The sequence below is a fragment of the Cupressus sempervirens genome, chromosome 3 (genome assembly GCF_028749045.1).
Source record: "Cupressus sempervirens isolate cs-2001-9-10 chromosome 3, ASM2874904v1, whole genome shotgun sequence".
Lineage (NCBI taxonomy): Eukaryota > Viridiplantae > Streptophyta > Pinopsida > Cupressales > Cupressaceae > Cupressus > Cupressus sempervirens.
The window spans coordinates 119,974,727-120,046,815 of record NC_143120.1 but is presented as its reverse complement, the minus strand read 5'-3'; the positions used below and the strand labels follow the sequence as shown (position 1 = coordinate 120,046,815).

The window sequence follows — 72,089 nt, the reverse complement described above, 5'->3', positions numbered from 1 at the left end:
ATGTATGGCTAGGATGCAAGGATGGGAAAATGATGAAGGGATGCTAGGATGCAAGAAAGGGGAAGCACATGGATTGTGCTTCAAAAATATAGCTTTACAACAAGTGTCACAAGGGGATTGGATGGGGGAAGAGGGTCAAAGTAAAGGATCAAAGGGAGTATGGGGGAGAAGGAGCATGTAAGAGGAATGTAAGAGGCCTTAAAGGGTCATAAATGCTCTGTAAGAGCCTTAAAGGGCCTTGGATAGGATTGTAAGAAGGATAGAATAAGACTTTGACTTGGGTTTGGGTTAGAAAGTTTTAACCCTTGGTTAAAGTTGTGGACATATTTAGGAGGGGGATTAGCCTTCTATTAGGAGGGGATTAGGATGCAAGTGGCTTAGCATTAATGAGATAGGTTAATTAGCTAGCTAAGTGAGGTTAGCATGGGTAAACGGGTTGGATTTGGGTAATGATAGGGTTTAGAAAAGGTTTAGAGGTTCGAAATTGTTTTGAAATGGTTTATTAAATCAAATGGGACTTTGTGAATTAAATAAATATATGCATAAGTTTAATTTAATAGAAGAATAGGGATTTAATTGATAATTTGACTTTGGGTTGTCATTTTATTTTATAATTTGGACTATAGTTAATTAAATTAATTAACTAGGAGATGATGATTAATTAATTAAATATTTAATATTTAATCAATAATGTCCTAGAAGATGACTAAATTAGATTACTTAGTGATGTAATTAGAATTAGGTGTCTACAAGCATAAGTGTTTTTCTATAATTCCAAAAGGGGGTAAAGAAAAAGTAGATGATGTACCTATAAAAGTTGTAGATTTGTTGAATGAATTTCAAGATATTGTATCTAGTAATGTGCCTGATGGATTACCACTAGTAAGGGTGATCAATTATCAAATGAACTTGATTCCAGGTGCCAGTTTGCCAAATAAGGAAACACTAAGAATGACATCAATAAAATGTGAAGAGTTGAACAAACAACTACAAAATTTTTTGCACAAAGGGTTGATTCAAGATATTTGATTCCATATGTTGTACCAACAATATTAACACCAAAGAAGACTAGAGAATGGAGGATGTGTACAAATTCTAAGGCTATCAATAAGATCACAATCAAGTATAGATTCCCCTTGTTGAGGATGGATGATATTATGGATTGTTTGAGTGGAACTGTGTATTTTACAAAGATAAATCTAAAGAGTGGATATCATCATATTTAGATCAGAGAAGGAGATGAATGGAAGAGTCCTTTGAAGACAAAGGAAGGATTGTATAGTGGTTGGTCATGCCTTTTGGGATAACTAATGCATCAAATACTTTTATGCGGCTCATGAATGAGGTACTGAAATAATTTCTAGGTAAGTTTGTCACTATTTAACTAGATGATATATTGATCTTCAATAAGACATTGGAGGATTATATAATGCATATTCATAGGGTGTTTGAGAAATTAAGGGAAGAAAATTTGTTGATTAATCTGAAGAAGTGTAGTTTTGTGAAGGAGTTGGTGTACTTGGGATTTTTAGTTTCAAGGGAAGGTCTAAAAATGGACCCTGAGAAAGTGAAGGCTATCCTCAAATGGACTACTCCAAGGAGTGTCACTGAGGTAAGACCTTTTCATGGTTTGGCTAGCTTTTACAAAAAATGTGTATAATTTTTTTTAGAAGTGTGTGTGGGCCTTTGAATGAAACAATGAAAAGGGATAGGAAAGATTATAAGTGGACTACTAGAGTAAATAAGAGTTTCAATTTTTTGAGACAAAAGGTTAAAAAATAACATGGTTTAGCACTTCTAAGTTTTAATTAGGTGTTTCAAGTAGACTCTGGTGTAAGTAATACTGTAATAGGAGTTGTTTTGAGCCAAAAAAGTAGACATGTTTCTTATTTAGTGAGAAGTAAAATGATGCCAAAAGAAAAATATTATGTTTATGATTAGGAATTTTATGCTATACTTCAAGCATTGAGGAAGTGGAGACATTATCTTCTTCCTAAGGAGTTTTTTTTGTATATTGATTGTCAAGCTTTGCAATATTTGAATAGTGAAATAAAGTTGAATCAGAGACATTTAAATTAGGTCAAGTTTTATAGAGCTACACATTTGTTTTCAAACACAAGAATGGAAAGTATAACAGTATTGCAAATGCTCTTATTAGGAGATATTTTTTGCTAATAGAGATGTAGATTGAGGTGGTTGGGTTCAAAGAGCTAAGAGTTTGTATCTAGAAAATCCTAACTTTGGTGAAGCTTGGAAACCTTGTGCATAACCTATTACACTTGATAGGAAAAAGTGGTTAGATTTCATCATCTAAGATGGAATGTCATTCAAAGGAAGTCAATTATTTATTCAAGGAGTTTCATGAGGGGAAATCTCATCAAGGAGAAGCATAAAGGAGGATTGGATGGACATTTTGATAGAGATAAAACCATTGCTCTAGTTAGTTAGAATTATTACTGGTCATAGTTACAACAAGATGTCATGAAATTTATATAGAGTTGTAGAGTATATCACATGGAAAAGGAGAAAAAAAAAAACATGGTTGTATCAGGCATTACCTATGCTAGAGAAGTCATGGAAGGATGTCAACATGGATTTTTTTCTTGGTTGACCAAGGACTTGGCAATGACATGATTTGATTTTTGTAGTAGTTGACATGTTTTCAAAGATGGAACATTTCATTCCTTACAAGAAGAGTAGTGATACTCATGTAGCATGATTATTTTCTAGAGAATATATAAACTACATTGTCTACCAAAGAGCATAGTTTCAGATCAAGATACCAAATGTGTTAGGTATTTCTTGTGTACATTATGGGAGAATTTGAAGAACGATTTGAAGTTCAATTCATCACATCTTCTACAAAAAAATGAACATATAGAGGCAGTGAATAAGAGTTTGGGAATTTTTTAAAGATGTTTGGTGGGAGATAAGCCAACAAGATGGGCTATGATTTACCACAGGTAAACTTTTCATACAATAATTTTCATAAGCACTGGTAGATGTTGGAACTATAATAGGAAAAGTAAACTCTAAGAGGGGGGGTGAATATATGCTTCAAACTTTTTCTCATAAAAATCATTCACCTCACATCCATCTCAAAATTCAATAAATAAATTGAAATACCATATTATGCATGTACATCTAAGGCATGCAAATAAGCAAACATTCACACATATATGACAGAAGATATGATAACCCAAAAACCCTCTAAGGAGAAGGTAAAATTGGGGTGGGGATGGCACCCACAAATATTCATTCCTACAATAATAAAGTGTATCCAATGAAGGCTACAATGCTTGATCATGAAACATGATCTACCCTATGAAAGGTTTGCCCTATTAAAGGCTTACAAACACTGTTAGGTCTCATCCTGTTAAAGGATCTTAACACCCTGTTAGAAGTGTGCTTGATTAGAGGGCTTCAACTCACAATTAAGTAAGCACCTTGTTAGAAGATTTCAATACAACCTGTTAGGATTATTCTGTTAAGAGATTTAATTGATTCACCTATTAGAATGTCTCAACAATGATCCTACGGTTAGCACTTTGTTGCTAGATGTCAGATCACCTATATACTAATGTGTACTTGATCCTTTTTTATCAAATGTATCTTTTTTATCCTTTGATTCTTTTATTATGTTCTCCTTTAACTGATTCTACAATGTAACTCAATTCATAACACCTTAATCACCATGAATACTTTATTTGTGCATGCAAACTCTCCTTCTCCTTAAGCATTTTTTTTCTTGAAAATTTAGGATTTGTCTTTCTTAAGACAACCTAGGTGACTTAGGATTAAGTATGAATCAAGGGTTGTGATTCACCCATATTTCTGCTTAAACATTCCCTTTTTCTGATTGGATGCATGCAATGCATAGGGATTCACATTTAAGATTTGTCCTTATCAACAAAAGATCATAAAATAATCCTTAAGTTGGCTCAAAAATGGTTTACATAGTAGTTTGTGCTAATACAAACAACTATGTCAAAACTATATACTCAACATCTAAAGTCCCTAGTGCTCGGCACTAACTGTAACTTCAATGTTGTCACTTGGCATCTGAATGACTCAGCATGTACTGCTTGCTCAACACTTGAATCACTCGATACATGTTATCTTCTTGGCATCTCAGTGACTCAGCATTCACTAATTACTTGGCATGCTCTATCTTTTATGTTGTGCTCAACATATATTACTTGTTCGGCATGAACTAAGTAAATGACTTATAATGACTTAAGTGTATTGACACTCACTTGTCAAAACTAATCTAAGATCAACAATATAACACCATTCTACATTATATGTGGAAGTAGTTTTAGAAATTCTTATGAATTGAGGAAGTTGGTTAAAAGAGAGTTAAGTAGTGTTGAAGCCGAGGATTTTGCATAACATTTTAAAAACATCCATGAGGAGGTAAGGAAGTAGCTTACAAAGATGAATACACATTACAAGGCTAAGGTGGTTGAGAAAATGAAGTATAAAGAATTTTAGGTTAGGGATGAAGTCACGGCTCATTTCAAGAAGGAGCACTTTCTAGTTGGCACATAATAAGTTGAAGATGGAGCAATTTGGACCATGTAATATAGTGAAGAAACATGATTTAGGAAATGCCTATGAAGTTTAGTTGCCCACTAAGTTGAAAATTTCATAAGCATTTAACATTTAAGATTTGTGGTGCAAGAGCACCTTAAGGTCTTTTGAAGATCTTTAAAACATTTTGGCTTGTGGGTTGGTTTAGCCAACCACCAGATAAAAAGGACTAAGTTATAAAGTTTGAAGTTGTTTGTGTGTATGTCAGTAGTTATTGGGTTGAGTGGAGTCAAGTATTTTGAGTGGTCATTTAGGATCTAGGTGTTTAAGTCCTAGAAAGTCAACAAAGGGTCAAACTTTGGCCAAGACTCCAACATGGAGAGGTTTTCAAGATTCTGATGTTTTTAGTTTTTTTAAGGTCTTATGTAGTGGTTTGGAGTCAAGTTGAACCATTGAGGCTAATGGTTTGACAAAATTGCAAAAGATGTAAAAGTTGCTCTTGACAACTTTGCTATTTTGCAAAAGTTGTCATGACAACTTTTCCCAAAAACTTGGATTTGGGCTTAATGGAATTCTAAGCCCAACCTAAGGGTCCAAACATGTGGACAGGGAATATATAAGGTCATCCAAACCCTAACCTAATAGTTAAGGAAGAACATTGTACGGATTGTGGATTGGAAAGAGCAAGAAAGGACTGTAATTGAGTGACAAACCCTTCATCTAGTCATATGTGGATTGAAAGGACTAAAATTATGCATTGAGACTTTAGTATATGTTTTTTCCCTCCCTTCTACAACATTGATTTGGTTGTTTTGTCAGATTGGTTATTATTTTGTTAATTTTTTGTGTTTTGTTGCTTTACTGCCTAGTTCAGAGCTTGTTGTTAAATATGCTTCCTACTTAAGTTGACGTGGTTGAAACTCTATGGCCTATTGGAAACAAGTAAGAGACTATTTAAATAGCATATATATGGAGTGTGGAGTCATTTCTTGAAGGGGAACTATTTTTACTACCAAGCCCTAGGCAAGTGAAGCAGCATTCTGGCTAGTGGTTTGTGTAGAATAGTAGTAAGAGGACTTGCTAAATGGGTTGAATTGAACCAAAAAATGGTAGAAGCATGTAGATGGGTATGTCATTATTGTGTGTATACAAGGAGAGGAGTATTGGATTTTTTTTGAGCAAACAATGGAATCATAAAAGGCAGACTGGCTTACATGTTCCCAAAACCCTTGAAAATAGGGGTTTCCAAGAAAGCTAATATACAGATAGTGTTAGGAACTAAGACAAAATAAATCTTGAAGTCTTGGTTGATGATGGGAAGAATCTATAGTTTATTGAGGGGGTTGTTAAGGAAGTTTGTGAGAAAACCAAGAAACCTAGTTTTTAGAAGGCCTAATTGGAGAAAAAGGGCTACAAGGCCTAAAACTAGGGAAATAAGGAATCAATAAGAAAACAAGGAATGAGACTATCAAGATGGATCAAGAAGGATTAGAAACCAACAAGAGATAGAGGGGAAATCTATTCCTAGCCCCAAGAGCAGTTTGGGAAAAATATTGGCTAGTTAAGCCCATGAGAGCATAGGTTGAAGGTGAGGTATCGGTGAAGTTTGAAGTTGGTGGAGAGTTCTAAAAGGGATAGGGATCCTAGAAGTGATCCCTAACTAGGGTAAGGAAAGTACCCTAATAAGGCCTAAGGATAGGTCTTAGGGAGAGCTAGAAGAGCTCTTGAGAATTAGTTAGGACTCACCATGAAAGTGGTATCATAGCCATTAAAAGGCTTGGGCAGTATAGAGTGCATTTTAGAGAAGAGTGAATCCATAGGAGAAAGCATCATGGTGACCAATGCAGAGTTGGAAAGGGATTTGACCAAACAAAAAGAAAAAAATAGATTTCTTGAGGAATTTATGGAAGAGATGAAGAAAAAACTAGAGGAAGTAGCTAAAACTAAAGGCAAGGTGAAAGAATAGTTGGAAGGGGATAAAGATAAGGGCAATAACCAAGTTGAAGAAGAGATGGAACATGAACTAGACCCTCCTTTAGCAGAGGAACCCCTCATCAAAGCATTAAAGTCACTAAGTGGCAAGGCACTAGAAGGCATCCTTGTGTGTTAGTATTAACCTCAAATAGAAATAACAGTTACATGCAAATATAACAAATACCAGAAAATGGTAGATCACATAAAAGAGAACACAAGATACCAAGATTTAACATGGTTCACCCAATCCCTGGGCTTTATCCACCAACAACAAGTCCAATATTACTATTATTTAGTGATTAGAATCTGATTACAATCCCTAATCCATTATAGGTTAATATCATCACAAGAAGCTACAATATCACAATTATATTATGAAAACCCTAACCCTAAGCCTTTTTATACAAGCTTTTTTTGTTTACAAAATTAGGGCTAAAATAATAGAAAAATAGTAGCCAACACCTTTTACAATATAAGAGCATTTATGGCTTCCATGAAAAATCTTGTGAGGGCATTGCCCCTCAACCCCACCTTGTACTACGATAGGGAGCACACCTAGGGTGCTACCCCAAGACCTCGCAAGGGCACTAACCCTTGACCCTGTCTTGGGGGTGCTTCTGCCAAACCCTCATAAAAATAATATAGAGAAAAATTGTGTTGAATAAACCTATGAGTCTAATTAGGCTCCACATCACAATAATCTCCCACTTGGAGACTAATCAAGATCCACAACAATAACCTCCCACTTGGAGACTGATCATAGCACTACTAAACCTCTAGCTCCCACTAAAATATCTTAAACTACCCTAAACTTTGTTGCTCTTTTATTTTCTTCAGTCAAGAAGACCAACCGAAGCTAAAGAGGAATTTAGCTTCTCCCTTGTTACTACCTTTGGAAACATATCTATTGGATTGTCACTTGTATGTATCTTCTCCAGCCTTAACTATCCATCATTGAAAACTGACCGAATAAAATGGTACAACAACTATATGTGTTTTGTCTCTGAATGCAGAGCTAAATTCTTTGCAAGATGAATGACACTTTGACTATTTGTAAAAAAATAATTATCCTTCTAAGGGTGTCGTAGTTCTTCTAAGAAGAACTAAAGCCATATCATCTCTTTGGCTATCTTTGTAGCAGCAACATACTCTACCTCTATAGTGGATAAAGCATTAACCTTCTATAACCTAGAAACCCAACTCATGGAAACCCCACCAATAGTAAATACATAACCTGTAGTAATCTTCCTCGTATCAATATTCCCTGCCAAATCTAAGTCAACATAGCCCTGTAAATTAGTAGTAGAGCCCCCAAAATGTAAACACTTATTGGATGTTCCTCTCAAATATCTGAGAATCCATTTAACTACATTCCAATGCTCAATTCCTAGATGACTCATATACCTACTAAAAACTCCCACTGCATGTGCAATATCTAGCCTTGTACATACCATAACATACATCAAGCTTCCTACAATTGAAGTATAAGGTACCATAGACATCTTGTCCTCCTCTTCTTTTTTCTTAGGACACATCTCTTTAGTCAACTTAAAATGACTAGGTAAAGGTGTGCTAGTAGGTTTAACATTCTCCATAGAGAAATGTTGCAACACTTTCGCAATATAATTAACCTGAGATAATGTCAATTTCTTTTTCTTCCTATCTCTACAAATCTTCATACCAAGGATTTGTTTTGTTGCCCACAAATCCTTCATAGAAAATGCATGTGCTAACTGGCATTTCAACCCCTTAATATGATCCATGTTAGACCCAACTACAAGCATATCATCAACATATAAATGTAAAATAATGTAGCTATCATCATCTAACCTCTTAAAATAAACACAATGATTTGAATGACACTTTCTATATCCATGCTCATGCATAAAATTTTCAAATTTTAGATACCATTGCCGAGGTGCTTGCTTCAAGCCATAAGAACTTTTCTTCAATCTACACACTAAGTTCTCTTTACCTTTGACTTCAAATCCTTGTGGCTAAGCCATATATATCTCTTCATCCAAATCACGATGAAGGAAGGTTGTTTTAACATCAAGATACTCCAAATAAAAATCTTTAGTAGCCACAATGCTTAAAATAGTGCAAATAGAAGTCATTTGAACAACCGGAAAAAATATCTCATCAAAATCAATGCCCCTTTTTAGTGCAAATCCTTTTACAACTAACCTGGCTTTAAATATTTTCTTACCTCCATCCTCTTCTTTTACCCTGTAAACCCATTTAATCTATAAAGCCTTTTTACCTATAGGAAACTTGCATAAATTCGATGTCTTATTTTTCAACAAAGAGTTCATTTCTTCTTTCATTGTAGATCTTTGTATCCACCTGCACAACTTCATCATAACATTTAGGTTCACCAACATCAGTAAGTAAAATAGAATACAAGGAAGGAGAAAATCTTTCTAGAGGTCTACTTATCCTTGTTGACCATCTGACATTCACTAGGGTGTGTGGTATTTGTTGTTGCAATTATTGCACATCATGATTAATTTTTGAAACATTAGCTTTTGGAGTATCATCCAGCACTATATAATCATTTTTTTTCTTGTCATGTTGTTGCAATAGATCTTTCTACAACACTTTCTCATTGAATATGACATCCCTGCTTCTTACAATTTTATGATTTTCAAAATCCCAAAGCCTATAACCAAATTCATTGATGTCATATCCAAAAAATACACATTTCTTTGAATTAGCTTTCAACTGGGTGCTATTTTCAAAATCTACATGAACAAATGCTTCACAATTGAAGGTTTTGAGAAAAGAATAACTCACCTTCTTACTAGTCCATGCTTTCTCTAGAATACCATAGCCCAAAGGAGTATAGGGGCCTCTATTAATCAAATATACAATAGTATTGATAGCCTCTGCCCACATGTTTAAGGTAAACCCTGCATGCAACCTCATCTTTCGTGCACGCTCTATTATAGTCCTGTTCATGTGCTCAACCACTCCATTTTCTTGTAAAGTCTTTGGAACAATTTTATGTCTATGAATACCATTAGTAGAGAAATAATCTTCAAATTCATGACTGCAATACTCACCACCATTATCAAATCTGAGACATTTTAATTTCTTTCTAGTCTCATTTTCAACCAAGCATTTCCATTTCTTAAAAGTTTGAAACACATCAAATTTCTAAGGAAATAAACCCATACTTTTATAATTGCATCATCAATAATTATAACATAATAATGAAAGCTACTAAGGGAAGATACCTGAGCTGGTCCCCATACATCTATATGCACAAGCTCTAATTTCTCACTTTTATTTTCCTTCCCAATCTTTCACAAAACTCACTCTCTTTTGTTTTCCATACACACAACTTTGACAAAAATCCATATTGACACATTTTAGACATGGTAAAACTTGCTTTAAATGAATTAATTTCATAGCTTTCTCACTCATGTTACCAAGTCTGTTGTTCCACAACGTTGTATCAAAATCTGCAGCAACTATTTGTTATCCCTACTCAACTGCAACAATTGTTCTTGAACATTCATTTTTCTCTAAAAAAATCAAAGTAGAAGGAACAATATGACCTGTACAAAGATATAAGGTGCTTACTTTCACAAATTTTTCTACTACAATGGAACCTTTTGAAGCCTTCCAATTTTTATCATTAAAAGTAACTACACAACCCTCATCACTGAGTTTCCCTACTGAAATTAAATTCCTACTCAGCCTTGGAACATGTCTTACCTCATGTAATAGCCAATGATTCCCATTTTACAATTTAATCTTAATTTTTTTCTTTCCAACAATATGACAAGGTTCATTATCCCCCAAATAAACAAGCCCAAAATCCCCTTGGACATAATCAATGAAATAACCTCTATGAGGTGTAGCATGAAATGAAGCACCAAAATCTAAAACCCATGAATCATCAAGACTTTCTAAAGACAAAAGTAAAGCATCCTCTTTAGATTTTTTACTTACCACATTTGCCTCCTTGTTCCCCTTTGGTTTAGCTCCTTCATTGTTCTTTCGATTTTAGCAATCTTTCTTCTCGTGCCTTGATTTCCCACAGTACTAGCAATCTCTTGGTCCTTTGGATTGAGACCTCTCCCCCTTTGACTTTCCTCTTGATTTCCCATGATTTCTAAAATTATTTCCTCTCTTAGTCATTCGGCCTCTACTTTGTGTGTTCAAAGAACTTCCTAATGTAGATCCAATTGAGGTTTTCCTACAAATTTCATCACTCAAAATAACACCAATCACATCATCATATTTTAGGGTACTAGATCAAGAAATAGAGTTACTCACAACCATTACAAGCCATTCCAGATTTTAGGCAAAGAACAAAAAAGTAAGAGAGCCCTAATTTCTTCATCAAAATTGATACCCACAAAAGATAACTTACTAGTAATAGCATTAAACTCATTTAAATGATCCATGATAGGTCCACCTTTTAATGAGAAATACCTTATTTGAAGCAGAGGGCTTTTCATATAGCTTCGCTAGGGTTTACATCAACTCTTCTATTGTCTTTGCTTTTGTAATATTAAATGTCACCGTTGGTGCTAGGCTTAATCAAATGCTTCCAAGTGCATTTTTTTCTAAAAGATCCCAGTCGTCATTTGTCATACATACCTTATTCTTGGTTTTTCCTTCCAACGGCTTCCATAAATCCTTCTTTGATAAAGATAGTCCTCCATTTGCATTTTCCATAACTGAATGTTCTACCCATTAAACTATCAACCCTCAACTTACCCTCATCTTCCATCACTCCCACTCAACTGTGAGACCTTCTTGCAGAGGATCACCAAAAAAAAAAATGATGATGGTTTGGCTAAAAACAATAACAACCACCTATCTTTGATACCACTTGTTAGGATTAACCTCAAACAGAAATAATAGTTACATACAAATTTATCCAATACCAAAAAATAGTGGATCGCATAAAAGAGAACACAAGATACCAAGATTTAACTTGGTTCACCCAATCCCTAGGTACGTCCACCACCAACAAATCCAAATTATTATTATCTTGTGATTACAACCTGATTACAATCTGTAATCCCTTACAACTCAATACTGCCACAAGAAGCTACAATATCACCATTACATTATGAAAACCCTAACCCTAAGCCTTTTTATACAAGCTTTTTCCACGTACAAAATTAGGGCTAGAATAATAGAAAAATAGTAGCCAACACCTTTTACAACATAAGGGTATTTTTGGCTTTGGGGGTGTTGCCCCTTGACCCCACCTTGTACTGCGACAAGGAGCACACCTGAGGTGCTGCCCTAGGACCCCACAAGGGCATTGCCCCTTGACCCCATCTTGGAGGCACTACCCCAAAACCCTTGTAGAAATAATATGGGGAAAAATTGCACCGAATAAACCTCTGAGTTAGATTAGGCTCCACATCACAACATTGTGTTCACTAGAAGAATGGATGCAGAGTTAGTAATGGAATGGACTGAGGGCATGGAAAACCACTTTGAATGTGATGGTATAATAGAGGCACAAAAGGTGAAGATAGACAAATCAAGGCTAAGAGGACAAGCATTAAATTGGTGGAAGTTCTTGTAGGAAGAACGAGAGAAGGAAGGCAAGAAACCAATAACCAATTGGAAGTCAATGGTGGCTAAAATAAAGGAGAACTATCTACTTGAGGATTATGACATAGAACTACATAAGAAGAGACAAAATCTTAGATAGAGAGACCTAGAAGTGGTTGCCTATTCTAAGGAGTTTCAAAAGCTAAGCCTTAGGTTTAGAGTGCAAGAAAGTGAAAGCATCAAGATTTATAGATACTTGAATGGTCTTAGATGGAGTATGCAAGAAGAACTGAGTCTCTTTACACTTACTACCCTCCATAGTTGTTGTCAAATGACTATTAAAGTGGAAGAAAAACTGAAAAAGAAACAAGAATCAAGTACTAAGGGTAGAAGGAGAGGCAGAGATTCTAGAGGTGGACATAGAGGAGTTTCTAATGGAAGAAGGAATGCGAACAAAGGCCAAGGAGACTCTAGGTTTTTAGAACAAGGGGATGAGCCAAATAACAGAGGTGGATATGGCAGAGGTAGAAGTTCTTACAATAGTGGTGGAAGAGGAAGATTAGGTGGATTTGGAAGAAGTTCCCACTTTATTTCCATGAAGTTTTACAATTGCGGGTAGTTGGGTCAACCAAGTTATAGTTGTCTTGATAAACCATCATCTTCACAAGGGGAGAAAAAGATAGCATATGTAAAGAGGAGGATTAAACACTTAGAGGTGAGTTTATATTTAGAGAAAGGTGAAAATCTGATGTTGAGGAGGATATTGATCAAAGAACTTACCAAGAATGAATACAAACAAAGAAGGCCTCTTTTTAGGGTCAAGTGAAAAATTCTAGGCAAAGTATGCAAGATCATAATTGATTCAAGGGCTATTGATAATGTCATTTTAGAGGAGGCAGTCAAAAAATTGAAACTCACTAAGATACCCCATTAATGTCTCTATAAAGTCACCTGGCTGAACAAGGGGCAAAACATATTGGTTAATGAGTGTGTGAGTTGAGTTTACCATAGGCAAGTATCAGGATATGATACTTTGTGATGTGCCACCAATGGATGCATGCCATCTATTGCTTGGTAGACCATGACAATATGATAGGGACATAGTACACCATGGCAAGGAGAACAAGTACTCATTCAAAAAAAATGGAGTAACTTATAAGATTTAGTCTTTCATAGAAGAAGATGGAGTTGAGAAGGTAGAATCCAATATACTTCTAATGAGTGGGAAGGAATTCCTAAAGGATATGAAGAAGGATTTGAAGTAGTTGGCTATGCCATACTAGTGAAACTAAGGGAGGAAGAAGCACTTGAATAGTCACCTATGCCAAAAGAGGTGAAACAATTGCTAGAACACTTCAAAGAAATCATTTGTTAAGGTACACTAACTACAATACCACCAAAGAGAGCAATCAACCATCAAATCAATTTTGTGCCAAGGGCATCATTGCTTAACAAGGTTGCAACAAGATGACACCATAAGAACAAACAGATAGATATGCAAGTCCAAGAGCTTTGGATCAAGGTCTAATCAAGAAGAGCATAAGCCCATGTGTTGTCCTAGTGGTGTTGGCTCTTAAAAAGGGAGCTAAGTGGAGGATGTGTATGGATTCTAGGGCAATAAATAGGATAACTATTAGATAGAGGTTTCTTATTCCTAGAATAGAAGATTTAATGGATTGCTTAGGAAGCATTAAATACTTCTCCAAGATTGATTTAAAAAGTGGATATTATCAGATTAGAATAAAAGAGGGTGATGAGTGGAAGTCGGCCTTTAAGACTACATAGGGGTTATACGAGTGGCTAGTAATGTCATTTGGGCTCACAAATGCACTTAGTACCTTTATGAGGGTGATGAATAAGGTTCTAAAGGACTATATAGGAGCATTCGTGGTAGTCTACTTAGATGATATCCCCATCTTTAGTAAAACCAAAGAAGAACACATGAAACACCTAGAATTTGTGTTGAAGAAACTCCAAGAGGAAAAGCTCGCCATATGCCTTGAAAAGAGTGAGTTCATGAAACAAGAACTAGTATACCTAGGATTTGTGGCATCACAAGGTAACTTGAAGATGGACAAGAGCAAGGTTGAGGCCATTTTAAGTTGTCCTACTCAAAGGACAGGAACTAAAGTCATAAATTTCAATGGGTTGGCTCTGTTTTATAGGAATTTTATAAGGAGATTTAATGAAATTTGTTCACCAGACCTTGACACCATAAAAGGAGGACTCAAGACAAAGTTTGTGTGGATGAAGGAAGCCAATGCATGATATGAAAGATTGAAGAAGGAAGTGGGTACCCAACCTATACTAGTGTTGCCAAGTTTTGATAAGCCATTCATAGTAGAATGTGATGCAAGTAACATTGCAATAGGTGCAGTCCTAAGCCAAGAGGACAAGCCAGTGGCATTCTTTAGTGAAAGGTCAAATGAGGTCAAGTCTAGGTATTCATCATATGATGTAGAACTATATGCTTTAGTGCTAGCCCTTAAAAAATGGAGACATTACCTATTGCCTAAGGAGTTTGTGGTTTATACTGATAACCAACCCCTAAATTACATCAACACCCAGGACAAACTAAGTTTGAGGTTTATCAAGTGGATGGAACTATTGTCATCCTACACCTTCATCATTAAGCACAAGAAGGGAGTTAATAATAAGGTGGTAGATGCACTTACCAGGAGGTTGCTCACTATTTAGGATATCCAGTTGCAAAGCATTGGAGTTGATAAATTCAAAGGCCTTTACAAAGGAGATGTAGACTTCTTAGAGATCCATAAGGTATGGACTAAATTTGATAATCATTTTCATAGTGAATATGCTAACTACACACTGCATAATGGGTTACTATTCAAGGGCAAACAATTATGTGTCCCAATGGGCTGTATGAAGGAGAATCTTATTCAAGAGGAACACAATGGGAGTTTGAGTGGACACTTTGGGTTAAACAAGACACTAGACCTAGTAGATAGGTTCTATTATTGGCCTAAGATGCAAAAAGATGTGAGGAGATATGTGGAGTAGTGTGGAGTGTGTCAAAAGGCAAAGGGGACATCATCAAATGTAGGTCTCTACCAGTCATTGCCCATCCCAAATAGGCCTTTGGTGTGCATCAGCATGGACTTTGTAGTAGGCTTACCTAGAACACCAACTGGAGTGGACAGTGTGTTTGTGGTGATGGATAGGTTCATTAAGATGAGTCCTTTTTATTCCATGCAAAAAAACACATGATGCCAGTCATATTGCTTACCTTTTCTTCAAGGAGATAGTTAGGATACATGGCTTACCCATGAGCATAGTGGCAAATAGAGATGTGAAATTTATGAGTCATTTCTGGAAGAGACCGGGCACCAACTTGTCTCATAGTTCTGCCTACCATCCCCAAATAAATGGTCAAACAAAGGTAGTCAATAGGGTACCTGGTAACTTTTTGAGGTGTTTGACTAAGGAGTATGGCCAAGGATGGGAGCAAGTCATTCCTCAAGCTGAATTTTCTTATAATGATAGTACAAACAAGACTACTAGTAGAAGTCCATTTGAAGTGGTGTATGGGTTACATCTAAGAGGTATACTTGAGCTCAAAGAATTGAAAGGTTATGAGGGGATCAATGGTCATGCTGATGACTTTGCCCAGTCAATAAAAGAGGTACATGAGCAAGTAAAGAAGACCATAATGGAGGCAAATCAAAATTTGAAAGATAAGAGAGATGAAGGGAGAAGGGATCTCCAATTTGAGGTAGGTGATTCAGTGATGGTATTTTTAAGGCTAGATTACAGAAGGGCATACCAATTAAATTATAGATGAAAAGGATTGGGCAATGCAAAGTGTTGGCTAAGTATGGACCCAATGCATACAAGGTGGAACTACCCAAGGAGATGTCCATCTCTCCTATATTCAATATGAAGGACCTGATCAAATACAAAGGATGTGAGATACTGGATGATGAACAGTACAATACTGAGGTAAATAGGGATGTGTAAGACCTCAAGGTACCTAATCAGATCAAGCCACAAGTTGAAAAGATTCTAGATTCAAGGGTGAAGAAGAGGACTATGCATAAGATATACATGGAACACTTAGTGAAGTGGAGACATCAACTAGAGCTAGAGGCTACTTGGATAGTTTTGAGTGACTTCAAGAAGCATGGAATCAATGAAGAGTTCCTAACAACATAGGTTCCCTAACTTGTTTGTTGCAAGGGGAGAATGGTGCAGGAGCACCTTAAGGTTTTTTGAAGATTTTTAAAACATTTTGGCTTGTAGGTTGGTTTAGCCAACCACCAGATAATAAGGACTAAGTTATAAAGTCCCAAGTTGTTTGTGTCTATATGGATAGCTATAGGGTTGAGTGGAGTCAAGTGTTTTGAGTGGTCATTTAGGATCTAGGTGTTTAAGTCCAAGAAAGTCGACAAAGGGTCAAACTTTGACTAAGACTCAAAAATTGAAAGGTTTTTGAGATTTTTATTTTTTAGTTGTTTTAAGGTCTTATGTAGTAGTTTGGAGTCAAGTTGAACCATTGAGACTAATGGTTTGACAAAATTGCAAAAGATGTAAAAGTTGCTCATGACAACTTTTCCTAAAAACTTGGAATTGGGCTTAATGATTTTCTAAGCCCAACCTAAGGGTCCAAACATGTGGGCAGGGAATATATAAGGTCATCCAAACCCTAACCTGATAGTTAAGGAAGAACATTGTACAGATTGTGGATTAGAAAGAGCAAGAAAGGACTATAATCATGTGATGGGGCCTTCATCCAGTCATATGTGGATTGAAAGGACTAAAATAATGCATTGAGACTTTAGTATATGTTGTGTCCCTACCTTATGTAGCATTGGTTTGGTTGTTTTGTCAGACTGGTTATCATTTTGTTAAAGTTTTGTGTTTTGTTGTTTCACTCCCTAGTTCAGAGCTAGTTGTGTAAATATGCGTCCTACTTGAGTTCCAGTTGTTGAAACTATATGGTCCCTTGGAAACAAGTAGGAGATTGTGTAAATAGTGTATATGTGGAGTGTTGAATCATTGCTTGCAAGGGAACTATTTTTACTACTAAGTCCTAGGTGAGTGCAACAACATTCTGACTAGTGGTTTGTGCAAAACAATAGCAAGAGGACTTGCTAAATAGATTGGATTGAACCAATCAATGGTGGAAGCATGTATAGGGATGTGTCCTAGTTGTGTGTATGCAAGGAGAGGAGTAGTGGAGTCATTTTGAGAAACCAATGGAAGCATAGGAGGCAGACTAGTTTACATGTTCCCAAAACCCTTGAAAATAGGGGTTTCCAAGAAAGCTAGTGTATGGACGGTGTCAGGACCTAAGACCCAATAAATCTTGGAGTCTTAGTTGATGATAGGAAGAATCCATAGTTGATTCAATGGGTTGTTGAGGAATTTTGTGAGAGAAAAAAGAAACCTAGTTTCTAGGAGGCATAATTGGGGCAAAGGGCTACAAGGCCTAAAACTAGGGCAATAAGGAATCAATAAGAAAATTAGGAATGAGACTAGCAAGATGGATCAAGAAGGATTAAAAACCAAGAAGGGATAGAGGGGAAACCTGTTCCTAGCTCCAAGAGCAGTTTGGGAGGAAGATTGGCTAGTTAAGCCCATGAGAGCATAGGTTGAAGGTGAGGTATGGTTGAAGTTTGAAGTTGGTGGAGAGCTCTAAAAGGGATAGGGATCCTAGAAGTGATCCCTGTGTAGGGTAAGGAAAGTACCCTAGTAAGTCCTAAGGATAGGTCTTAGGGAGAGCTATAAGAGCTCTTGAGAATTAGTTAGGACTCCCCATCAATTTGATAGAGTATCATGAAGGAGGTGTTCAAGATGAGATCATAGAGGTGCAGTGGAGTGCTCTAGCAACTACTTCAGTTACAAAAGAGATTGAGGATATATCAGACAACATTGTTGGAAAAAGCACAAGGTACGAAACATATGAAGAATATATGGTCAAATTGAAAGGAAGACCTATAGAAGATTCATCCTGGAAGGGAGGAGGTTGATCGTTTTGGTTTCCTCTAAACACCTGAGACGTGACAGGGTCACTTCTTAAATTACCTTGAATGCTTGATGCAGGAGCATCCTGAGTGCAAGGACAATCTTGCATCATCCAAAACTTTTTTTTGTTGTCTTTTTAATAAGCGTCTTTGTGGAAACTTACTATTTTTAGTAAGTGGGCCATATGAGCTCCAAATGTTCTAATTTCATAGGTGGAGGTTCATCTTAGTTATATCATCCCGCTTGTGGAGCCTCATTGTCATACTATATGTCTTGTAGAAGTTATTGAGGTTTGGTGATACAAAATCTTTAAGATCAATTTTGAAGGCTTATATGGCTCTGAAATAAGGTCAAACCCTAGCTAACAACACTTACACAATTAAGGTGTTGTAGATTAGGAGTTGTTTTCAAAAAGTAGTTATAATTGCAAATTGGAGCTATAGTTTGAAAGTTATGGCCTTCGAAAGTTGGGCTACCAAAAAGTATAATTTCTAATTTCTAATTGTTTTGAGCTGACCTTATAATAATAATTATTATAGAAAGTTTTAAAACAAATAATTTTTAAAATAAAATATTATAATTTTTTTGAAAAATGACACTACTCGCATACCATATTACACGAATATTTGGTAAAATATTGGTTTAACTAATGAATGAGCAAGATGCTCATATATAGTTTATAGAGAAGATGTTTCTATTACAAAATAATAGTTGTTATTAGAAACATTTATCCATTTACAAGATTTAGAATTATAACCATTAATATAATAGAAATCAAGATATTAAGGAGATATTATTCTAGTTGTAATGTATTTGCCTCTCTTTGGTTTCTCCATTTAAATCTAGCATTTTATGTGTAAAGGTTTTATTAGTACTTGTGGTAAGGAAATACTATTGTATTGACTACTTGTCAATTAATTAATGAATCTCTCCCAATCATAATAGTTTATTAAATAACCATTGTAAAATAAACTACCTCTAAAAAAAGTTAATGTTCATAACTTTATATTTATTTATTTTAAAATTATGATTTATCTATAATTTCATTTGTTCTAAGTATTGGGTCTTATATGACTACTTTTTAAGCAATAGAAAGTTTTGTCTTTTAATAGAAATTACCAACTTTTTTCAAAAACTTCCTTTAAAATTCATAGAAACTTGTAACTTTTTTATTTTGTTTTTCAGTTTTTGTTTTTAATAGAAATTTCTAAATTTTTAACTTTTGTTCCACTTTTATTGTTTCTAGAAATTGCTTAAATTTTTTTTAATTACATGTGAATTATAAATCATTCTCTGAATTATTTTAAATCATTCTAATTCTTTCAATCAAAATTTTCTTATAAATCTTCTTCTAAGTTATTTCTAAATCTATTGCATAAATCTTCTACTAACATTTTATTTACAATTTTTTATAAGAAACAATTCATTATTCTATAAACATGTTTCAATTGAAAGTCATCAAATATTCTTCTGATAAAATTTACTTACAATGTTTAAATCATTTACAAATTGTTGTTTCAAACTTGTTTTTGCAGAAGGTTTGAATATGGTCATTGGATCAATTTTAGTACTACTATAGAAATCTTGACACCCATTGTGAAAGGAAGTGAAAACAATGTTTATCTTGTCAACATCTAAGAAAAATTAATAATATACAATTGGTTTACGACTGTGTATTTGCACATTGAGAAAATTAACTTTTCTCACATATTTTTTAATATAGTTTACTTGATCAACATCTAAGACATATGAATAATCTACAATGGGTTTACCAATGTGTATTAGCACATTGAGAAATTTGGTCAATTTTTTCATCTAGTTTTTTTAACATTATTTTAATGTTCATCTTCAAATGCAAATTTAAAAATATTAAAAGAAATAATCTTTTGGTCAGTTTTTTCATATAGTTTTTTTAACATTATTTTAATGTTTATCTTCAAATGCAAATTTAAAAATATTAAAAGAAATAATCTTGTAATTTGTAGTAAATTATTTCAATTAATATTTAAATTTATAAACTTAAGTAATTTGGAAATAAACATAATATTTATAGATTTATGGTAGAATTCATATTTTTCATTTACTATTAGTAAAATCAATTATGGTGAATCTAGATCTTTGAGTTTACATTTAGGATTGAAGAAATAATAAAAATTTCAACTAATACATAGAATAGTTGCATTGTTATCTAGTTAATAGTGTCTTAGACAATATTATGCTATCTATATATTTTATTTAATTAAAAAATAAATTAAATTTCAATTAATTTGCTTCTTGAATTTAATTGTGGAATTGTATTGACAATTATTTAATTTCACTTCAATAAGTTATTTTAATATGTCATTTAATTTTTTATATCTATTGTTTGTGTTTAGATGAACAAATTATGGTATAGAACTATTCTAAATATTTATCTTAACTAAAATAAACATACTTATTTTTAAACAAAAAATGTATTCTAAACATTAATTTTAGCATATCCATTAACATTTTAAACTTGAGATTTTTAATGACTTTTACACAAAAAAAAAAAGTTGAACAAAAATTGCTAAAATATTTATTAAAATAGATATACATCTATTTTGAATATTAATATTAATTATTATCAGTAATATGTCAAAGTCTAGATTAATTATTATTATTTTGTAATTAATTATTTTTATTTGTTAAGTTCCAATAGAATCAAACCCCAAGATGTCTCATATGATAGGCTCACAAGCTATTGTTTATGTTGAAATAAACATAAAACTTCTACTAAGATTTATAATTTGTTCCTTATATATATAATTTAATTACGAATAAAATAATATAATTAAAATTAATTATAAAAAATTGTTACATTAATATTATAATTCAACTCCTCACTTTCATTCTTAAAAATATTGAGATATCTAAAATAATTTACCATAAATATAAATTTATGTAATTTATAAATTTTATTTATGTTGGATAAAATGGATTATTAAATTCAGAATCATTTATTTACAAGCAAAGTTTAAGCAAGATTACCAATAGTTTGGCAACAACATATTTTCTTTGTATGCTTTTTATTATTTGTGTTTAGATGAACTACTTATTTAAATATATTAGATGAATTACTTATGGATATTATTCTAGTTTCTAGGTGACACAAGTATGTTTCTCGATTTAGAACAAAATGCTTATAGCACTTGGTCTCATATCAACAATGTAATTTAATATTCAAAATAGAATTACAATATTCTCATTTACAACAAATATACTTTTTCTCTACAATATAATTCATAACTATTCATTAACGACAAGTACTAGTCTCTATGTTCACTTGTTCTTGTTTTTATTTTGATTTTGCAATCATGTTATAAGTTATTCTTTAGTTTCAGATTTGCATTAATCTTCAGTTTAACTTTATATTGCAAGCTTTCTTAACATTATGTTACAACTTAGCTTTCATGTAAGAGGAAACATGGAGTCTCAAAGCACTATAAGCATGAATGTCCTTTCTCTCAAGGTTTTCTATACCTGAGAGAATTATAGCTCTGTTTTGGAGTGATTCCTAGAATGGGCATCATCCTCTCTTGTCCTCTCATCCGCACTTATAGCTTCTTTGTGATTTTTTCCTTTCTGCTGGATGGAATAAGGTGACTTATTATAAGGAGGCTCATAACCTGGGCCCTGCTATTGGTTACATATGGAAGAAATTTCCTGATTGGCCAACAAGTGGCTCTCTGAGGGATCGATTGGAGCTTTCTTAGATCTTGGCTTCTAGGGAGTGCAGTTCTTTATAGGAACCTGATGTTTTGGCTTGGGGAGGTGCTTCTTTTGGAAAATATTCTATTTTTTTAGGGTACCTTGCACTGACTAAGCAATTGTTTGGCGAGGTGGAGGTCTCTTGGTGGAAGAAAGCTTGGAATAGCTTTTCTTGCCCTAAGTGTAACTTTTTCCTCTAAATTCTGGTTTACAATTGATGTCTTGCTTGGGAGAATTTTTGCAAGAGAGGCTTCCAAGGGCCCTCCATCTGTGCCTTATGCTGCAATAGTGAAGAGATTGTTTCCCACCTTTTTTTCCAATGCCCCTTTCTCAAGCAAATTTGGCACTTCTAGTGGAGTGTGTGGGGATGTACATGCTGACATGTTTCTTACTTGTGTAAGTTATGGGACCATCTGGGACATCCCCCTTGCAAGACCTCTTTTCTTCAGGTTTCTTGGACTATTGGCCCTTCCCTTATTTTATGGAATGTCTGGTTTGAGACAAATAGGAGGATCTTTCATGATGTGCAGCTGGGGATCAAGGACTTGTGGGGGAAAATTGCTAACTCTCTTCATGAAACACTCTGGCTAAATGTGACTTTGGTGGAGGTTTGGACCCTGGAGATGTTGGTATTTATTCACGCCTTTCCTTTCCTCCTCAGGGCAACGCTCCCTCTATTCCCCATAGATGCTCTGGGAATAGAGCTAGACAACACTCTCAGCGTGTTAATTGTGAAGGGCATTGGACTCCTTCCTAGGCTAGCGTTCTTAAAATCAACACTAATGGATCTTCTCGGGGAAATCCTGGACCGGCTGGCATTGGGAGAGTTGGGCATGATAGTGATGTTCAGTTTTTGTTTTCTATCTACAAGGGTTACCATACAAATAATCTCATAGAAGTCCTTGCTATCTTGGTTGCAGTGGAACAGTGCTGTCAATAGGGCTAGAAAAGAATTATCTGTGAGACTGACTCGCAAGTGGTTGTGAATTTATTGAATAGACGGAACCTTGTGGATGTGGATTGGCATCTGACACTAGTTATTCAACAAATCATTCAGTTATGCAATTCTCTAGATTCTGTGTCTTTTATGCATATCCCTCGTGAGTGGAACAGTGTGGCTGATTGCTTGGCTAAATCGGCCTCTGAGCATGCACCGGATTGGAACATAGTTGATCATAGGATGCTTCCCCTGACTTATCTCATAAGCTGGCTCAACTTGTTGACCAGGATAAAGCTCTTTAGTGCTCTTTGTTTCCTCTGTTGTTCTGTTCTCTTTGGTATTCAATAAAAATTTTACCCCTCTTTTAGTTAAAATATAAGCTACATAGTATTGTTTGTTCAAAATATTCAATGAAAAGCACTATGTAAATGATTGGAAACATGGCTGGATATAGGAAACAAAACTGGTATTTAACCAAATGGCTATATATATAAAATCACGGCTGCTTTTATGGAATAGCCTGGAAATGTTGATTGTTCTCTCTTTAACCAAGTTATAGGAAATACCCTTTCAATGGAGTGAAGTACAATGTGTGGTTATCTTACATCATTAACAGCCACTAAACAAATTATCTGTACTTAATTAAATGCACTATTAAGATATCATGTACCGTATTTCTCATCCATGTGAAGACAATTGCTGTTTTTGGTTATGCAAGTTAATATTACATTAGTTTAGAAAAAAAAATGAACTAACGACATTTTGGTTTGACTAAAAATAATTTCAATGAAGATTGGTTGAAACTAAGTAGTTTAATCAGGTTGAATCATCATATAATTTCGATTCAGATTTGATGATGAAATGAGCCAAATGTGACAAGGTCAACACAGGCCTTGGGGGATAGCCACAATAATCGTATGACTAATAATTTAAAGATATAACCATACAGTACCAAATTTACACTGTATTAATATATAGAAGTCATCACACAAAAATATTAGTATTCTACCGTGCTTTATATCAACAGTTCCCTATATATGCACAATAATAATATACTACATACTTGACTTGTAGCAGTTCAAAATGTCAAATGTTTACTCAGGATTCTTCGTAGGTATATTTAATTCATTTGGAGGATGACCTGAGCTCCATATTTGGGCTTAAGAGAGAGTGAATGAACAGGTGAATGGATGTAATGAGGTGAAATCACGAAGGAAAAACGTTGCAGTATCATGGCCAATATTACTTTGGCCTCTAACAATGCAAAGTTTTGACCAATGCAAATCCGTGGACCTAAAGAAAAGGGCATGAATGCCATGGGATGTTTAGCAGCTTTTGAAATTCCCTGGCTGAACCTTTCTGGATTGAACTCGTGCACATCATTGCCCCACAACAATGGATCATGGTGCATTGCAAGAATTGGAATACAAAGTTGAGTACCTGCAGGAATTGAGACTTTTCCCAGCTTCATTGGCTTTGATGGTTGTCGATTCAATGACAGTATAGGTGGGTACAGTCTCAACGACTCATTGAAAATCATTCCCATCTGCAATGACAAGGGTACAACATATTTTCATCTACAAACCAAAGTATTGTATTAAGCTTTCAATGAATAATTCAATATTGGGAAAGCACAGACTATATGCACTACTTCCTCTGCTATCTATCACCACATTTCAACTAGTTCCTAACTTAATGCAACGGAAATAAAACATCTTTGAGACAATCATTGGAAAAGATAAAATCTGGGTAAGGTTGAGAGTATGTATTCTTACAATCTTTAGGCCATTCACAGCATCAGCATTTGGACATTCATTTTCTCCACATACTTCTAACACCTCCCTACGTGCTCGATCTTGCCAGTCTTGATGCATTGCCAACAAGACCATGGTCCATGTCAAAAGGATTGTTGTAGTTTCCTGTCCAGCTAAATAAAAAGTTTGGCATTCAGCAATTACATCATCTATGGTCATGTTCATGTTATTCTGCAGCTTTCCTTCACTCTGATTCTTGTTGGAGTTCATCAATAGTCCAAGTAAATCTGTGCCATAGTCACTTGAATTTTCAATGGTAGCAATCCTTTCCCTGCCTTCAATCACCTGTCTTACACATCTTTTAATTTCTTTATCCAACCACCATCTAAGCCTATTCTCTTTTGTAGGAAGAAACCTGTTATCAGAATTCATTCTTGGAATCAATCTTCACAGCTATTATAACAACCAAAATTAGACAAATTATCTCCTTGAAAATTCAAATTATGAAGGTCCCTGAGATATCAAAAGTCATAAAACCTTCTCCATGGTTCATAAATGAATATCTGTGATTTGCATACATCTTTACAGCATTAGAAAAGCAGGATTTGATTAGACTTAATAATGAAACACGGATAACATCAAATCAATTTGTGCCACAAATCTCAAATTCCTTTTAGAAAACGAATTCCAGTCATTTATGAAAATTGAAAAGGAAGGCTCCACTTGGAACTGGCTGCAATTATGTAGGCACCCCCATCTCCTAAAGGGCCAGAAAAACCTTATCTAAATTTGTTATGCATAATAGTATCTAAAGGGCATTATGGCACTTCATCAAAAGAAAATCGGCACAAATAAACCTTGTCTAAATTTGACATTTGCATATGGATGTTGGCATCTAAAGGGCATCACGAACCTTCATCAAAAGACATTTTGTCACTACCCATAAATTTATGGCTCTAACGACCAGATTTTATACCAACCATCATTGTAGATATCAATAGTGTCCAGAACAGAAACTCTTCAACCATGTATTCAAATTCAAACATTCTTCTCATACACAATGTTCAGACTCAGATGCCACTTTGCAGAAAGTAAACTCCAAATGGTAAGAACTTGAGATCTATGTCTGGGACTACATTATTCTAATGTCAACTCTGCTATGTTTAAATTCTATGATTTAGTTCCACTTTGTCAGTATCCTATCTAGATGTCATCATGTTGCCAATGCCTCAAGTAGGATTAAATTTGGGACAAATATTCAGAGGAAAACAATCCAATTCAAATTCTGAATTCCCATAAAAGAAGTTGTACCTTGCACACTACAATGATCCTCTTGCAACAGTGGCTTTGAGGGATAAACTCTGGAAACCAGAAGTAAACCATCGAAGACAAAACCATAAAAATAGGAATATCTTGTTATTAAGAAATCTACACAGTTGCCATACAGAATAGAGAATCACAAAATGGTTTCATAATATGAAGTTAATCCATAAATGATAAAAACAGAATAAATTGCAAATGGACTTCTTACTCATTAAAAGAATTGAGACTGGGAGTTACTGTTGATTGCTTAGAGAAATTTGATTTTCTAAGCTTATAAAAGGGGTTAAATTTCTAGAAATAATAAACTATCTCAAGATAACGTGGTCATCTGTATTTGTAGAACAAGAAAATGAACAAGGCTACAAGTTGTCCAGCAATTCAATCCAAAAAATATCAGAACAAGAAGCATTTAGGTCAAAGTTGACAACAAAATGATCGTACTGCAAGACAATCATCTTCAAACAACAATAAAATGTATAGACAATATGACATTATAGAGTTATATGACTATATACTACTCAGGGACAGTCAATCCTTCCACAAGGATCTTGCTCCTATAGTCAGCTCTGTATGATAATGAGCATCCCATTTATACAACTAAAGAGCTCTCATCCAACTTCACGCACTAGAATCAGACAGTAGTGACTCAAGTGTATTACCTAGATGAAGCAAAGATTTCAGTGTTCCTAATCCTGAATACACAAGATGAAACTCCCTCCTTACCTAAACATATGAAAAACCAAAGTATGACTCTACTATTTGTATTCAAATGATAATTGATTGAGACATTCAATATTAAACAGAGGAGATGAATACTCCTCATATAAGAAATTACACAAGATCTTTACATAATAGAAATGATTGAGAATGAAAAAAAAAAATAGAAAGTTACTAAAAAAAATAGTTCCTAGAATCTTGACGATTCATGCGATTTGGCAATTCGATTCAAGCCAAACAATTTTTTGTCAATCGGTAAACTGAATCAGCGATTAAGGGCTTATGAAATAAGTTACTCACTAAATTTCAAGGTTTTTTCAAATTTTCTGATTCATGGCCAATTCAATTCCGATTCATGGCTGATTCACGATTCGATTCGGCCTTGCTGATTTTGATCCGATTCCAATTCTTGTTACTTTGCTAAAAACTAACTAAATGACTTAAAGAACAAAAAGTTACTAAAAAATAAGTAATTGACTTAAAGAACAGAAAGTTACTAAATGCTAACTACTCACTCGAAAGAAAGTTGCATGACCATTATACTAAATATCACAATATTACGTTAATACCCTTCCTTAACGGTCATTCTATTACATACCATGTAGAATCTACTTGTCTTTTGGGTATTAATGAATAAGAAGGTTGATTCCTCTTTTGAATGCTCTATGACATGAGCCTGTTGCTAAAACCCTCCCTAGTTGAACTCATTATCAGCCTCCTACTTTCTGTAGAACTTCCTCACATTCTAAGTGCCTTCTAACATGATGTTGGGTAACCAAGCCATCTCTCTGCTATCTAGAGACAAAGATCAACTTCTCAAAAAACTTCAAATTTTGTTGATAAAATATTGGCAAAAGACTTTGAAAAAGCTATTGTGCCAGAAACTCATCAAAAGAAGCTGCTCCAAAATAGCACTATAATTGTGGAAAATTCATCAAGCCCCTAATGCAAAGTTGAGATCACACACAATTTCGTGAAGAAATTGCCAAAAACTCCAAATACATTTGTAGTACTATTTTCCCTAAAAATGCTAGGAGCGACTCAAAACAATCTCTAAGAAACCATGACTTTGGGGAAAAACATGATTTTTGGGGACAAAAACCATGAAAAACTCTCCACTAGTCATGAAAAACATTGTTGTGTGGTGTTGCCCAACCGTCTTGCAGGTAAAAGAAGACACACCAGGTCACATGTGAAGACAAAGCCCAAACATTGAAGAACAAACTTCCACCATGTGGTAAGCAACCCTCAAATGGAAAAACTTCACATGATTTTTCAACAAAAATTGCTATATCTCTTCAACAAAACCTCAATTTCTCAGAGAAAATAAAAAAACTTATCCAAAAACCCCCAATCTAAGAAAATGTGAACCCTCGATCTGAGTTTTATCAAAAATAAAACCACAATTTCATAAAAAACAGTCAAAAATCTATTAAACTTTTGAAGAAATTTCTAGAACACCTCGTGATTTTTCATAAAAAATCATTAAAAAAATTCTTACAACAAATTCCAGGTATTGAAACAACTAATTTTATTTATTTTTCCCAAAAAGCTAACCTATGGGGCTTTGATACTGTGAAATGATAATTGATTGAGATTGATCTGAATTATGGACTCGAAATACAATATCTACTGTATAACTTGCAATATGCTTTATTTGTACCTGCACTGGGCTATGGTATTATTATAGATCAAGATATAGAGTCTGCTCGTGATCCAGTTCAATAACAAGCTGGTAGAGTCTAAGTTTATCCAGTTCAAGTTGACCTATTTCAAGAGACAAAAGCTCGAAAAGAGATGTATGCAATCCAAAAAGTGGTTTCTTTCATTTCAAATAACAATTTATACAATTTGCATGAGATCCCAAGGGTCATCAAAACCCTTGGAATTCAAAATGAACAGTTTGAAAAATATTTTATTAAAATAAATCAAAACAATTACAAATATATATATTCTTAGTCTAACTTCATAGAGCCATAACTTTTTGCTCAATACTCGAAATCATGAACCGCTTACACCATTGGAAAGATCTCCAAGAGCTCTAGTTTCAATCAATTAACACCAAAAAATTAAATTTTCAATATTTTCTTTTCTAACTTTTGTCGTCTTTGTTTGAGCTCTCATGGACTGTCTTCTATCCATTCCTCCTGTTAGAGATACAGTGGGCCATATTGCATCAAAAGTCTGCAACAAATGAGGGAAATGAAGTTGAATATATTCTTGAGTAAGCCATTTACCCTGATGAGCAAATTGACCAGCTTAAACCACACGGTAAAGAAGAATGTTTTATCTCCACAATAGCTTCCATGACCTGATCACTTTGTAGTGGAGCAATACCTTCTAGATTTAATTTTGTGGTATTAATGTGCTCAACAACATCTACTAATGGAAGAAAATAAGGTCTCAACATTTCTACATTGAAGACTGAATGAATACCCGAAAATGGTGGAAAGCTGAGTTCAAATGCATTTTCACCAATTTGTTTGATGATCTTATATGGACCATAACAAAGAAGAACAGAGTTCCTAGTGGACCCCTATAGTCTCTCATTCTTAATGTCCAAGCATATCTTATTCCCAACTTGAAATTGATGAGGAGTGTGATGTTCAACATGCCTCTCCTTATATTTCTTATTCGTGTGTTCCAAGATTTCATGAACTTGTTGAGTAGGTAATGAATTTTGTCAACAAATTGCATTGTTTTTTCTTCCTCTTTATCCAAACATGGTACAACATCATGTTGAATGATTGGTATGGAACATTCATGAGTCCCAAAGGCTAGTAGCCAAGACAAACTTCAAATGGACTTTGTCTTGTTGAGTTGTAGCTATGTTGTTCCATGTGTGAGGATGTTTAGACTGATACATTCGTAGAATTTGGATGATCATTCTATTGACTACCTCAGTTTGGGCATCTATTTGAGGATGGAATGCAGAAGACTTTGTCAATATTGTGCTCATCTTGGTCCATAGTGAAGACCAAAACTAGTTGATAAATCTACTATTTCTATATGAAATAATTTTGTAATGCAGACCAAAATGAACCCAAAAATGCTCAAAAAATAGCTTTGCAATATCTTCTACAGACATTTCCTATATACAACCTACCATGAATGCTATTTTTGAAAATCTATCTAATACAACATATAAACAATCATGTCATCACTTGGTGGTAGGAAGACCGGACATAAATCCATAGAAACTAAGTGCCATGGTTTATCCAAAATAGGAGGTGGTAAATATAAGCCTAACTTACAAATTTGCAGGCTTTTCAATAGCACATGTTGCACAAGCTTGAATTATGAAATTACATCGTGTTTCATATTTGGCCGATAGAAATATCTTTCAAGTATAGCAATAGTCATACCAATTCCAAAATGACCTATAACCTTGTAGTAAGCTTCCCAAAAAATCTTCTTGTATCCAAGGTGGCAAAACATTCCATCTATCAAATAGAAATTGTGAACATCTTTACCTTCCACAAGCAGATTGTAAATATCAGAAAATTCATTACTATTACCATACAAATGAGCCCAATTTTCTATTTGGTGACCATACTTATAGCTACAATTAAGGGCCAGTTCAAACAATCTGCTACTTTGTTAGTGATTCCTTTCTTATGTTGAATCTTAAGATGAAATCATTGGAGACAAATAAATCATCTTCGTTGTCCATCATTCTGCAATTTTCCTTGTGTTTGTAAAAATTGAAGAGGCTTGTGATCTATGTATGACAATTTCCTTACCTAAGATATAGTGTTTACAAAGTTTATAGGCTTGAACAATGGCATATAACTCCTTGTCATAAGTGGGATACCTATGCACTTCATCAGAAAAAAGGTTCACTATAATATGCAACCAGATGACCATGTTTCATAAGGACTGCTCCAAGGGCATATTCAGATGCATCATTTTCTACTCCAAAAGACTATTGTGAATCTGGAATAGATAAAACTGGTGCTGAGCATAACCTTTGCATTAACTCCTTGAATGCTTGATGTTGAGCACCAGTCCATCTGAATTCCACTTACACTCCTCACAGTGACCGATCTAGAGGCCAAGCCAAACGTGAAAGTCAAAACAAAAATCTGTAATAAAAATTTGACAGCCCTTGGAAGCTACATAGCTCTGTAAGGTTTGATGGAGAAGGCCAATCATTAATCACTTATATAATTTCAAGATCAACATGAACACCCTCTCAATAACACATTCCAAATATTAATAGTTTGCATACAAAATGAGCACTTTCTTTGTTTGTGTAGAGTCTGTTGGTTCCCAAAATCATAGGTTGGAATCCTACGAGCCTTGCCTGTTCGATGCTAGGATATCCAACCGGTTAAGGGCAACTTGATGGGATTGATCGATGCAATCCAAATCCCCTGCGCTTCCAGCTCTGTAAAACCGAAGCGGGTGCACCTAATCATGGACAATAACCCTAAATTCAAGATGCTCATAGCAGATAAATTAGAATGTGAATGCAACAAAAGCTTTTCAAAACAGAAAGAATTATAGAAAAACTTTAGAACTGGCAAATTGTAACATCCCATTTTCTCGAGTCTAAATTAACAACTAACATACTCATAGAAAATCAGTTATTACTTCGTTTCATAGGAAGACAATTATATCATTCATGTTCACGTGAATAAGATTTACTGTTAAAATCAGTTAAACAAAATTTCTTAACTAAAAACTTGAAACACCATCAAATGAAATTACCACAGAAATTGAAAACCACATACCTTGGAACTGAGATTGAAATCAAAACTAGGGATGCTTCTGTAACCACCCAGGTTAGTCCACAAATACCACTATAACATTATCACAAAACGACTTCCATCCCATGCTACTAATTCAAAATCAAATGAGGATTATCATTAAATACCACTATATAAATTAGGGCATCACTTACCATTGTAATCATCAGGGCATCGATTCCCATTAGATCTTTTAGGGCTTCTGATACAGCTGTATCACTTAGGGATTTCAATACCACTTATTCAAATAGGGCTTCTTATACCATGGATTCAAATAGGGCTTCTGATACCATTGATTCAAATAGGGCTTCTTATACCATGGATTCAAATTGGGCTTCCGATATCATGGATTCAATTAGGTCTCCCGATACCATTGTATCATTTAGGGCTACAGTTGTCACTCAATCAATTACAGATTCCTTGCCTTCCGATTACTTAACTGTGACAGTAACTCAAGATTAGAAATATACTTATATTCGATATTCATATAAATGAAAAACAATCCATGAATCTATCTCTTGCATCTATGTGTAAAATAATGGTAACAATGAAATAACTCAATTTAATCTTACCTCCTCATAAATAAAAGTGATAATAACTGTTTCTGATAAACAATTGACTGTATAGCTTATCTCTGTCTGACACACGATTGACATCTTGGGGAGAGGTGAAACATTGTCAAGGGCTTAACCACCCAACCTCGGACCAAATCTTATCCCCACACGATGTCTAACGAGAAAGGCCCTCCCTACTTGAAATAGACGGGTGTCATCTTGCCATCCACTAGGCATCTTGGTATTTAACTCACCATACAACTTGGCAGCAAGAGATCAAAATTCATGCATGAGCTATTAATTAATTCATATTAAAAATGATAAACGTTGTTCTAACATAACTGATATTGATTCATGATAATGATGATTCCTTTCTCTCACCTCATCACCCATCTTCTTGGCTACACAATGGGGTGAGTCCCACGTATTCGAAATTCTCAGAGCAGATGGTTCTATCAATTATTCAAGAAGATTACATACATCCAGCATTTCACATCTTCTTTAAAGATTTCAAAATTGAATGTTTAATTAATTAATTTAATCATAACTAATTTCTCTTCTATGTTCTTGCAGATTAACTCCACCTTTTCACCATTTCATAGCTTCTCTGTCAGTGTATTCCTCAATGTTAATAGTATTCTTAATTTGTTTGGGAAATTGTGATAGCATGTGCATAATGTAGATTCACTTAAACAATCGGGTTTTTGAACACTACTTTTTGTATTCATTAACTGATGTATTCTCAAGGATACTAGAAGATTGATCTCTTATGCACTTCAAGAAACAAACAACTACTATATATATAGTTCTCAACTATTATGCCTAGCCGGCTAAGGATGGATATCCAATCAGAAAAGAAATGGGTTAGAACATATTTGATTTATTCTGACCTATCATGATGTACTAACTGAAAATCATAGTAACGAGAATTGCCTGAATCGGCGATTCCGCGACCCGATTCATCCTGGGCGATTTTTTTTGAATCGTGAATCGGTATCACCGATTTCTGGGCCATGAATCGCCTGAATCGCCGATTCAGGCGATTCATGTAAAAATCGCCAAAATCGCCTTAAAAAATCGGCTATGAATCGCCCGCGGCATGTAAAAAGGGAAGTTGAAATTTTTTTAAAAATCACTTGTTTTTTTCACTTTGTTTTTGACCTATTCTCTTTGTTATAACCCTAAAGGGCCTTCTATTTGTGAAGCATGAGTAGAAGAGAGGAAAAGTGAGAGAGAAGAAGAGAAAAGAAAAGCCATAGGTTTCCAACCGACAAGAAGGAGGAGCACCAAAGAGATCAGTAGGCCATTTGGGGAGCCCATCAATTGCTTTGGGAGCATTAAGGAGCCAATATCAACACTCCTCAACTCATTTGCAAGAGGTAAGTGCTTTTTTTTTCTTGCATGTTAGTGTATTATGCATTTTTTGTTAAATTTTTAGTGTATTATGCATTTTTTTGTTAAATTTCTATAGTTTTCAAGAATTTTAGTGTAAATCTTGAATGCTCTTTATTTTTACTAAGTTGCAAGCTAGGGTTTGTTGTTTTCTAATTTTTTATTAGCTTCAAACTTTGATATTTTAAATAAAAAAATTTATTGCAGCAGCCTTTGCTCTCATTTTTCGCAAATTCCAATGGGTAAAAAAGATGAATGTTGGAAATATAATGAAGAGTTTCCTGGAAGAACCAAATATCAAACAAAATGCATGTTTTGTAAAGAAAAAATAACTTCCGGGGGTATTTATAAATTGAAATTCCACATTGCTGCTATACCTGGACATGATGTTACAGTTTGCACTCACCAAACTCCTGAGGCAAAACGCACTTGCTTAATGGCATTAGAAAAAATTGAAAAAGACAAAGCAAATAGGAAAATGCAAGTTGAAGGGTTAAGGGGTATTGGCTCCCATGTTCCCGCATCAGCAGCCGCATCCACATTTGCATCTGCATTAGCTTCCGCATCCGTAGGTTGTGTTGGAGAGGGTTCTTCTAGGCCTCCTTTTTATCCTAGTTCTTCTGCTCGTGCTAGTGCTAGTGCTAGTCGGTCACATACTGAGACGGAGTCCCACACCAACCTATTGTAGCCTAGAGTGCGAAAAAACAGAATGGATAGTTACTTTGTGCCCCGCACTACTCCTGGTTCCCAACCCACACTTGAGGGCATGGGTTTGAACAAGGAGATTCACGATGCTGCTAGAAAGGAGATATGCAAATTTTGGTACTTTTGCAACATTCCATTTATTGCAGCCAAGTAATTGATTCTTTTTTCTTTGTTTTCTTTAAAGCTAAAATTAAAAGTAAAAGTAAAACTTTAATTATATCTACTTGTTTTATAATTTGAGTCTTTGACATCTAAACTTTTATTTGTGACAGGGCTCCTTATTGGCAGAATATGATAGATGTTGTTGCTATTTGTGGTCCGGGGTTTAAAGCCCCAACTGAGGCTGAGTTGAGCGGATACCTCCTGGATGAGATGGTAGAGGACATGAGGGTTGACCTCGAGGAGAACCGAAAGGAATGGATTGCAAAGGGTTGCACCATCATGACTGATGGTTGGACCGATAGGAGGAATAGAACACTCCTCAATTTTCTTGTATCCTATGGAGGTGATTGATCATTCTACTTTCCTACATACATTGTAAATTTTGATTTGTTGAATGCTAATTCGTTAATGATCCATTTAATATTATAATTCGTTGTTTTGTTACTTGTAGAATATACCATGTTCATAAAATCCATTGATGCTTCCGCACATGTGAAAAATGCCACATATTTATGTGAGGCTATTGAGGAAGTTATAGCAGAGGTGGGAGAACAAAATGTGATCCAGGTGGTGACGGATAATGCAGAAAATTATGTTGCAGCAGGTAAACTTTTAACTTTGCAAGTTTTGAAAATAAATTTATTTGAATTTTGAAATTTGATTTTCTAATTGACTTAAAATTGTTGTAGGTAAACTTTTGATGGAGAAGCACCCCACCATATTTTGGTCCCCTTGTGCGGCACACTACATTGACCTCATGTTGGAGGAAATTGGCAAACTTGAGTTTGTCAAGTCATGTGTGGAAAGGGCAAAAAATATATGCAAATTCATTTATAATCATGCATTTGTCCTTAGCACAATGAGGAAGTACACAAAAGGCAAGGAGTTAGCTCGCCCAGGTATCATGAGGTTTGCCTCGAATTTCATCACCTTGCAGTCCTTGTTGACATCAAGGGATGGATTGAGGAGCATGTTTGTTGGGCAGGGGTGGATTTTCTCTTCTTATGCTACGACCACTGTAGGGTTAGATGTGGCGGATTGCATATTTGATGAGGATGGTTTTTGGAAACCCGCTAGAGAAATCTTTAATGTAAATTTATTGCAATTTAACATTTAGTATTTTGCTTTTACTTTAAGTTATATTATTTTATATTTAAGTTTTGACTCAAATTTTTTGTTTTACTTTATATGTAGGTCACTGAGCCCCTTGTAGCTTTGTTACGAACTGCTGATAGGGAGAAGCCCTCTATGGGCTACATTTATGAGGGCATGGATAGGGCCAAGGAGGCCATCAGAGCCCAATATGCAGGAGTGCAGGAGAGGTATGGCCCTATTTGGGACATCATCGATAGGAGATGGCAGAATCAGCTCCATCGACCCATCCATGCAGCAGCTTACTATCTGAATCCGGCATTTCATTTCCATCCTGAGTTCAAGGCGGATGCAGAGGTTCTCACTGGCTTATACACAGTGATTCAGAGATTGAGTAGCGATGAAAATAGCGCTGCTGCGATTGTTGAGCTAGACCAGTTCAACAATAAGGAGGGGCCACTTTTCTCTAGCAGGATGGCCATAAATGCTCAGACAACACTATAGCCAGGTAAAAATTAAATAATATATTCAATGTTCATGAATCTAGATTCTAAACTTAAAGTTGATTATATAATGCATTAATTTTAGAGTTGTAATTTGTAAATGAGACTAATTGTTTTTATTTTTTCCTTATTTCAGATAGATGGTGGCAAATGTTTGGGGCCACAACCCCAAACCTTCGAAAAATTGCCATCTGCATTCTGAGTCAGCCGAGCAGCACTTCTGGATGTGAGCATAGTTGGTCCATGTTCGAGCACATCCACTCGAAGAGGAGAAACAGGTTGATAGTGCAGAGGTTGAATGATCTTGTCTTTTTTCATTACAACCTTCGTCTTAGGATTAGACAGATTTTGAGCGCTGACTCCTCTCCGATCATTCTAGAGGAGATTGATCCAGAATCAGAGTGGATCACAGAGACCGTGGACCCAGTCTTCACTGAGGAAGACCGTGCATGGGTTGACCAGGTGGATGTAGAGGCTGAGGCTGTGGCTAGGGCAGAGGAGGCAGCTAGAGCACGTTCAGGCATTGGTAGACGCACACGCGCACGCACAGACGCAGGCCCTAGCGATGTTATTCATGAGCCCATTGCCCATGCAGGGGACATGGCTCGACAGTCCTCTAGGACCTACCTTACACGCCTTTCTCATAGGCAAACTGGATACTCAGAGGCTGAGGTTGAGGCTGCAGCAGAGCTAGAGGATGATGATGAGGATGATGAGGCTTGAGCTGGAGCCTTGTTTTTATATTTTGTTTACACTGTATAGATATTGATAGTGATACTGAATCACTAATAGACATATGTTTCAAACTTTCATGGATCTTCATCTTAGATTTATACATACATTTATGATTTGATGTCTTATAGATCTTCATGATTTCATCTTACTGATTCTATGATTTGAATCATTATGATTATTTGATTTTTATTTACTTCAGCTAGCATACAATTTACATTTTAGTACATAATGATAACATAGTTACGTATGTGATGGATTTTATGTTTCATGTTTATGTATGTTAGATTCTATTTGATGATGTTATAGTGTTTTTAAGTTATATTCAATAAAGGGTGCATGAAATAAGTCTTAAATTGTTAAAATCTTTACATTTAAAGGGTTTTTTCAAATTTGCCGATTCATCGCCGATTCACCGGCGATTCACCCCCGATTCACGATTCGATTCGGCTGTGCCAATTCCGATATGATTCCGATTCACGTTACTATGCTGAAAATAGATATTATACTCAGTGAAAAACAAATCAAGAATTACAATACTTTACCTGGTGTTGGAAATCGTCTAGACAACCCTACAAAGCATGACATTAACAAAAATTGATACACTCATATGTAAAAGACATGAGAAAATAAAATTAGTACTGTACTGTCATGAACTATCATTAAAGGTAAACATACAAAGCAGAGCACTAACTTTTGGTATAACCATGAGAAAAGAGAGTAAAGAAAGATTAACAAGCATCAAATTTGGACTTAGCAAGAATCACATGATTTGTTTGTGTAGACTCTCTACACCTCCTCACCATTTCAGGCTACCATGCTGGTGATTCCCAAGTGCTCACGAGTTTATATCCACCATATTGCTCAACAACTCTTCACCTATATTGCCTGGTAAATTCCTTGGTGTTAGGATTTCATGATATCGTCTCTATCCTTGTATGGTATGAATGAATGTATTACATTCTGAGCTGAATTTAACTGCTCATAGTTATCATTGCATTCCCATCTCTTATATACATGATTGATACACACTTATGAATGAAGACACATCTATGATATAGTGACGGGTTCCAAGAACTAGAATTCTATTACTGTCCACCATGAATCAGTCTATGATTATATTGGTTTCAGTATTTGGATTTTACACAACAAGATACTTGACTGTCACAACATTATGGAAAGTTATACTATCATGGCTAACGATATCTGAACTTGATTCTTATGATAAACCTGACTCACGTTAGACATAGCAATATGAGAGGAAATAAAGAAATAAAACATGGTCATGGGTTATCTTATGTGACTCCTTTGTCTACTTTTGAACCTCGCAGCAGGAAGAATAGACTCTGCTCCTTGCTAAGAACCTGCAGATTATAGAGATGTGATAGTAATACAGGGAAAATGGAAGAACAGTGAATAAGGTTGGAATTATTTTTGGTTTCTCTACTATATGAATAAAACGTAGAGAATGGTGAGCCACCAATGATAAAGAAGGAAGAAATGGATTGTCCACTACGATCATGAGACTTTGCAATAACAGAAGCAGCTTGGCTCTTCGGCTACCATCAATTACAAGAAGCCATTCGAATGCCAATCAAATCGAAATTTTAAAAGAAAATAAAGTTGAAAAATTATACAATTCAAATTGTCAAAAAATTAAATTGATTTCCATGCTAGGTGTTAATCGGTTAAAAGTAATTAATTATAGTTCAAATATTATATTTCAAACATTATTATATTTTTTAACATTATTATAATCACTTATTTAAATTATTAAATTATAATGATGCCAAATCATTTTTATATTTAAATGCACGAATTTAAATATTTACTATAATAATATGATGAAAGATAAATTAAAATCCTTTGAGATACGTTTTATATTTTAACCCAATTTTTTTATTAATTTTTTTATTTAAATAGCTCATGCAGGTTCCACAGATGTATCCTATTTCAAGTCACCAAATCCTCAACCCATTTGCTCAATGATGCCGAGCAGAACATGTTAGATAGTGCATACCGAGTGAGATTCTTAGTGTATGTCGAGTAAATAGTTGGTGTTGAGTCACTCAAGTGCCGAGAAGACAAATGATGTTGAGTGATTCAGGAGCCGAGTAATCAAAGGATGCCGAGTCGTTCAGATGCCGAGTTCCAACATTGAAGTTGCAGTTGATGCTAAGCATCAGGGACTTCAAGTGTCGAGTTATACAATTTTGGCATAATTGTTTGTAACAGCACAAACTTCTAGGTAAACTATTTTGGAGCCGACTTAAGGATTATTTTGAGATCCTAGATGATAAGAACAAATCTTAATTGATGATCCCAATGCATTACATGCAACCAATTAGAAAAAGAGAAGGATTAAGTGACAATATAGGCGAATCATAATCGTTGATCCATACCTAACCCTAAGTCACAAAGATCTTCATAAGGAGGGTAAACCCTAATACAGAATGTAAGAAGGAGATGAGCACAAAGAAATGTTTGTGCATGCAAATAGAGCATCAAGGCGTGACTGAAGAATTGTGATTTGAGAGATATGAATTGCAGAATCAGCTAGAGGAGAACAAAGTAAAGGAGTTAGAGGATAGAAGAGATACATCTAATCAAAGAAGGATCAAGGATATATGCAAAGAGGTGATTTGACATCAAGCAACAGAGTGCTAACCGAAGGATCATTTTTGAGGCATTCTAATAGGGTAAGACCTAATAGTCTTTGTAAGCCTTTAATAGGGTAGACCTTTCACAAGGTAGATCATGTTTCATGATCAAACATTGTAACTTTCATTGGATACACTTTACAACTGTAGTAGTGAAGATTTGTGGGTGTCATCCCCACCCCAATTTTACCTTCTCATTGGAGGGTTTCTGGGTAATCATATCTTATGCCATAATTGTAAGTGTTTATTTACTTTCAAGCTATGAATGTTTATGCTTAATTTGGTATTTCAGTTTACATGCATAGATTGTGAGATGGACGTGTGGTAAATGATTTTAACGATGAAGTTTTAAAGTGCTGATTCACCCCCCATCTCAGAGTTTATTTTTCCCATTGTATTTCCAACACATTTTGCCTATACTTCCTTCAATATGCACTCATGATGGTAAAGCTTGTACATTCTTATTCATTGTGTTGCTTGTTGAATCTTCTTCTTATTCTTTCTTCCACGCTCTCTTCCTAGCTAACTACATAACTGTCACCTCTTTTGTCTTTTTGTGTGAAGAGGGCAACAAAATGGTTAGATCAATTATTTCTCTTCGAATGTTACGTCACAAATTCTTTGGTAGATCGCCTTCTTTCAGCTGGAAGTGTACAGCCTTTTTTAAAAAAAAATTCTCCCTATTCCTTAATTTGTACAGCGATCCTGCTTGTGCTTTGCTTCCTTGTAGGTGTGGGAGTTTAGAATTCGTCCTTCATTGTTTTCCTTTATAGCCATATAGTGTGCCTTTGCCCTGCTTCCCAATCATCCGTACAGTGTCTTCTGATGGTGATTATTAATGTTGGTTTGCAACTACTGTGTGCGTACTTATTTATAATACCTCTCCCTTAGGTCCATACAATAGTGTTTTCTCCTTAAACTTGCCAGGTCATACGGAAGCTTAGGTGCACATTTGAAGACCCACGCATTGCACCATGTCCATGTAATCAAAACTTCACTCTATCTACCAAAAGACTTTGTCTTCAGAAAGAAATTTGTTTTCCTAGAAGAAGAGTTGTTACCAATCGCCTATTTTGTATGGTTGTATGGTCTCTAAAATGTCTACTTCGAGTACTTGGTGCTATGTTCCTTTGTGTCCTATGCAACTAAGCCCCTTTCTCTTAGCCCACTACCAGGTGGATAATCTCTATATTTTCTTATCCATAAGGTGGACTAATTTCTTCCCTCAACCTAGCGTACGGTATCTGTACTTGGCGATACACTGGGCATTTAAGCTTCTCTATCTTCAATGCCGTATGGTATCCATACTTGGCCGTACAGTAAGCATTTAAGATTCTCTATCTTCAATGTCGTACGGTATCTCATTTTCAATCTCCACTCTATTTTCCCATGTCGTACAGTCGTATAGTAGTTTATATTCTTTTCTAGTGCAAACTACTAATTATGGTCATGTTGGATCTAACTGACGTCCATACAGGCTGTACGGGAGTCAAGTCTAAATTTCTTTCTTTTGCTTTTCTTACATTGGTCGTACAATAGATATTCATTCATTACTTCTTTCACTGGTCGTACGGTATCATAATATACTCTTTCCTCTTGTTTTCTTCTGCACATACTTCTTATACTGCTTCTGAGTTGTCCGTCTGGGGAGTCTCCTTCTCTCCTGGAACCTTTTTTCTTTCATGGTATACTTTTAATTTCGACCCATTAACTGCATCCATCACCTCCTTTCCTTCTAGCGTCCACAACTTCATTGCCCCATTATCAACCACTTCGTGAATTTTATATAGCTTGAGCCACTTCACCTTAGATTTGCCCACTTTGACTTTGTTGTGCCTATTATGTTTTAAAACTAGTTGGCCTGGTTGGAACTTGTTTAGTTTCAAGTGCTTGTTGTGCCATACCTTGTGTCTACATTGTAAAACTCTGGTGGCTGATTGTGCTTGTAATCATCGTTTGTCAAGTTTATTCAGGTTGTGCAATCTTTCCCTGAGACTTTCCATCGATCCCAACTTTTTTCCGATCATTATTCGCAAACTTGGTACCATGAACTCCATTGGTACTATGGCTTCCTGGCCATACATCAACTAGAACGGAGTGTGTGTCCTGTGGTGACTTTGTAAGAGGTACTATATACCCATAATGTCGATGGCAACTTTTCCTCCCAATCCTCACCTTTAGCTGTGCAAGACTTGTAGATTACTGCAACTAAGATTTTGTTTGTGGCTTTCGCTTGTCCGTTTTCTCTAGGATAGTATGGGCTCGATGGAGAATGGTATATTTTGAATTCTATGGTTAGTAGCTGAATGACGTGATTGACAAAATGTCCCCCACAGTCGCTTGTCAATGGTATCGGAATCCCGTACCTAGTGATGATCTACTCGTAGATGAATCTCGTCGTGCTCACTGCAGAGTTGTCTAGTAGGGTCCGCGCCTCTACCCACTTAGTAAGGTACTCTGTTGTGACAACAATGTACTTGCATCTCCGAGTTTTGCTCACCTTGAGGAGTCTAACAAAGTCCAAGCCCCAAAGTTCAAATAATTCTTGCACGTGTGAAGGGTTTAGAGGCATGAAATCCCTCTTGAGCGGTTTTCTGGGCCTTTGACATGTATCGCATGCAATGACCCACTCCCTGATGCATGGTTGGCCATCATAATCCTACTAGAAGTATCTTCTGTGCAGTTGTATCTGGCCCCATATGTCCTCCTGCTGGTCCTTTGTGTGCTTCCTTCAATACTTCTTCCTCTAGAACACATTGTCGTAAAATCTAGTTAGGTCCCATCTTATACAGCAACCCATTGATCAATTGGAATGTTCGACTTCTTAGCACCAACTTTCTCCTCTCGCTTGGCTGCATTTCTCTAGGAAATTGCCCCATCGAATGATATTCCCCAATACTTGTGTACCAAGATGGTAGCACGACAATCTGGGATAGTTGTACGTCAGGAAAGTCATCGTTGACCCCCTCCGGTGGTTCTCCCGATTTGATCCTCAATAGATGATCCACACTTACGTGGCTTTTCCCAAGTCGTACCACAATTTTAAATATAAACTCCTACAACAATAGTAACCATCTGTTTATCCATCCTTGAATGATCGGTTTGTTCACAAGATATAGCAGGCCTTGATGATCTACGTAGAATACAAATGGGGTTTCCAGTAGGTAGTGTCTAAACTTCTACATAGTGTACAGCATTCCGAGAGCCTCCCATTCTATTGTACTATAATTCTTTTCTGCCTTAGATAATAGTCTACTTGCAAAGTACACTGGATGGTCCAATCCGTGATCACCTGTCTGTGTCAACGTTGCTCCAATTACGTAGTTCGATGTGTTGACATGTACATGGAACTCCTTGTCCTAGTTCGGATCAGCCAGGATAGGTGTTCTGGCTAATCATGTTTTTAATCCTTCAAAGGTTTCATTCTGGTATGTTTCCCATTTGTAGGGTTCTCCCTTGCAGGTTAGTTTGTCGAGTAAGATATTTTGGCAAAGTTCAATCCTATGTGTCCCAGGAATGATTTTACCTCAGTTACATCTGTCCCTACTTTGTCAAGATCCATCTTTAATCTTGCTTTACATACGATGTGCCCCAATAGTTTCCCCTGCGGTACCATAAATCTGCACTTCTTTGGGTTTAGTGCTAGTCTTGCTTGTATACATCTTTCCATGCATTCTCTGAGTGTAGTCAAATGCTTATCCTCCGCACTGAAAACTAACTAATCGTCCAAAAATGCCTTGAAGTTTCCGATTGACATCTTGTCGAAGATGTGCAGGATAATTCTTTGAAACGTTGCCGGAGCATTGCATAGACCGGATGACATTCTGTTGTAGGCATATACCTCTTCTACTATGAAGGTTGTTTTGAGCCTATCTTCTTCTGTGATGGATATCTAGTTATCCAGAGAATCCATTCAAAATGAATAAATTTCATGCGCTGCCACTTCTTCCAAAATACTGTCAGTAAACAATGTTGGAAATGGGTCCTTAATCGTTACTGCATTCAAGCATCAAAATTCTACACATATCCTTATCTGAGTGGTGTCTTTTTTTTAGAAATATCACAATTGGGGATACTCACTCACTCATCTGTACCCTAAAAATAATGCCTGCTTCAAGCATCTGATTAATCTCATCTGTAACCCGTACGACATAATTTTTGTTCATCCAGTATGATCGCTTCCATATGAGTAATGCTCATTTTATCAGTGGGATACGGTGGACGCATAATTTCGGTGGTACCCCTTTCAAGTCTTTATATGTCCACACAAAAACGTCCTTATATTCCATAAATATTTTAAACGCTACTACTTTCAGAACTAGATTCCTCTCATCTCCCACAAATATATTTTTCGAGTTAGCTTCATCCCCTAAGTTCATCGTTTTCATTGTGGGTTCTTCATATTTAATAGGCTTTTCCTCACTATATGTATGTGCAGGTGTTTCATCTATCTACGCCTCTCCTTTCACTTCTCTATATTCCTTAGGAAATTCATTTCCCTCTCCTTTATTACCTTCCTCGACCCCTAACATGTGATAGCTTAGGAAGAGCTCATAGTCCTCCATTTGCCAATGGAATAGGTTGTTCACTAAATCCAAGTCGTCATCGTTGGACCCTCCTAGTCTCAGAATTCCTTCATTGAGTTCTGTTTGTTTCTTCCCTTCGTCATCCCCTTGGCCTTTAGAAACCAAAGATGTTGCCTCCTCTCCTACCATCTGTGTATGTAGGTCAATCTCAAATCTACGACTGCCGCCTTCCATGGACAGAGTGTTCTTTTTCCAGTCGTGTTTTACTTTCGCTTGTACTAGCCAACCCCGTTCGAGGATGGTGTCGTACCCTTTTCTTTTCAACAGTATGACCACGTAGTCCAATAAGAATGGTTGTGTCCCAATCGTGACAGGTTGTGCCATCAAAGTCCCTAGGGGTTTGATCCCATGTTAGTTGGCGGTGAGCAGATAGAATGTGGGTGGCCATAACGTAGGTTGCCCCAATTTCTTCCATGTTTCTTCTAGAAGTACATTCACTCCTGACACTCCATCTACGATGGTGTCCATGAAGATGGTTCCAAGAATACCCATCTCCACTACTGCAGGGTATCTTCCTGTGGTGAGCGCAAGTAGCTTTGGGTCCACCGCAGTCGTTCTGCTTCCACCTTGTGGGTTTGTTAATCCTGGCTCTTCCATCGCCTTTGGAGATGGTGTCATGTTCAGGATTGCAGTTCGTAACTAAGGCATTGTAAGAAGGTCCTTTAGCTTCATGGGAATCTCATCTTGCATTACATTCTATATGATATTTTGTTCTACCTAGTTCCTCCTTGAGGTGCCGGCAATGTCCTTTGTTTGCAATTTTTTAGCCTCCATTTCTTTTTCTAATTCTGCTTGCACTTGCTGCAACCTTTTCTTTTCCTCTTCCGAATCTGGATACGTTTTCTCTTGCACATGAGTGATGTCTAATGTCTCATCACATGTTTCTATACATAACAGGTTTACCCTAGGCTTACGGCATTTTGAATCCTCATGGTCTCCAAGGCCACACCATCTACACAATAGCTGTGGTGTTCCCTTCATAATACAATCTCTAGCAAAGTGCCCCAGAGGTTGTATGCACAACATTGTATCATTGGCCATCCACTCGAATCGTACGTAATTTAGATTCCCGCTCTATCATCACATCTACATATTGTTTTTATTACTCTTGTTGTTACCTCATCCACGTCGATTGTTTCAGTACCCTTCTGAGGTTACCACATCATTGTTCATATTCATTCCTACTCCCAAACACTTCTTGCATTAGTAGTACCTGTTGGTTTCTTTATTTTAATATTGAATGGGCATTCCTTGTTGGAATGTCCTACAATTTGGAAAATATCGCAAAATTGGTTCTTAGGATAGGAGTCATTTGTGTGGCCCTCTTCCTTATAATCCGTACACCATAGTTCACCTTCTCTCGCTTGGCCAGGATTCTTTTTCATGTTTTTGAACTCTTTCATCATATGTAGAATGTCCTTCTATAGTGCCCGAACATTTTTACTTGATTCCTCATCGCTGCTACTTTCAGAGGATGAATCTTTTGAGTCCAACGATCTGTCTTTCTTCTTTTTGCTCGTTTTATATTCACTTTTCAAGTCCATTGTATGGTTATATGCATCCACGTATGATGTTGGAGGTACAATTTTTATCCTTTTCCACAGTGATGGTCGTAACCCTTCAACGAACCATCTTTTCTTCAACCTAGCTGCTAGTTGGTTTCCATCTTTCCTACTGGCTCCTTCAGCCTCCTCGTCTATTCGTGGACTATTTCATTCTTGTCTTGTTTGATACTGTAAATTTCTGCTACTATCTCATTATCATCCCTGGGTAGTCAAAACCCTACTATGAATTCTTTCTTGACGTCTGGCATTTAAACTTCTTCGGGTCAATATCTGAAAACCAATTGATCACTACACCTAGTAGGATAGTCCAAAATTGTCAGACCCAATCATCCTGATCCATTACACCATTTGCAATCCAGATTGTTTCACATGTTTTACAATATCTCACTGGATCGGTCATCCAATTGCCATTAAATTTTGGCAATTTTTCCTTTGGTCCTACCATTGTTAATTTCTTCTATATTTGAGGTACTTGTTGCGCTCCCACGTTGTTCTATTGCACACCTGCGTTATTCTAAACATCCGCGTTGTTTTGCTATGCACCTCTGTTGTTTTGCACAACCACACTACTTCGAATAGTTGTGTTACTCTATGGTGTGAAGTGGTCTTCTACAAGAGAAGTTGTTTGATTCTCAACTTGTATCTGTTTCTTAGGTGTATTGGGAATGAAGAGTTCACCCTACACTTGTGCTCCTTTGGCACCTCGATTCATGCAGGTTCCTTCCCTTCCATTCGGATTCTCTACCCTTGGTGTATACAAGTTTAGGAACTCCTCCCTTGTCTCTTCTACCAAATTCAATCTCTGGCACATTTCTTCAAGCAAGTCCTCAGCACTCCTTGGTCTGCTAGGTGAATGCACTCCCTCTGTCTGTGCTCCTTCACCACTTCGATGCCTGTCGGTGAGTTGCTGAAACTTCTGCCTTCGCTCTACCTGTTGTGTGAAGATTAATGTTTCTTGTGTTGTGCATATCTTATCCTTGTCTTTTATTTTATTCCTATCCTTATTGAGAAAATTTGGCATTAATCTTCATAACACCTCTTTTGTACCAGGTTCAACTGGCAATGACGCCAAATGTTTACCCTATAGAGTAAATGGATACTTATCACATTAATAGATTAATATGTAACACAAAATAGATACTTTATTCATATAAGCACATATGCAACTCCAAATACAATGATGATGATCCATAAATCCATTCGAATGATGTACATATACTCCCCGAAGAGATGACTCAATCGTCACGCGACCTTTCGGATACTAAACCCATCAGCTACAATATAGTTTTTATCGATAACAATCATATGGACTTATCTTACTCATAAAGAGTTGGACTCGTCATTGTCAATGAAGAGTCTATTGTGACCATTGAAGTATCAGCCATAACAAATGAAGTGATCATCGATAATAAGGGGATTCCATAACACTTGACAACTATCATGCCATTACAAAGAGGGACGACAATATAGAAACACCTGCCCCGATGATTGTGTTGATTTGTCTTCAACAAATATGAAGTAACAACACAATATCTTCAATAGTCAACAGTCATTAATTTAATTTGAATATTGGAGAGAAAGATATCTCCTGCAGTTACATCATCAACACTCCCTCTTAGCTAGGAAAGTATCTTTCAAAATGTCATGTAGTCTCTTAACATGACACTTGTTTGTGGAAAAGATTTTTATCATAGAATCTTTGGACGTGATAACATCATGGAGTCACTCAACATGACGTCCACCATGGCTACTCCCATGTGCGTAAAGAAACATATAAACAAGTGTTCATCATAGAGTCACTCAATGTGATGCCATCGTGGAGTCTCTCAATATGATGTCCACCATGGCTACTCCCATGAGTGAAGAGAGCAACATCTCTCAAGGGCTTTCCCCTCATATTTCTCTGTCTCAAAGAAATATGCATTTTAGCACATGGTAAGGGTCACTGATGTTGAGACCCCCTCTCAACAAGAGAAGCATTCTCCACAACACCAAGCTTGTCTCAAAAATGTGCAAATTTCACATTGGAGAGGGGCTTGGTGAAAATATCAGCTATCTATTCATCAATGCAAATATACTTCAGTTTCTCAGCACTACATCTCTGACATAATGATATTTGGTCTCCACATGTTTTGTTCTATCATGAAATACTGGATTGATAGAGAGCTTTGCACAACTTTGATTATCACAATGAATCCCAGTTGGCTCCAATGTTTGAAAAAAACAATCCTGCAAGAAGCTTTTGAAGCCACACTCCTCGAGATGCTACACACGCTGTAATTTATTCAAATTTTGTAATGCTTTGTGCCACAGAGGTTTGCTTCCTGCTACATGAGGAAACCATGGTAGACTCCAAACTGAAGCAACATCCAAAGGTGCTTTTCCTATCAGTTACACTCTCAACACAATCAGAATCAAAATAACCTTGTAACTACTGAACTTCATCGGAAGTATAACTCAAGCCATATAGCACTACACCACACAAGTATCTCAGGATATAATTGGCTGCAACCAGATAAACTTCATCGGAAGTATAACTCAAGCCATATCGCACTACACCACACAAGTATCTCAGGATATGCTTGGCTGCAACCAGATAAATTTGTCTTTGATCAAAGCATGAACTAATTGAGAGCGCTTGCTGCATAACAAATATTTGGTCTAGTATTCACTAGATACATCAAAGATCCAATCAGTTGTCTGTACATGGTGGGATTTACCAAATTTGAGCTAGTGCAGTATCACTCAACTTCTTCAAATTTGTCTCCCAGGGTGTAGACATGGACTTACAATCCATCATCCCAAACTTCTTCAAGATATCTATGGTGTATTTCCCTTGACTAGAATAATCTCATTGGATCTTTCCCACTCTTCCAGTCCTAGAAATCAAATCATAAGACCAAGATCCTTCATCTCAAACTAGGAGGCTAAATCTTTCTTGCATTTGACAATGAGACTATCTTTTAGAGTAAGAAATAAATAATCCACATAAAGAACCAGGGTATTAAGGCCTTACCATTAACTATCTTGAAGTAAAGATTTGAATCTATATCATTCTTGGAGAATCCCAAGCCCATCAAGTATTGACCAATTCTTTCATACCAAGCCCATCTACACACACGACGCTTCTTCCCATGAATCACAAAACCATTTGGTTGTTCAATGAACACTTCTTCAATTACATCCATTTCATGTAGCTTTCAGCCGTTAGTTGATGCAATAGCAATAATAGTCCTAATAGATGTATAACAAGCAATGGGGGAAAATGTCTCCTCATAATCTGTTCCCTTCTTTTGAAAGAAACCTCTTGCTACAAATCTTTCTTTGTACTTCTCAATACTTCTATTAGTTGCATGCTTGATTTTCAAAGGCCACTTGGAAGACACAACTGATTTTTCTCCAGGCCTTGGTACAACATCCAAAACATCATTCTTGATAATAGACTTATATTCTTCTAACATAGCATCTATCCAGACTTGCTGATCGGATGCCTCCTCAAAGCTAGAAGGCTCAAACTTAATGATATGACTCATTAATGCCACAAATTCTGAAAATTCATGTGGTCTCTTGCTTTGTCTAAAAGTGCCAGGAAGAGTCGTATATTTTTCTACCTCTGGTATAGTTTGTCTAGCTCATAAAGGCCCCTTTCTACCTATAGAAATACTACTCGGCCCATCAATTGGTTCTATGGGATTAGATGAATCAAGAGTCTCTTCTGGTTAAGTAGACTCCCTTTGAACCTTTGGAGAATGATTAGGATAAATGTCCATGTCCTAAGGTGTCTCTTGTTCTTCATTGTCTATCTCCATGAAAGACCCTTTTGATCTTTTCAAGGCTACTTACTCTTCAAAAGATACATCTTTGTTGATCTCCATTAAATTCTGCCTTGGAATGTATATCCCGTAGGCCTTTGAAGACTCATTGTTACCTGCAAATAGTCCTTTCTCGCTTGATGGTTCTAGTTTAGATCTTTTTATCTTTAGGCCCATGAATATAAATAGGACAATCAAAACTTGTTAAGTGACTAACCTCAGGTTTTTGACAACTTTGAAGGCCATTTCAAAAGTCATATTTCCAATATTTGATGAGGGCTTTGGTTCTAAATATACACAACAGTTCTAGAAGCTTCTACCCAAAGAAAAGTTAGTAAATTTCGATTGTGAAACATAGTTTTGGCTGCCTCAACCATGGATCTATTTTTCCTTTCTGCAACTCCATTTTGTTGAGGATTATAGAGGACACAATATTCCCTCTTTATCCTTTTCTAATGCAAAAAAATTGAAAGCAAAAGGCCAACAACTGAACCAGCCCACCCCAGCAAAAAGCCAACAAAACACAAAAAGCTACAGAAACTGAGTTAAGCCAGATTTTTCAAGGTCTCAACGACCTCCTCCAGCTAGCTCATCCTTTAAGCAATTCTTTAGGTACATAGTGTCCTGGGGCATAGGAATGGTCTTCTTCTTCTTCATGTTGGCTCTAATTTATTTACTTGGACCCAGAGAATCACCAACAATTACCTCCTCCTAGTCAAGGTCAACTATGGCTCTTTCCTTCTATGACTTTTTGTAATACCTACCACTAGTTTACTTTTCATGTCTTATTGCTGAATTTTTTTAGGCCAGCTTTATGATTATGTTTTATCATTAGCGGTACTTGGTTACCAAATTTGATTAGATGTTATTTCATACTCAGTTGATATATTTGATGAGCTACTTGATACATGGTTCTTTCAGGTGTTTCTTTCAGGTGTTTATGTTTATCCTTTCGATGATGATGTTTTGTATGTCCATATAGGGATTTCAGTCATTTCATGATGATAGATCGATAGATGTTTTATATGCAGTTTCTATGGATACTTACCCCATACTTCCATGTGTATGGTGTACATGTATGTTTTATTTTATGGTTGAAGTTTATGATATGTTTAAGGGAGGGAGTCATAGTCACTTGCTAGTTGAGATCTACACGATGCACCACTTCCCGCCATTGCCTATTTAGTTTAGATTTTATGTGTATGTACATGCTCGAATTTTATGTAGATTGCAGGTACTAGGCATCGACTTTCCTGAATCGCTAGAATGAGCATGCCCTATCGCAATATCTCAATGGTAAAAAAGGCGAGATAATTCTTGAGTCCAAATCCTAGCCCTAAACCAATTGTCCTAGAAAGTAGGACAAGTATCTGAATTTTACCCTTCCCAATTCGTCAAGTGACGTGAATTTGTGATTTTGACCCTTGAGTTTTATCTAGTACTCTATTCTTTGAATTGAGTTCTCGTATTTAATCTTGTGGGTCTGTTGTGATTTTCAGTTATAATTCAATCAAATTAAAAGATAAATTAATGAAAATTTTATAAAGAAAAATTATATTAATTTAATTTAATAATAATATATTTAGGAGTTTCATTTTTATAATAAACTCTAAATATTATTATTAGTTAAATTAATAAATATTTTATCAAAAACATCTTGTGACTTAATAAGAGAGAGAATTAATTTAATAAAGTTTATTTTAATTTAAAATGCAAAAGGTTGCACATGAAATTAAAATATAATAAAATATTAAGAAAAAGGTTTCATGTAATTGCAAAACCAAAGCCTTAATTGGAGAAAGCTCTTTATTAAGAGATTAGAGCTCATTTCTCCACACACCTAGATTTGGAGGAGCCAATTTCTAAGAAGAGAGTTTTCGAAAGAAGGGGAAATTGCTTGTGAGCTCCGTGCATTCGTTGTTTAGCATTGGATCCTAGTAGGATTTTGTGGGTTTTGTGCAATAGTTTTGATCTTTCAAATTCTCTGTCTTCTCCGTGTTTTTTGTGGATCTATATTCAGGATTCAAATCGGGTTGAAACCCTTGTTTGCGTATTTATTGTTTTTCGTTTTCAAAACATCTGTAAACAATTTGAGATTGTAAACCCTCATTTGATTAATTTGGGGATTTGTATTTAAATTGTTAAAATTTGGGATAGGGGTTCTAAAAAGAGAAACCAGTTTTAATTACTAAATTTAATTGTTTAAATTTCGTTGTCCTATCAGATCTAGATTGGAAAATTATCAAGAAAATATATATTTATATAATTACCATAGTAATTTATAATTACTATGATAATTATAAAAATATAAATTAAAAAAAATTGATTGAAAAATAATATTTTAATGGGGGGCATTGGAAATGACTTTGTTTTATATAAAAAAAAATTAATAATAAAATTTGTGGGAGGCAAGCCACCATCCCCACCTCCCCTCCTCCCTTTTCCTTTCCAGTTGACAGCTCCCATTTAAGGGACCGCATGCAGGTCAGCAGAGCTTCGCACGACAACAGCCCACGGACTTAAAAAGAGTTTGAGGTAAGTTTGTTTAATTTAATTTTTTCTTAATTACTATTTTTAATTAAATTTAGTTTTTAAATATGTTTTTAATATAATGTTTAATATTAATTATTATTAAAGTATTTAATAATTTCTATTATTAATAAATAAATGAATATTATTTTTCAAATTTTTTAATACTATTTTAAAATCAAATTTAGTTTTTTATATAATGTTTAATATTAATAATTATTATTAAAGTATTTAATAATTGTTATTATTAATAAATAAATAAATATTATTTTTATAAAAAATTTATTGGTAAATGACCTAAGCTTAGAGTATTTATTATTTATTATTATTGTTTATGAATATTAATTATTATTATGTGTTAAGCTCGAGTGGACTCAAACCCAAGACCTCCCATATGAGAGGATCACAATTTACCATTGTGTTGTAGGCTCTTGCTTAAAGAATATTATTTATTAGTGATTAATAAATATTATTAATAATAATTTAATAATTAGTATTAGATTTTAATAAATGTTTAATTGAAGATTTGCATAAATGGAATTACTTTTAATATTTATATATATGTTATATTGATAATTATAATTTAATTGGAAAATTTATGACTTTTAATAAAAACTCGAGTTTTGCTTAGACAAGTCAATTATCAATGAATATGATTTCTAATATTAAGGGGTTTTTATTACTTTTTTTTTGATAATTCGAAAACCTTAGTAATTATAACAATTTGGAAATGAAAACTAAAACCCTATTTGTATATCGAACCTCTGTGTTTTGAAAACCAAATGAACTATAAAAACAATTGTTAAAATTTTGTTGAGATGTATGTTGTATTTCATGTTGGGTTTTGGGTTTGACTTAGTACTTTGACCAATCAGGGTGTTTAACAAAGGCTTGGGGTTTTCTTCTATGATGATGTCATGTATGTGATCTTTTAAACCCGACCATGGTGATGTGTCACGTGTTTTCTATGATGAGTTTGTGATGAACCTCCTTATAGCAATATCGTGAGAATGCTCGAAATAACAGAATACAAAGTGATAGCAGAACTCAGAATGAATCTACTGATCGCAGGCCACTTCGAGGGGGTAACCTCCTTTGAGCAAGCTCAATACAATAAATTCGTCCGTGCCCATCAAGGGCCTCAACCTATTCTTATATACTGAGTACGATCTAGAAAAGTAATACTACCTATGCATGTGGGATAATAAAATATACTCACGGGACGACTTACAAAGCATATGCGTCCAACAACACTACTCTAACAAAATAAACAAAAGGAACACACAGGTTCCTAACAGAGTTTTGATCAGTGCTTGTTAATGCTTTCCAATTGCTGGTATAGAACTAAGGTGATTATTGTGACTTTCTTGTTGTAACCCTTGAGTTTCAGATCAGTTTCCTTTTGGATGCTTTCCAGTTGCTTGTATAAGACTGAGGTGATTATTGTGATTGGTTTTAGGTGTTTTCCAGTTGCTTGTAAAGGACTAAGGTGAATACTGTGTTTTATCTATAGGTGCTTTCTAGTTGCATGTAAAGGACTAAGGTGAAAATTGTGATTTTACGAGTTGTACTTTTTATGAGCCTAGGGTATTTAATTTGTGTGTACATTGAGAAGTGGCTTGCAATGGAGGTTAGAGCCCTAAGTGACTACCTAGGTAACCCATTGTAAGTTGTATAATAAGTGATAACATTTCATTAAATAGAAATAAAATGAATTAATAAGAGTCATTGTTTTTCCTTGCCCATGCCTCGAGTGCTAGTATAGGGTAGGATGGGAGTAGAGAGGATGCTTGGTTGAGACCTTGCATTGTTAGTATGCCTTGTTTGTACGAAAGAATACCGATGCTGCATAGGGACACTAGGGGGCCGGAGTCCAGAGAGGCTGCCAGGGTACCTTAGAGTTGGCTCATCACAATGACACTTGCCCGCTTACATAGTAGACCTCCTCCGTGTCTTTGCTGCCTCTAGGATTAGATGATACTTGTGTCTTGGTACCCTTTGAGATAGATTGCTATTAGAATTTCCTTGACCTAGATGTTGGTTATGACTTGTGGATTGATATTTGTATGCGACTTGAGATTATCTCCTCAGCACGATGGGAGTGGGCCATTTAGGTTCCACGAGGTCAGGTGGTAGTGCATTTTTCTTATACCATTGAGATTCGACAACTGGATGTCGCTGTTGGGTGTCCTTGTGCAATTATTCCTGTCTTTCTGATCTTGTTTTTCTATTGGATAGTTATGTTCTATTGTACTGTATTTGATTATCAGAGATCGTATGAGATGATGTATTTTATTTATGATGTATATTCTTTGAGCTTTTCATACCCCGTGACTTGTACAGCAGATGATTATGCATTAGAGTTATGCCAAGTGTCATCTTATGTAATTGTATTTTTTTTTAAAATTGGAATTGTACTTGTGACTATTCCATGATGTCGATTTTGGTTATGTGTTACATTTAATATTAATAGACTTATATATGTGATTCAACATCATGGAACCCTTAAGAGATGTAATCTGTTTATGATGGTTGCATGTATGTGAGTTATTGCTTCCGCTATATATTATCTCTTGTTATTATCTTTTTTATAAAAAAATGTTTGACAAGCTTAGTAAAACTTTAGGTTAATTTCTTTTGGGTTCCCTGGTGGGGCGTTACACTTTTCCAAATTAGCCACCAGAGCTTTCATATTCTCAGCTGACAACTAAACAATTTTGTGGTTGTGATCCATTATCTTCTTAACAATGGAGTCACTTTTGGTGATCCTTTGATTCATATCCTCTAGCTTCTTATCAAAAATTTCCCTGGTTTCCTTCTCCACTTCAACATACTTGTTAAGGCAATCCATAATCACTTTTTTCTCATTCGGAGACCAAAGAGCACAAATAGAAGAATCCTTGTTAGTATCAATTGGCCCCAGAGATAAGAGAGCATCAAGAGTAGCCTAGGTTAGAGCTTTATTTTCATCTTTCTATTGCATCTCCTCAAATTTGGAAGACAGATGTTGCTACTTCAGTTGGAAGCTCTTAATCTCATGGAAGATCCATCTCATCAATCGAAAAGAAGAAACAAAACTGCATTTAGAAATTTGCAGCACACCTAAAGAGAATTCCCTCCACGAAATCATTGAGACTCAACTCCATGAATCCAGACTGAGCTTTTCCTTCCTTTTGATGAAAGGACTAATCAAACCAGGAAGGAGAAATAGGGACATCATTATTAGCACAGCTATCTTAATCAACAAAAACTAGGACTTCATCTTTCCCTATGTCACTCTTTTCATTTTTGTTGCCCTAAGAGATAGGAGACCCTTTTACCTTTCTTTGCATTTTCGGCCTTTCATTGATAGCAAAGGAGGGTGAAGTAACATCTCCTTCTTTGGAGCTCTGATGAAGGTACGGCTCTGATACCACTTGATGACGGTATGCTCTGATACCACTGACGAAGGGCCACACCACCCTTACCAACTCACAACCAAGAATGCAACAATATGGAGACAACGAGATGACAAAACAATTTTATTACACTTGAAAATCCAATAGTAATTACAATAACATTTTTGCAAGATCTCTCAAGATCTAATCCAAACCCAAGCTAGTCCAGATCCACACTCTGGTAGAAACCTCCAAGATCTCAACTTGTGCTCGCAAACCACTAAGGAAACTCCTTGTTTCTAAACCGCAACCACTAGCTCTTCTCACAAACCTAATCCAAGATCCAAGTGTAAACTGCCTCACATTCGGCGCTCTGTCTACACACTCACAAGTCCATCACAATCCTGCTGTAAACTGCCTCACATTCGGCGCTCTGTCTACAGACTTAGGAAAGCTCACTCTTCACTTCCTTTTTCTCTTTCACACCTTCCAAATTTCACACATTCAAGCTTTTCCTTCCAAAGCTTCCACTTCTCAAGCTTCCACTCCTCAAGCTTCTTCTTGAGCTTGATTAGAAATGCTCATATGCCTGGCTTAAATAGGCATTTACCACCCAATGCATGACTTATCCACAAGCTTCTAGAATTTCTCCACAACCTTCTACAACTTCCACAACCTTCTACATTATCCACAACTTTCTACAATATTCATAACTTTCTAGAATTCTACCCACACACCTTGATAAATGGAATGACAACCATTTATTTTTTTATTTTGTTTAATTATGCTACCTATGCACCTCGAAAATAGAAATACTCTTTTCCTTTCTTTTCTCCTTTTTCCTTTTTTATTTTTTTTATTATTTCTCCTTTAATTTTCGTCACTTTCTCTCTCCTCCACAAATTTTTTTTTTTCAACTTTTTGTTTTTTTCCCCAATAATTTTCCCATGCAAGATGCTCCTGCATCAGACTCCCCCGGTAGATAGAAACGTGTGTCCCACACTTTGATGCCAAAGAGAAAGGTCTACAACCATCTTCATCTTCACCAAAGGTTTCCACCTCAACAGGGACAACAAAACCACCATACAAATCTTCCACATCTGCATCCATATGTCAAACACTAGAATCTCAACCATCCAATCAGCATGCTCACTCCCAGAAACAAACTGAACATAATTCTTCATCAACAAACCCTCATTCACATCAGCAACTAGTGAATTCACACCCATAGCAACAAACCCCGCATCAACAACAACAAACTCCATATCAGCACCAACATGTAGATCACCATCAATACATGCCAAACTCTCAACACCAGCAACCTCATTGCTCACAACAAGATGCTCTGCAATACATAACTCACCTCCAACAACCGGATCATCCATGACCAAGTGCTCTGCAACATTCAAGTCGCCACCAATATCAACTAGATCATCCATGACCAAATGCTCTACAGTCTCCATGTCAGACTCAACCAACTAATCATGAAAACCAACCTCTGTCCCAACATCAACAACATTAGGAATATCTTCAACAAAAACCTCTAGTTGCTCTGCAAGTTCTGCATCAGACTCCACAAACTGATCAGCAAAACCAACCTCTTCCACCTTGACCTTCTTAGCTTAATTAGCCAATCTAGCATCCAACCGAGAAATCATCTTAGAAAAATTCCTCTCCACTATATCATGGATTTTGGCAATCATCTTAGGGTGCAATCCTCTTGGAGCCATCTTCCAAGATCTTCGTAAACCCTCTGCAACAAATCCTTCCCACGCTCCTTCTGACAACCTCGAATTGTTTGCAAGTTAGATCGCAACCTTGCACGAACAATCAGGAACCACATCACAAGTCTAGGACAACGGATTTGCAATCCACCAGCTCTGATAAACTTCACCCAACCAAGGTCCTGGTACAAACTGCCTCACACTTCGGCGATCTACTTGTACACTCAGGAACTCTTGCTCTGATAAACTTCACCCAACCAAGGTCCTGGTACAAACTGCCTCACACTTCGGCGATCTGCTTGTACACTTAGGAACTCCTGCTTTGATACCACTTGATGAAGGTACGACTCTGATACCACTTGATGATAGCATGCTCTGATACCACTGACGAAGGGCCACACCACCCTTACCAACTCACAACCAAGAATGCAACAATATGGAGACAACGAGATGACAAAACAATTTTATTACACTTGAAAATCCAATAGTAATTACAATAACATTTTTGCAAGATCTCTCAAGATCTAATCCAAACCCAAGCTAGTCCAGATCCACACTCTGGTAGAAACCTCCAAGATCTCAACTTGTGCTCGCAAGCCACCAAGCAACCTCCTTGTTTTTAAACCGCAGCCACTAGCTCTTCTCACAAACCTAATCCAAGATCCAAGTGTAAACTGCCTCACATTCGACGCTCTGTCTACACACTCACAAGTCCATCACAATCCTGCTGTAAACTGCCTCACATTCGGCGTTCTATCTACAGACTCAGGAAAGCTCACTCTTCACTTCCTCTTTCTCTTTCACACCTTCCAAATTTCACACATTCAAGCTTTTCCTTCCAAAGCTTCCACTTCTCAAGCTTCTCCTTGAGCTTCCACTCCTCAAGCTTCTTCTTGAGCTTGATTAGAAATGCTCATATGCCTTGCTTAAATAGGCATTTACCACCCAATGCATGACTTATCCACAAGCTTCTAGAATTCCTCCACAACCTTCTACAACTTCCAAAACCTTCTACATTATCCACAACTTTCTACAATATTCATAACTTTTTAGAATTCTACCCACACACCTTGATAAATGGAATGACAACCATTTTTTTTTTTTTTTTGTTTTATTATGCTACCTATGCACCTCGAAAATAGAAATACTCTTTTCCTTTCTTTTCTCCTTTTTCCTTTTTTATTTTTTTTATTATTTCTCCTTTAATTTTTGTCACTTTTCTCTCTCCTCCACAAATTTTTTTTTTTTTTTTCAACTTTTTGTTTTTTTCCCCAATAATTTTTCCATGCAAGATGCTCTTGCATCAAACTCCCTCGGTAGATAGAAAAGTGTGTCCCACACTTTGATGCCAAAGAGAAAGGTCTACAACCATCTTCATCTTCACCAAAGGTTTCCACCTCAACAGGGACAACAAAACCACCATACAAATCTTCCACATCTGCATCCATATGTCAAACACCAGAATCTCAACCATCCAATCAGCATGCTCACTCCCAGAAACAAACTGAACATAATTCTTCATCAACAAACCCTCATTCACATCAGCAACTAGTGAATTCACACCCATAGCAACAAACCCCGCATCAACAACAACAAACTCCATATCAGCACCAACATGTAGATCACCATCAATACATGCCAAACTCTCAACACCAACAACCTCATTGCTCACAACAAGATGCTTTGCAATACATAACTCACCTCCAACAACCGGATCATCCATGACCAAGTGCTCTGCAACATTCAAGTCGCCACCAACATCAACTAGATCATCCATGACCAAATGCTCTACAGTCTCCATGTCAGACTCAACCAACTGATCATAAAAACCAACCTCTGTCCCAACATCAACAACATTAGGAATATCTTCAACAACAACCTCTAGTTGCTCTGCAGGTTCTGCATCAGACTCCACAAACTGATCAGCAAAACCAACCTCTTCCACCTTGACCTTCTTAGCTTGATTAGCCAATCTAGGATCCAACCGAGAAATCATCTTAGAAAAATTCCTCTCCACTATATCATGGATTTTGGCAATCATCTTAGGGTCCAATCCTCTTGGAGCCATCTTCCAAGATCTTCGTAAACCCTCTGCAACAAATCCTTCCCACGCTCCTTCTGACAACCTCGAATTGTTTGCAAGTCAGATCGCAACCTCGCACGAACAATCAAGAACCACATCACAAGTCTAGGACAACAGATTTGCAATCCACCAGCTCTGATAAACTTCACCCAACCAAGGTCCTGGTACAAACTGCCTCACACTTTAGCGATCTACTTGTACACTCAGGAACTCCTGCTCTAATAAACTTCACCCAACCAAAGTCCTGGTACAAACTGCCTCACACTTCGGCGATCTGCTTGTACACTCAGGAACTCCTACTCTGATACCACTTGATGAAGGTACGGCTCTGATACCACTTGATGACGATATGCTCTGATACCACTGACGAAGGGCCACACCACCCTTACCAACTCACAACCAAGAATGCAACAATATGGAGACAACGAGATGACAAAACAATTTTATTACACTTGAAAATCCAATAGTAATTACAATAACATTTTTGCAAGATCTCTCAAGATCTAATCCAAACCCAAGCTAGTCCAGATCCACACTCTGGTAGAAACCTCCAAGATCTCAACTTGTGCTCGCAAGCCATCAAGCAACCTCCTTGTTTCTAAACTGCAGCCACTAGCTCTTCTCACAAACCTAATCCAAGATCCAAGTGTAAACTGCCTCACATTCGGCGCTCTATCTACACACTCACAAGTCCATCACAATCCTGCTGTAAACTACCTCACATTCGGCGCTCTGTCTACAGACTCAGGAAAGCTCACTCTTCACTTCCTCTTTCTCTTTCACACCTTCCAAATTTCACACATTCAAGCTTTTCCTTCCAAAGCTTCCACTTCTTAAGCTTCTCCTTGAGCTTCCACTCCTCAAGCTTCTCCTTGAGCTTGATTAGAAATGCTCATATGCCTTGCTTAAATAGGCATTTACCACCCAATGCATGACTTATCCACAAGCTTCTAGAATTTCTCCACAACCTTCTACAACTTCCACAACCTTCTACATTATCCACAACTTTCTACAATATTCATAACTTTCTAGAATTCTACCCACACACCTTGATAAATGGAATGACAACCATTTATTTTTTTATTTTGTTTTATTATGCTACCTATGCACCTCGAAAATAGAAATACTCTTTTCCTTTCTTTTCTCCTTTTTCCTTTTTTATTTTTTTTATTATTTCTCCTTTAATTTTCGTCACTTTTCTCTCTCCTCCACAAATTTTTTTTTTTTTTTTTTCAATTTTTTTTTTTCAACTTTTTGTTTTTTTTTTTTTTTTTCCCCCAATAATTTTCCCATGCAAGATGCTCCTGCATCAAGCTCTTTCCCTTGCTGGTTCCAATAGCCATCTTGTTATGGATATACTTAGGCTTCTTAGCCATGAAAGGAGGGGCCTTATCTGCATCCTCCTCTGTATTTCACCCCTCTTCCTCCTCAAAACCTTTGATTTTTCTAGTACTAGCAGCCTTCTTATTAGGCGGAAATTTGGGTTTTTGGCTGGAGGGGAGGAGCCTCTTCATCATCCGCCTCCATCTCCCAACCCTCCACATACCCAAAAGACCTAACCACCCCAACACCTTCAGAAACAAAAAAAAATCTTAAGGGGGTCTAAGAAACCCTAGCACAAAAATGCTCAAAGATTAAAAGATTTAAGCCTTGGTGTAGAATAGGGTTTTGGGGGTTCATCCTATGCTTGTTAATGCTGGAGTTAAGTGTAGACAGAAGGTAAAAGGGAAAAGAAATAAGAACCTTGTGCATGAAATGGTTGAGCATGACAAGATGGTACCCATACACCCTAATGAATCTCCCATCAAGGGTAACAAAATACTCCATGATGGCCTTCAAAACTTCTCTCTAGATAAGTTTGATTTTCTTAGGTTCAAAGTAGGAATTGTTGTCATTAACCAGCATCTCCCTTTCTATCTCAGCCTTGGGGAACTTCTTAACCACACTATCCAACACTTTTCTGTCTTTGAAAAACTTAATGCCCTTCATTGATAGATTAGTCACCTCTGCCACCAGATTCTCATCCACCATGATTTCCTTGCCAAAAAGATTTATCATTTCATTTCTCCATTCTTGGACAAAGATCTTGGTGATCTAACGATCATAACTAGGGAGCTTTTCCAGATTGGGGGTAACACTACCCTTTCTCAGCCAAAATCAAATTGTAGTGTTACCCTTCCATTCCTCACAGCTAACTGGTTCTACCCTTCTCAGTTCACCACCCATCTTCACACTAACAGAGTTGAGAGTACCAAATAAACTGTCTGAATTATGCCAAAGTAAATGCAAACAACACCAATAAGACCAAAGATTGCCCACAAAACCTGCGAAAAGATAGAAGCAATTATAACTCTTTGCTTGTTTGGACCGTTGCCTCCTTCCGTACTGATTAGTGATTACAATACTAATAAGTGTCATTTCCATCATTAATAGAGAGGTTTCCAACTTTTCCATTAATCCAATCAAATCTTAGGAGAGATATAATGTCATCATTCATATTACTCTCCCCATCCCAAGTTCCAATAGCCTTCAAGATGAACACCAAGGTTGGCAAGGCCATCAACCACCATATTAATTTCTCTTTTATGCATGGGCAATAAGCAAGCTTCAAAGCTTTGAATAATACTCATTGAATCTTTAATAATATTATCAATAGTCCAAGAAGATTTATGCTCACCCTTCCAACACTTGAAAATATTGTTAGTCTTCCTCAATCCAAACCTTTTTTACAGTTTAGATGTCTAGCAATGTTTAAAATTTGAATGGTTAGACTAAACTACCAAGGAAGTGTCACTACCGTAAAACAACTGCCATTCCTGTCCCTTATCACTCCTGCACACCCAGTCGGCCCAAGATTCCCCTTTGCTGACCCATATTAAATATATGTAGGTTAATAATAACAAAACCAGAATTATGTGTGTGTTTTATACATTTAGTGGTAATAAATGAGATATTAATTTATATGTATGTGTGTGTAATTGCCCATGCTTAGATCTGTTACTGCTTAGTACCTGAAGAGGAAGGGACTGAAGTGTTTTAAAGGAGAGGCCTGTATAAATCTACCCAATAGGTTGAATCCCAAGATAGGGTGGTGATCAATGTCTCTTTAAAACCTTGAGTCCGTAAACTTTGAAGGAACCTATTGTGATTGGCATCTAAGCAACTTGGTTACATTCTAATTTTATTCTTCTCGAATTGAAATGGTAATAAGGGTAGCATGGATCATAAATAGTAAGATTGCTTAATATGTTTGGTGAACGTTTAACTTTCCTTACTTTGAATAATGTGATAGCATAGTTAGAATCAATATGTCTTAATCAATTTCATTTAAGCCTTAAGTATGTTAAATATGTGACAATTATGGCTATAACAGGCCTAAACCTAGCGGGGGACCTCATATTAGTTTGCTGATCAGTTCAACTTTTAGAAAAACCATATGCCAAAAAAACAAAAAAAACAAAAAAACTGTTTACAGCAATTTGTGCAACTTTTTTTAAGTACAATAGAAAACATGCAACGAAAACAACCGCAAGTTTTAGCATCCTATGTAAATTTTGTTAGCAAATACCTTGCAACAGTTTCTAAGATGAAATTACCGGTTAAAAAACAGTTTCTAAGATTAATTTTACCGTCAAAATAAGGCTAAAACATGTTATACCTGGAACCTGGGATATAAACTCTGCGAAATCTTTCAAACAACAAGAGCATTTGTTGGGTCTGTAAACGGAAAATGTTGTTTCCCTCTGCATAACTGCTTCCAAATGCTGTACGTGAAATTATGTCTGCTGTGAGAACAGAAAACTCTTTGGAAACGTCAATCTCATTGGCACCTGAAGATATTAAATTTCTCCATTCTCTGCACATATTGGTCCCAGACTCTGCAATCGAGGGAATCATGCCCTGATATGGTAGAAATAAAATTTTGTATCATATTGTGAAAAAATTGGAAGAAGAAAATCAGTACGGAAAACTACCGTATGTGTACAAGAGTGAATATAAAAGTGAAAGCACTCAGACTTAGGCGTACAACTGACAATCTTAATATAAAGGTTCAGCACAAAGAACAGGGTGAGGATTTAACTGCCTATTTTTTAAAGTTCATTCACAGTCAGGAGTTAACTGCCGAACTTTTTTAAGTCCAATTTCATAATAGTCCACGTAGAGCTCATTATAGATCTGGTGATGTTCAAGAGTGAAGGATGGGAACTTTTAGGAGGTCCTAAATCCCAATACTATTCCGACTCAAGCACACTTAAGTGAACAATTCGTTATCATATCAGATGGGTTTGTACAAACCACTAACACAAAAGAAAAACCTCCTATTTATCAGCCTAAAAGTATGTCAAATGGGTGTGGATACCCGATAGTGTCTGAAAAGCAATCGGATCGTGCATTTGCTTTATGATTGAGTATAATTCAACTAATGTAGATCTTATCTTTATTCAACTTCTGAGGATTGCAGAATTAGAAGTTTACCTTTAATGCCTCCATGTGAAAAGCGGGGTTAAGGATTCTTCTACGCTTTGCCCATGTCTCCCCTTCTAAACCTGCAAGTCCCCGGGCTCCGGCTCCCACAAATTTAAGTTTTTCATAGTGCCCAAACTTGTTGGATAATATCTCCTTCGCAAGCTCCGGGTGGGGAAGAAAAAGTCTGGGTTTAGTCCCAAACCAGTAAACATAAACCTGACCTGTATTACAATTAAATGAACGCCTAATGAATTGGTGATTCACATCCTCCTCTTCTTATATACTACTCCAATCACAATGATAGTAATTTTTTAAAATGAAACAAAAGCCATTCAAAGAGCTAATTGAAACGTGTTCAAGCAACATTATAGTCATAATTGGATCTTCTTCAAGCAAAATATTCCCAAAATATGATCTACAGAACTTCCTTCAAATATTATTTTAAGTTCAGGATCCTTTCGTGTGTTTCCCCCTTCTAATATTAATTGCAACCGGAGACACTGCCTGGTGGTAAAATTCATAGAAACTAAAATCAATGGCGATTAAGAAGTTTTAGAACTCAAAAATTCAAAACTTTTTAAGTATAGAATATATCAACCGTGAATTTTCCCCCATTGATGATACGCAGGACTAACACGAGGAGTTATATTGTGTCCTGACAGTGACGGCTTAGAACTCTCCTCTGCAGCCATTCTAACAATATCAGGGGCATTTCCATAGAGTAGCTTATACGAAGGACCTCCAATCTCTTGGGCTTCAAAGTACTTTTTTAATTGCAGCGGCGTCCACCATATATCTCTTGCGAACTTTAAGAGAAGTAATTGTAATCCACCTAAAACTAGAGCTACAACCAAGAAAACCCATTCCATGATCTCAACCGAGAAGATTTTTCTTCCTGAAACCCAGCACTCTGAGTTCGTTGTTTACTTCAATTTAATTTTCTATTCCCCAATTCCCCCAATCCCCAATTCTAAAGAGATCGCTGAATATGCATTATAGACAAAGAGAAAATTGTATGGATGGACTATAAACCACCAACAAAAGCTATCATCATGATGATATTGTATCATACAAACAAATCAAGCAGGCTTAGCCGGTTGCAGACGGAAGCTATGATATTGACGATAGTACATAGACAAGATTGGGGTTAACTGTTATATGTTTCCATTCTTCAATAGTCGTTGTTTCCGCCTGTTTCTGTCGTGGGACAATCAATAGTATTTATTTTTTATATCAATTTGTCATGGTTTGTCAAAAGACTGAATTTATATAGTCTGTCACGACAATGATTGAATTATCATGAATTAAATAAAATTCCTTGTACCAAATCAGAAATGCCCATGTCATTCTTTATCCAACTACTACTGACATTTTTGTGAGCACGAGGCATGCTGAAAGTTACGTTTCTGGATTCAGGTTGACTTCAGGGTAATAGTTATCGTATAATGATATATGTTTGTAGAGATTTATCTATACCGAAAAAGGACTATTCATCCAAAAAATAAAAGCCTTTTACAAATATTAATTATACGTATATTTGTTTACAGTTTTTGGATCGATTTAAAAAAGATAATGGAGTTGTATTTGAAATACAGAGTTGTCAAAACAAAATTAACAGGGTCAAAAAGATCAAAAACCAGTAATTGCCGTTCCTCCATCTTCTGCAGCTTCTGGTTCCCCCTCCTCGCGCTCTCAATTCCATATCTGCCGAGGCGGCCATTAGTGCCAATACCCGAATGAAGTTCTTCCTTACCCGAATAAATCGGTTTTATTTTTCCACGTGGACCTTGTTACTAACTTTTATCAATTATGAAATTATTTGTTTTTAAAAATGTTGTCCTGAGGAAGTAGTTAGTTACAGATTATTGAAATGACAAACCTAGCATTTAAAGCATAATCTCGTACACAGCACAACAACCTTCTGATATCCACTCACACACAACCATAACTACGCTTAGTTAAACATAACTGATGAGTTCTATCTTAATACAAAACCACTTGCGCAGTAGGTAGAAAAGATTCCTTGCAAGCTTACAGGCTCAATTCAGAGTTAAGTTGGAAAATTAATCTGTTGGGTTTATTTTCTTTATAAATATAAAATTCTCTTGCGATGTGCTTTGGAGATTACATATAAAGAGCATTACCTTCCCCAATACCGAAGGCGTTTGGTCACTCTTATTTTGGGAATATCTAATCTACTTGTTATTATTCATTATTTGAGTGAAAAATGAGAACATTGTTTTGTGTTTTCCAAATCATAATCTCAAGACAAACATCTCCTGATAAATACTATCATATGGGCACTCGAATCATAGGCAAATAGTTTCACAGTCCCAATTTGAGTTGGCTGATTTCATAATCCTAAAACTTCGAATCTGAAATGCTCATCATTCATTAACGAAGCCAAATATTGGTCAATATTAACGTGGTAGGATCACATATTCAAAGTTGTGCTTGAATTTTGCCTTCACTGTAGAAATATATGTATATATGGCATGAAAACATACTAAATAAAGAATCCAAAAGAACATTATGTTTCTTGTTTGTGCTAGTTCTTTGACTCTTGACTAAATCTTTGTAGCTTCTTGTACATTACCTTTCATTCAAGATTGAAACGAGTACCTTGAACGTAGTGTTTAAGTGCCAAATGTCGGTGACATTCTGGAGAACAGTTCACGGGCTTTGCTTGACTTGCATATTGGGTTAACTTTTTCTATCATGAGATTGCTTTGAAATTATCATTATCCTAGCATGAATAATGAAGGGCTATATTTAATTGTTTAAATGCAATGTCTATATATCAACCATTCCTTAAATCACCAGTGAGTGCATAACTTCCTGAGTATTAATTGGAGTTATTCTTTTCTTTAAACTTAAGTGAGTCATGGGTTATAATGAAGCCATGGTAATTAAAGGTATTATTTTCCACTCAAGGAGAGGACTAATAGGTAAATTGTGTGGAAGTTAAACTCTATTAATACTTTGTGGCATTGAATGGTGAGCTAGAACACTACAAGATTTTTAAAAATGATTAGTCATAAGGACACATAAAAATAACTATATGCGCGTGAAAAATATAACCTATGCAATTAGTGCATGAGTAGAAGGTTTTATTTCCATCAAATTATTTTGAGATAAGAGTTTGATAAGTTTTTTTGCTACCTGATATGGTGTGTTTTGATGACTGGATTTATCACTAAGAGTATCTTTTACATGCATTAAAGAGACGTGCTTACTTTATTCTCTTTTTCTTAAATGAATTTGTGATATTCTATGGACAATGAATGTTGGTTTGGAAGTGTCTTGGGAAAATGTCATCTTATGATTTTAGAGATGAAGAGGTCTATGTTCTTACGAATTAAGGATTGTAAGACGTCTCTCCTTTGCTCATTAATTCTTTGTGTCAAAAATATTGTTTAGAATATGAAATTTAAGGGAAGATAGACATGAGTTACCTTATTTCTCCTGCATGCATGACTATTTTCTATATAAAGAGATTGTTTTATGTGAGGCATAATTGGTATTTATCATTTTTCGCTAAGGTCTCCAGAATGATGGGTCATTTGGATGAACATATTTCTCCTTGCTCACGAGTAATTACATATGTTGAAATATAATCTAATTCTTGTTATGCTTCTTGGGAATGGAAAGGGGCATTGATTTTTCTGCTTCAAAATACACCTTGAGTAACTATGTCTTCTGAGATGACTACTGATATTGGAAAACTTCTTGGGAAGTTTCTTGATAAGGAGCATGATTTTTTTTAATAAAGAGAGTGGATATGTGTGTGTGTGTGTGTATATATATAGTTTTCTTGGTTGTACGCAATTCCATTTCTCTCCTCTTAGTTTTGCTAGTTGTTTAGACTATCTCGTTGCTAGGCTAGGTATCTTTCATTTCAAGAAAGATTCTAGGGAAGCTTAACGGCTTCATGGTAGGGTGGTAAAGCACTCCTACAATATTCGTGTCCTTGTGTTCTTAGACAGGTTTTGGATCTCCTTGATGGTTTGGTCATCCTATTCAGACCATCTTGGTATTCTGGTATATGGTATCTGGTATCTGATAAATGTATTACTATTAAATTTAATGATAATTGAGAATTAACATCGATTGATCAATATTCAAAGGACCTTGACTCTCATTGAATTTTCTGCATTTTATAGAGAGTGTTGATGTGGCATTAATTTTGCAAGGGCAGTCATTACATATGGTATCAGAACTCTTGCTTCCACACTAGGGCCTTGAGTTTACCATGCTAGACACACAATTGTAAGTCAACTAGCTTAATTTATGTTATGAGTTGATTTCATGGGTTGCATGGTATGTCTTCTAGTTATGATTACTTTGATACATAAGACACTCCTTATGTATGTCAAGATTTTGGGTTGACATTGCATTCTTTTAAAGGTTGTCAAAATGGAAAGCTTATGGAATGATTGATAATTTGCATACTTCATATGGTTATGATTATATTTAGATTTAGATTATGTGATGGTATAATATGCATATTGTTATGTTATACTTGAAGTATTATTTCTTTGCATGTGTGATGCAAGAAGGGTGTGAATTTCTATTAATTGTTGAGATAGTCAAATGATGGTTGACTTTTGCACTAGGTTATGAGTGCCTACCAAATCAAGACTTCGCTAAAAATGTATTTTATCGCGTAAATAATATGTGATGCACATGACGTGCAAGGATTATTATTTTTATGCCAAATTCATGTGTCTCATTGAGTAACCTAGTATGATAAGTAGGAAGAACATGGATTTTGTTTGAAAAAGTATTGCATGTTCCACTATGCATTTACAAATGTGTGATTATCAAGATAAATTGCATGGGATGCATGTGAAGTTTGGTTATGTTCTTAACAATCCTTGGATGCAAGGTGTCTTTAAATATCTACTCCCTCTTGGTGATTAGTAAGAGTTAGTGTGCCTTATTTGAATTGATTATGTTTAGTTTTATGAACTTTTATATGTGATGAGGGGCTAGCTTGAAAAAATTCCTTGTGACCACCTAGCCATTGATTTCTTATGTGACCTCTCTAGTTTGAATCTTTTTCACTATTATTTTATTAGTTTTGTGCCTCCTTCTTGGACTTTGATTTGAAAATTGTGAATCTTGAGATTTCAAGAGTTCTTTGATTTTGAGATGGCTAGGGTGTGTACATTTATGATGCTAGTCTTGTGTTTTGAAGTAATATCATCTATCATGTTCAGTGTGGAGCAATGATAGGATGTCTAAGGGAGTAGATTATGAAGAAAATGTCATTCTTCCTTTTACATTTTTATTTTATTTTTGGAAAGCTTACTTTTTGTTATGAGTGCTAAATGTGGACATACAGGGATTGGTAGAAGTGATGCTTTCCTTTTTCACTCTACCTGCCAATGTAATATTGGTACTAAAAATATGCTTTAGCCAAAGCTATGTGCATATGTTTATTTGATATGCTTGCCCATATTTCATCTCCTTGCCACATCCATGATTAGGGCTACTTGGACATTTGTGGGAAGTAGTATGTTTCATGGCTGCACCAGATACCTTCTGCTTTTTGCATTATTAGGCATTGTTAGGTTGGGAATTCTACGTGTTAGGTAGGATCCCAAGCGAGTGCATTTTGTATTATTTGGGTATTGCAGGGTTGGGCATTCTATGTGTTAGGTAGAATCCCAAGGAAGTGTGAGGCTTCATGGTTGGGTAGGAAAGCACTTCAACCATATTTTTATGTGATGATTGAATGCTGTGAAGGCCATAAATCACAACTTGTCCTTAGATGTTGGTTAAGCACACTATGGTGATGAGATGGGCTTGAGGGCCTAAGTCATGAAAATGATTAAAATTGGGTTAACTAATCCTTGCAAGTGATTGATAAGCATACCTAGATGATTTACTTAATGGTGCAGATCATATGGTAATCTTGGTAGTGCACCTGTATGATGTGCTTGTTGTTCCATGTTCGACATGTAGGTTGACATTTTCTATGATGCTCATTGAGGTATGATATTGTAGATTAAACTCGATGTATTTATTAATTATACATTTTGGTGGATGGATGATGTGTAGGTTAACATCCTTGGATAATGTCATGCGTTACATTTTTAAATGGATAATTATTTGACAATCCTTGATTTTGGTTAATGAGATAATTGTTGACTATTTGAACTAGGGTTTTGCTTGATCATTTATGTATTCTTTGCAATTGATTATGTGGCAATTGCTTAGTAGGACATGTGGTTCTTACATATGATGAAATAAACTTTGACGTGTAGGTCAACTTATCTAGTATATTCAATTATGGCATATTCATGTGATGAGATGTTATATTCAATAGTTTGGTTGATTGTTTGTCTTATGAAATGCAATTGTCATTGTATCTATTATTTTAACATATTTTTGGAAACTAGAATAAAGTTTCATAATTAATGGGAAGAAATTTTATCTACTTATTGATTCAACTATGTGTCTTTGACCTTTGACTTTGACCTAACTTGACTTTTTGGCCTATGTGGCAAGTGTATGGAAATGTGATATTCCTATGAGGATGCAAAAGGGTATGTATAGATCCTTCTTTTATCTATTTTTGAGAATATATTTCATTGGTGCTATGTATATGCTATGATCTACCATGTGAGACTTCTACTTTATAAAGGGTTGTTGACACCTTTTACTCAATCAACTTGGTCAATAAATGTCGACAAACAATTTGGTCACCTTGAGATGTCTATTAGAATTTTAGTCGATATGTTTTTTCGACATGGGCTTAGTCATTATGTATTTGACTTAGACTTTTGGTCAATGTTACTTTGACACAAATGATTATGTGGCCTTTTATCATCTATTTACTGATCATAATGGTTAGATATATGTTGTTTATTTTATGTTAAATGATGCCTTATGATGTAAATACATTTTGATGTCAACTTTTGCAAGCATTTAGATGCATAATAATGATCAAATGTTGATGATTACATTGATGATGTTATATGTGTATGTCATTATGTTTCATGACAAATCAAATGATGATGAATTAGATGTAATGTGATCGCATTACTTGATTATGTTTTGTTGACACTAGTCTATTGATGCAGATGCTTACTCACTTAGTGAGCACCACATGTTTGATGGTATGTATGGTTGATTATTTTGTTATTCATGATCAAGGTGTGATTAAAAATGAGTTTAAAGGAAAATTTTGACTCCTGATATTAATATTGAATACTTGTCTCTTTGAGCTTTTGATACTAGGAATGAGCTAAAAGTATTGAGTGTATATGTATGAGTATGTCAAGAAGTGGATATGAAGTACCTACTAGCGGTGTCAAATCCATGTGATGCCAAGGTATTATAAGTAAGCACAGGTATGTGTGTGTTATCATGTGATTCTAAGGTAATATGTTACTTAATTTTCAGAATTATTGAAATGAGGAAGTATTTGATTGGATAATTGATTTTATTTATGATTTATGACGGATTGATATTTGGTGTTGTTCATATAATGTAATAGAGGGAATGCCACATCATAAGAAAGGAGGAATATTGTTGGAGAGAGGTAGTCTAACCTTGTAAAACTATAGAATGGTAATAGAAATAACACACTCACGTTGGCAATGTGCTTGAAATGATTACTTATACGTGTGTTAATATATAATATGTGTTATTTTCTCCTAGTTTGTTACTTCAATTATGTGTTAATATTGGCTTTAAAAAGTAAGTTTCCATTAGAGTGTATCTTTTGATTTTATTAGAAGACATTGAAATAAAATGTAGGTTTCATTTAAGGAAAGGAAAATTTTGACTTTATTTGAGTAGATGAATGTCAATATTGTTGATAAAATTTAATGCAGATATATGTATTATTACAAATAATGTAAGTTAGATTAATGATCATTACAATATGGAATTCTTGCAATTGTATGGATATATTTGTGATTTCTTACATATTTGCATTGGGACGATGCATTTTCTAAGGAGGGGAGGATGTCACAACCCACTCTCCCTTACCCGAATAAATCAGTTGTCTTTTTTCCACCTGGATATTGTTAATAACTTTATCAATTATAAAATTATTTATTTTTAAGAATGTGGTCATGAGGAAGGAGTTAGTTACAAATTATTGAAATGACAAACCTACCATTAAAGCATAATATTGTACATAGCACAACGAACTTCTGATATCCACTCACACATAACCATAACTATGCTAAGTTAAACATAGCTGATGATTTCTATCTTAATACAAAACCACTTGTGCACTAGGTAGAAAAGATTTCATGCAAGCTTATAGGCTCAATTCAAAGAAGTGGGGTGGTAATGTGAAACCTTACTCTAGGAGTCCTGCTGATTTTGTAGCCTATATCGCACTGCTTAACCCACATGATAGGATAATGGGGCTTGACTTGCCTTATAGTGGGCATCTTACCCATGGGTGCTATAGATCTGCAGGCCTTGGACTTTAGGCACCGGCTTATCATCTGTGGAGGCAATGCATATCCCAAGGACTAGGATTATGCTAGGTTAAGGTCTATTGCAAGAAAGTGTAGAGCTCTGCTTTTGTGTGATATAGCTCACATCAACGGCCTTGTTGCTGCTTAGACAATTTCCTTGCAAAAGTGGTCAAGGGATGAGAGTCAAACATTGTGGGGAGGTGAATGAGAAGGAAAAACTATTGACAATATGGTCAAATAGATGTATTGATGGTTGTCATTTATGGCAACATGTATTTTGCATTTAATTTATGCATTTAGAGATAGAAAATTGTCTAAGTGTTATATAGTTTGTAGCAACATAGAGAATGGATGTGATGTGTATGGACAAATCATTAAGAGTTATATCATGCATAGTTAAGGAAAGCTCTATGATAGTGTCATGATGGTGTATACTAGTGTGCAGGTGTGTATGGATAGTATGG

At 35.8% G+C, this 72,089-nt stretch overlaps 1 protein-coding gene across 1 annotated transcript; it reads right to left on the bottom strand.

Annotated features, from left to right (window-relative positions):
* Nucleotides 1–23,618: 23,618 nt before the first annotated feature.
* Nucleotides 23,619–64,179, bottom strand: LOC149565067 (cytochrome P450 CYP72A616-like). Its single transcript, XM_089818619.1, has 5 exons — nt 63,777–64,179; nt 63,188–63,399; nt 62,370–62,611; nt 24,466–24,859; nt 23,619–24,236 (listed from the first exon to the last, which is right to left on the bottom strand). The coding sequence occupies exons 1-5, from the start codon at nt 64,045–64,047 to the stop codon at nt 23,811–23,813; spliced, it is 1,545 nt and encodes a 514-aa protein (XP_089674745.1). The 5' UTR covers nt 64,048–64,179; the 3' UTR covers nt 23,619–23,810.
* Between the last annotated feature and the right edge of the window lie 7,910 nt (nt 64,180–72,089).

Coding starts and splice junctions, on each gene's coding strand:
- LOC149565067 (XM_089818619.1), bottom strand. CDS start 64,047: ATGGAATGGGTTTTCTTGGTTGTAGCTCTAGTTTTAGGTGGATTACAA. Junction 24,860..62,369: donor GTTTATATCCCAGGTTCCAG/GTATAACATGTT, acceptor TTCTGATAACAG/GTTTCTTCCTACAAAAGAGA. Junction 24,237..24,465: donor CTGTGAATGGCCTAAAGATT/GTAAGAATACAT, acceptor TTGTCATTGCAG/ATGGGAATGATTTTCAATGA.